Consider the following 71,603-nt stretch of genomic DNA (forward strand, 5'->3'; position numbering starts at 1 on the left):
CGCGCTAAGCGGTTTTTTTGCTCCCTAGCCACCCCACCCCCTTCACTGCCCCACCCTCGTGCCCAAGGAGAGGGGCGCCTCTCTCTAGTGTCCTCCCGCTGGCCGGTGTCCCTACCTTGCAGCAGGCGCCGGAGCCCGGGCAGCATCTTGTCTCGACGATCGGGGGAGGGGGCGGCGGGGGGAGGGCGCTCCCACTCGCTCCCTAATCCCGCCGGACAGACGGCGGGGACTCCGCGGGGCTCCGTAAGGACCCGGGGAGTCCCGGGCTACGCAGCGGGCTTGCAGAGCTCTACCCTGCGCCCCCCGGACTCCGTGCCTCGGAAGGAGCCATCGGCCCCGACGGGACGGGGCGGGGCACGACGGGATGGAAGGGGCTGGGCTGACCCTGGACACCGGGTGTCCGCGCCCCCTCGGCAGCTCGGCCCTGCAGGGAGTCGGTTAGTCGGTCGGTCCGTGCGCCCCGGCTGCTCGCAGAGGGAGAGTGGGGACAGCGAAGAAGCGCTCCCTCCCCCCCCCCATTCCCGCACTCGCTGGCTCCTCCCTCGCTTCCCGGCCTGCCGGTTTAACCCTTTGCTGGCTACTAGGAGGCGGGAGTAGTTCTCCACCTAGCCCACTCATTCTCGGGCCCCCTCCCAACCTTGGGAGATCGGGAAGGCTGTGCTCCCCTGGCCTCCCTGGCGCCATGCCTTTAGAGAAATTCCTTCTTGGTGTGTGTGTGTGTGTGTGTGTGTGTGTGTGTCGCCGCGCGCGCACGCAGTAGTGTTAAGTCCCCTCCCCACCCCCACCCCCGACTTGTTTCAGGGTGAGGGTTTCCTCTCCCAACTTTCCCAGAAGAAACGCAGTTTCCACGTAGTTTCCCACTCAGCGCCCCTCCTCCTGTCCTGTCCTTGGCGATCGTTTGCATCCGTCAAAGACTCCAAGATTTCACGTTCTCTTTGGTTCCCAGACTCTCAGGGCGGCTTGAATAGCTGTAGGGCCGGTGTGTAGAGGAGTTTGTGTGAGCAAGTGTATGTGCGCGTGCCCGCCCGCGCACACGCTTGCCCAGGTGTAGCTGAGTGCGGCCCTTTTATCCGTGTTGGGCACCTTGGCGGGAGTACGACAGTGTGCTCGCTGCTTTCTGCGCCGGTGGGCCACGCGCGGGCTGTGTGAAATTCTGCGCGCGCGAGTCTGGGATGGGATGCGAAGGGAATAAATGTCCGGGTGTGTTGTATGTACCTTAAAGCTTTTACAAATGGGTGTAAGTTTGGGCGTGCGTGCGGATTGTGTGTGTGTGTGTGTGTGTGTGTGTGTGTGTGTGTGTGAACGCGCGCGCGTGTGTATTTACGTGATATGTCCCAAAGGGTATGGTTTCTTATCTCTCGCCAGAGGGCAGAAGAGGACCCAAAAGTGGCAGCCGACTCCCGGTTCACAGGAACTTCTAACCCTCTTACAGAGGGGCGGATAGGGGCCTCATAGGGGCCTTAGACGCCTCTATCCTGGCGGTATCAGCCAATCCCTGACCTCAGCGCCTTATTTTAAAATCCTCAACGTCGTTTGCCCCAGTCTCGGTCAGTCCAAGGTGCCTACTAGTCAGATTTTGATAACCACTGTGTGACGGATACTTGGGGGAGTCACTTCGGGGACCGTCGCCAAGCGGCGCGGGCGGGGCTGGGGATTGCTGCAGTGGTGCGTACGTACGGCGGCGGGTGCCAGGGCCATCTGGACACAGTCGGACCCTGCCTGCGACAGCGTGGAAGCGTTCCTCCTGCGAGCGGGGCGGAGGAAGCCTTAGTCCAGGCACCGACTCCTCTTCAGACCTGTGCCTGGGTCCAACGCTGTGCTCGGCAACAGTCGGCGCTTTGTAAACGCTAGTCTCATTCTCCCCATTCACTCCACGCCCCTTTATAATCTGTTATTCTTCTCTCGCACTCGTTCGATTTCTCTCATTTTTCTCCTCCAACTCTCGTTCATATTTATGATTCCCATCTCTATTCTCTTGTGTGCCGCCTTCTCTCTCTCTCTCTCTCTCTCTCTCTCTCTCTCTCTCTCTCTCTCTCTCTCTGTGTGTGTGTGTGTGAGTCCTAGCCTCTTCTTTGTCTCCACTCCCTTCCCCTTCCCCTCTTTCATCTTGTTTCTTGGCCGGGTGGTGGTGATGGTGGTGGTGCTGGTGGTGACGGCTGCTCCCAGACTCTTGCACCCCGCGCTGGAGTGCCCCCTGCTGGTTCTATCTTTCGTTGCTTCCAGGGCTCGCAGCTTGGCAGGCCCTGAATTTTTTCTCTCGCTTTTCTCTTTTCCAGGTCAGGTAGAAACAGAAAGGGTCATATTTGGGTCTCCTTTCTCTGGAATAGAGCCCTGATTTTCCCTGGGTCCTACCCTGTGCAGGGCCCGCGCCTGGAGCGCGCACGGGGGGGGGGGGTTGGTGGTTAGTGCTGGAGGGGGCGGAGGGGAGGGAGTGTTGGGGGTAGCAGGGTGGGATTTGGCGTTCTTCCCCGGAATGAGCCGCGGCACAATCTGTCGCTGGGTTTGTTTGCCGAGCTGCCTCCGGAGCGCAATGGGGCTGGCTCCCGGGGAGCGAAATATCACAAGATGCGGAGACAGACGCTGAGGGGCGTGTGGGCGGCGGGCTGACTCAGGTGTGCCTCATCGACTCCCTGGGCCTCGGCTCTTCTGAGAGGGGTGGGAGGGGACACTGGCCCCCAGCACAGGCAGGCAACCGAAGCTTGGACGGGAGCCCCGTCCTGGGATGAGCTGAGTGCGGAAGAGGGTCTTCAGCTCCAGCCTCTCCATCAGCCCAAGTTGGGATTCCCTAGACAGTCACAAGCTCTGTAAGCCACCGCCTCGTACAGGTGTTCGGGTTTCCCATGGTTATCTGTTGACTCACCACTCCCTTCTCTAGACTGCCAGCGTTTTGAGGGCAGGAAATGCTTCTCATACTGTGTCCAACAGGTGCTGAGCAAGGCTGTTGGGCCGCTGGCTGGTGGGTGGGCGGGTGGCTAGTAGCGCTTTCCCAGAATCCTACTGTGCATTTGGATTTCCCTGAGGGCTATTCCCACCTCCTGCTTCTCCAGATATTTACATTTGGGGGTCCCCTCTCCTTGCACTCTCTGACAACTCTCTCTGGATTTGAGCACCAGCTTTCTCTTAAGTACCCGGCTCATTCACTGTCTTCCTTACGCCTCCTTTACTCATTTGTAAATAGAGAATGTAACACTCTTCAGGCTACATAAAGTCACCGGCTCCCAAGGCAAGCTGGCCTCATTGCTGTTCCCGAGGTCATCGTTTTGTTTTTTTTTTTTGTTTTTTTTTTTTTTTGTTTTTTGTTTTTTGTTTTTGATAAGGGCTGACCCACTAGAAGCAAACCCCGTGATGGTTTTTTTTTTTTAATTTTTATTTATTTATTTATTTTTTTTTGGTAGTGAAATGTTTGGAGATCCCAAGGAGTAGACTGATGGCACAGTATAATTGGGGACTGGCCTGGTCATGTAGGCCCATCTCTGCCTAGACAGTTGGCCGGGCTCTGGGTCCTTCTTGGCCACAGAGCTGGCCCGCCCTCTGGTGGCTCTATATGGAGCTGCAGTTCTAGTGGAAGCCAAAGATCTCTAGAAAAGGGGTTGATGAATATAGACTATCCCCACCCCACCCCACCCCCGCCCCCATCAAGTGTCTGGAGAAAAGCAGGCTTCTAGAAGGACTCGCACAAGGAGGTGGCATATTAGCACAGACTCACATAATATGCTGTCCATTGAGTATTCTCATTGTGTCCCTGGGGCCCCTAATCTCTCTGGTGGTTCCATTTAGTAAGTTGACAGTCTCCCCCACCCCCTCCTAAATACCTCCCGTTTGGCACCTTCAACATTAGAACACTGTTTAGTAAATGTATATTTTGAGATTGCTCAGGGGTCACAAACACAGCGGCTCTGTCTAGGGCCCGTCTAGGCCTCTCTCCACAATTCACGAAGCAGATGACGTTCACCAAGTGGCTGAACTTTCCCGAGCCTCCAGGCTTCTCAAGCAGAAAACGGGAGAGGAAAAAGTTGGTTTCCAGATCCGAGAGTTGTTTGAGGATTAAATGAGATAAAGCATTAAAAAATCTAACAGAGTCTCTGATCCCATGCTCAACAATGCTAAATAGTGTAGCCTAGAATGACCCAGAGACTAGATTCTGTAGTTTATGGGTAAAAAGCAGTGTTAGAACCTAAGTTCATCAGGAGCAAAGGGCAGTGCTAGGTTGTGAGTCCTTAGTCATGATGGCCTCCCCACGTTGCTACCATCTCTCCGCGCAGGCCAAGGTTGCCCAGTGTGATGGCAGGATTCCCAACCGGAACCAGAAGTTCAGCCTCGATTCTGCCTGTCAGTGTAACCGGGATGGCCTCTCAGGGCTTCAGTTCCCCCACTGCTGAAGTGAACATCATGGAGCGGGAGTTCCTAAGAGCCTGGCTTTCCAGCACTCCGGGTTCCCTGGGACTTCGGGGATGGACGCTACTGACCCTGGAGTCCATCAGCCAAGGTCCACGTTGCTCTTACTTTCCCAGCTCTGGGTGGAGGGTGGTGTATGGGCTCCAGTAGATGATCAGGATTTGTACAGGGAGTCTGTGGAACCTCATGGCAGGGTTCTGAGCTCTCTCACTATCCACCACGCAGGACTGGTGGGCGTTTCCCTGCAGCACACTGAACTGGTCCATGACCACATGCACTGCATCATCTTCAAGATGCATCTGCAGCCTCTCCTTGAGGATCATGCCCTGCTCTGCCAGTCTTGTGGCAGACAAGACACCAAAACAGACCTTTCTAAATTGAAGAAGAAAAAAAACCCCAAGCTATATTAGTTTGGGACCCTGAGAGGTGATTTGGAGGTTAAAAACCTTCGTTCAGGCAGAGGACCAGGGCTGGGTTCCCAGCATCCACACAGTGGCTAGCAAGTACCTGTAACTCTAGTTCCAGAAAACTCAATTCAAGTTGCTTGTGGTCCTCACTGTGTTTCACTACTTATTTCAGGCCACTAACTTCTGTGCACTGGGTGACCTAGAGAAACTCTGCGGGGAGGTTTGTTTGTAGTCCTTTTGGCAGAGGAAACACAAACTGGAAGAAACTGGAGTCATCTTGTACTTGTGTCGGAAGAGTCTTGCCTCAAGTTCCATACTTCCTCCAGGCAATATCCATTCATGAGATAAGAATCACCTAAGGCCTCAGAGACTTGCCGTCCTAGAGCCTGTATCCTCATTGTGGTGCTAGGGACTACAGAGCTTTTCCTCAAGTGGCCCAACTCTCCTTTGAGGATACTTATGAGCCTTTCTTTCCTCCAACTCGCCTTTCTGTTACATATGTTCCCATATAATAGACGCTTGGCTCCGGGAGGGTGGGATGCATTAGAAAGAATGCTCATGGACCACAGATCTGAGATATGTGTATTTATGTGCTTGGCCCTGAGGACTCTTGTTAGGGGTAAAATTATAGTTGGGAAGAGATGAGGGCATGGTATAATTCTGCATAGAACCTTGTGGAATCAATCCATTCTAAATTTGAATCCAGATTTCTAGTATCAGGTTTCTTTGTAAAAATGCAGGAATGGTGCCCGTAGCTCGGGAAGCAAAGGGTTACTTCGAGGGGCCAGTCCTGACTGCTGTAACTGCTGTGCAAGGAGAGACCTCCCAGCCTACGTTAATAGTATTTCTATTTGCACCTCAACTCTGTTCATTTTAGGTTCAGCTATGCCAAGAAGTCACATGACTTCACCAAACAGCAACATGCTGAGCAACCTCAGTACATAGTAACCTGTCTTTCTTTCCTTGAGCCCTGTGCTGTGCTGAGCCTCAGTCAAAATTTGGCTTCCTAGAAGCGCATTAATTCAAAAGTTGGGCCCCACTGCACTGACTGGAGTCCCTCTTGGATGAAGGCCTCTTGTCTCCTTAGACCATGTAGACTTGTTGACTTGCCTAGTTCAGAGTTCACATTTTCTCTCATTCTACTTATTTCATGCACGCAGAAGTGAGTCCTGTCAATGACGCTGACATTTCCGTGTCACACATACATTCTGCTGGTGTCCGGGTTATGCTGGTATCTATCAGAGGGTGAAAAAATTAAACTGGAGGTGCGGCAGTGCGTAGAAGTCCTGCTTGTGGTGTTTGTTAGATGGGTTGCCTTGGAAATTTTTAGTCTGGGGACCACATTAGAGAGCAAACAAAACAAAACAAAACAAAAAAAACCCATGAGTCCAACATCTGTATTGGTATAACCACACATCTTTCTATTACCTTTTTGAAGGTGTCGCATATGGCTGGGCATTTTGGCATCTCTGGGATCCTCCTCTTTGCGAGAGACTTTCTTTAGTTATGTAGTGAGGGAGAGCAGAGTAATTCTTTCTCTCTCGGTTCCACTGGATTTTCAAGGGAGGGCGAGTTCATGGGAGAGGGGGAATTGTAGGATAGGCATGAAGAGAAGAACCACTGCTCAGTCCACGCCCGTTACAATATCCTGCTGACAGATGTCTCTGCCTCTCAGTCCATTTTCCTCAATTAATCAGAGAATTAATCTTCCGAAGGTGTAGTCTTGCTCATGCATCATTCTGCTCAAAAACCTCAGGGGCCGAATTTGGCTCGCCAAGGATTCCTGTCTGTGGACTCTGAGGCGCTCATTGGAATCTAGCACATGAATCGAAAGACTTCAATGGACAAAGAGGTGAGGGATATGGCCGGCCGCTTCACCCAGTTGGATAGGAAGAGAGCAAACAGACACTTGGAAAATAGTTCAAACTGTTTGTGATCAAAGAGATGGAAATGAAAGCTGAATCAGGGTAGCATTTCAGACTGATTAAATTAGCAGAATTTAACAGACATCATCATCCAGCGCTGGCAAGGCTGGGGAAAATCTGTGCTGGCGAGTCTTTGGAAGCAGTGTGCAAGTCTGCAAAACAACCAAGTGAAGACGCAGCAAGAGCCTGGAGAGTAGTGCTATCTTTTGACCCACTAAGCCCGCTTCCTTCCGGGAATTGCTCTAAAGAACATAATTCAGTAGGTGAAAAAGCCCCCAGGCAGGCCACTGGGATTCTTCTCTTTCATTTTCTGCAAGCAGTGAGATGGTTAAGAAAACCATGGCTGCTCTAGTCAGCACAAGACTATACAGCTGCAAAAAAATGGTAATAATCAAGGATATGCAGAAACATGGAAACTGTTTATAACGTGTTTGTTGATAAAGGGCAGGACACAAAATTTGCATGAATACTGATTGCAGGCATGCAAAATAAGTACTCATTTACAAAGTCAAGGGGATAATATGCAAAAAGCGAAAATTGTCGACGGTTGGGAGAGTGATGCGTGATTTTTCTCTTTTGCTTAACTGTCTGTTAATAATGTTGAAATTTGTTTGCATAACGGAATAGGTTCTGTAACAACAAAATCTTATATGGTCAGTGAGCTAAAACTCATTAGCTTACACTCACTGTAATTACAATTGTTATACTTACCAGGCACTTCATGCATTCCAAGACGTGAGTGATGCCATGTGCATGTGGCTTCATCTCTGCAGACATCCTGTGACATAAAAATATCATGCCCATTGTATGAATTAGGAATCTGTGTTCTGGTGTGTCTAGCCCACCTGTCCAGCCAAAGAGTGGGGGCTTTAACTCTAGTCTGATTCACAGAACTCACGTTGAATTCTAAAGCTGGTATTATATATTAGTGTTTGAGAAATTTCTGTCACTGATGCATTGGCACCATGATTTTGAGGATAGCTGTGTTCACATAGCATGTAACATGAATCACTTAGTTTTAAAATTTCAACCAAATCGCTTTCAAAACATTTAAATTCTTTCATTAGCATTTTCTTTATAAAGCTATTCATTATTTACATGCTTTCTTATTTATTTATTTATTTATTTTTATTTTATATCTATGTTTTGCCTTCGTGTCTGGGTATGGGATCACTTGGAACTGAAGTTATAGATGGCTGTGAGTCGCCATGTGGGTGCTGGGAACTGAAACTGAGTCCTCTGGCAGAGCAACAAGTGCTCTTAACTGCCATCTCTCTAGTCTTCCCATTGCCTGCCTGTCTATGTATCTATGTATCTAATCTATGTATGTATGTATGTATGTATGTATGTATGTATGTGTGTGTGTATGTGTGTATGTATGTATGTGTCTATCTATCTATCTATCTATCTATCTATCTATCTATCTATGTACTACCTACCTATTTATTCTTGTTGTGTGTGATATATATATGTACGTGTTCATGTGTGGGCACATGCATGTAGAGGCCAGAGATTGATGTTGGGTGTTTTCCTCATTTACTCTTCATCTTAAAGTTATTTATGTATGTATATGTGTGTGTGTGTGTGTGTATGTGTTTATGTGTGTGTGTGTGTCTGCATGTGTGTCTGAGCACAGGTGTGTGGTTGCCCACAGAAGTCAGGAAAGGGCCTTACAGACCCTTATAGAAACTCTGGAGCTGGAGTTGCAGGTGGTAGTGGGCTGCCTGATGTAGGTCCTGGGAACCAAAAGGCCCTTTGGGAGAGCAGTGAGAGAAGGGTTGAGCCATCTTTCCAGCCCCTCCCCCTGATTTTTTTTGAGGGACTGTGGAATCATTTCTTAAGTGGGTTGGTTGTATTTTTGACTGCACAATAGAATATCAACATTTACAGTGTTTTAAGAATCTTGTGTATCTTCCTTTGGGTAAAATCTGACTTTGTCACACAGTGAGTCTTGGTCTCTCATCCCAGCACCACTGTCTTCTACACTCCCTGGCCCCTCTTCCTGGCCCCTCTTACAGGATGCATTTGCATCCTCTACCTCTGTCTGGGACAACACTTCCCCAGGGCTTGCCTGGGTCAAATCTAGACCAAATTCATAGAGGAAACTTGGGTTCAGATACTTGCCTGGGACTTTGCATTCCTTTTGTCTCCTGGCTCTTTATAAGATGCTTGCTTGTTTTTCTTTTTTTTTAAAGATTTATTTATTTTATGTATGTGAGTTCACTGTCACTGTCTTCAGACACACCAGAGAGGGCATCAGATCTCATTATAGATGGTTGTGAGCCACCATGTGGTTGCTGGGAATTGAACTCAGGACCTCTGGGAGAACAGAGGGTGCTCTTAACCACTGAGTCATCTCTCCAGCCCACTTGTTTGTTTTTCAAGACAGGGTTTCTTTGTGTAGCCTGGGCTGTCCTGGAACTAGCTCTGTAGAGAAGGCTAGCCTTCAATTCACAGAGATCCACCTACTTTTGCCTTCCCAGAGCTGCGATTAAAGACATGGACCACCCACCTTCCAGCTCAGATACGGTTTTGAAAAGATTTATGCTGTGCACCTTAGGAACATGAGGCTTGCCATGAGCTAACAATTTGCTTAAATCAAACTGAACAGGTATCCAAAACCTTGCCAGTGATCCCAGCACTTGAGAAGTGGAGGCAAAGGGATCAGAAGTTCAAGGACATCCTTGACTACACAGTGAGTTCGGGGGAAGCTGGGAGGTGCCTCAACGCCTTGTTTAAAAACGAGACAAGCAAATCTAACAAAACATAGAGCAAAACAAAAATGTCAAGATTCGAGTCTGGCGTCACTGGGTTCTCAGGAGCCTCAGTCCACTGCTTTGCAGCTGAGTCTCATTCGTGGTAAGGATCTTCTAACAGGCCAGCAGCTCCTTTCTGTGGACCCTTAAAAGCTGATCTGTAAGCTGCTTGCCTCCCCAGAATGTGGAGAAAAGAGGCACTCTCATCTGTCATGGGTACGGGTGTTAATTGGTATGGCTGCTTTGAAGGTCAGTTTGATAAATGGCTATTAACTTTAAGATGTACATACTCTTTGATCTAGAAATTCACATTTTAGGAAGTGATCCTGCAATTATTCTTGAAGTGTGCACGTGGATATCTCTAGACTGAGAGCAATGCAGCCTTGTTTGTAGTTGCTTATTTTATAGTCAAAGAACCTAGTGTCACCAATGGGGCATTAGGGACTCAAAGTCTACTCCATATAGAAATAGCTCAAAACTGCCATTGAATTTAATACAATAAAAGAAGAATGAGGTTCTATATGTTCTTTTATGGAACAGAATTAAATATACTCATTTGTGGCTGGAGAGATGACTCACTGGTTAAGAGAGCATATTGTTCTTCCAGGGAGCCCATCTTCAGTCTCCACACCCACATTGGGCAGCTTGCAACTGCATGTAACTCCAATTCCAGGGGATCCAATATCCAATTCTAACTTCTATAAGGCATGCTTGCACACACACACACACACACACACACACACACACAATTTTAAAAAAATCAAGTTAACGGTAGGGAAGATGGCTGAGTTGGTAAAGTGCTCACTCTGTAAGCACAAGGACCTAAATTTGATCTCCAGAAAACATAGAGAAAAAGCGAGTGTGGTGGAACTCACTTCTTATCTCAGAGCTAAGTGGCTATCTTGGACTCTTTGGCAGGCCAGCATAGCCTGCTTAGTGAACTCCAGACCAATGAGAGACTCCATATCAAAAAACAAGGTGGATCTTTCCTGAGAAACAACATCTGATGTTCCCTGGTACCTGTGTATATGCACACACATGTGCAAAGGTATCCCTCATGTGAAGTGACACAGGAGCATGCATATACACACAGAGACACAGACACACTAAAAAAAAGGTTAAAGATACTGTTAAGAAAATGAAAGACAACAATTTAACAGTATGTTACCACCTGTGTGAAAAATTGATACAATTATACACACACTGTGTATGTGCAGAGACTGTCTCTGTAAGTCTCCGAGGGAACAGTAACAAAAGCTGGCCAGCATTATAAATTGGGCTGGAAGGCTGTGCGGGTAGGGCAGGGGCTGGTCCTTATACTAGGTTTGCACAACTGACTGACTACTGGAATTCTAGCTCATCAGGTGGGTTTGGGGATGTTATATGAGCAACAATAATCATGGGGAATCTCAGTCCTTCAGCATCACCTTGCACCAGCATTGGATGCTCTTGATATTGCCCTCATAGCTGAGAGTCTCTCTAAATCTTTCTTTCCCATTCCCTCTCCCTCTCCCTCTCCCTCTCCCCCTCCCTCCCTCTCTCTCTCTCTCCCTCTCTCTGTTTCTCTCTGTCTCTGTCTCTTTGTCTTTGTCTCTGTCTCTGTCTCTCTCTCTCTCTCTCTCTCTCTCTGTTAAGAGGGATGTGGGAGATCAAACCTAGGGCTTTCCAAATATTGTCCACGTGTTCTATCCCCAAGCTATGACCCCTGCCCTGGACTTATGTTTTACTGTATAACCTTTTGTACTTAAAAAAGCTCTAGTGCATGTATTATCTCTTTAATAATTTAGCATTTAAAATTAAAAACAGAAGAAATTCTTGCTTGAGTTATCCATGTAAGAATGGGGACCTTCCATGTTGCAGAGGGAGCCTTACTACACGTAAACTGTTGGGGTGTTGGCGCCTAAACCCCACTTCTATAGCACTTCAAGACCTATAGTCCTTTCTGCTGTGTCCTTTTTTTTCTGATAAGTAGCTGGTCATGGCTCCAGAGACATGAGGATTTGGTCAGTTCAGTGGCTTAATGATACCGTCAAAATTCAAGTTGTGTCTAGAGCATGGCTTCAACCTAAACTAGCTTGTATCTGTCTTGATTATAAGTTGACTTCTAGGACAGTCAAGACTACGTTATTTGCTTTCACATTGACAAATGAGCTGAGTTAGTCAGGATTTTTGCAACTATGACAAAAAATACCTTAGAAAACAGATGAGGACCAGTTTATTTTGTTTTATGTTTCCCGGATGTTACAGTCTCAAAGCTGACTCTATTGCTTTCTGGGCCTTGGTAAGATAGAACATTGTGATAGAGGGTAGTGGAGCAGGGCTACTCATCTTGTAATAGATAGAGAGCTGAGAGGAAGCAGGCAGGGCAAGATAGAGCTCCCATGGATACTCTATACCAGAGACCTCCTTCCTCTGGTGCAGTCCCACCCCTTACAAAAGTAGCATCACCAGCTGCAGATCAACCCTTCAACACATAATCCTGGAGGACATTTGATATTCCAATCATAATATAGACTTCCATCATAATGAAGACTTTCCTTCTGATGTCTGGGATAACTGAGTCAAAGGCCACCAGGACTGGCCGTTGGAGAATGTATAGCGTGATTGCTTTTGTCAGGGCTCGTGAACCTGTCTCTTGGAAAGGACTATGTTACTAGCATGAATCAGCTGGACTCATTCAGGGTAGCCTTTCCAACGTGATTGAACCACAAACAACATGGCTGCTACAGTGGAGAGAGAGAAGAGTCTGGGACAGTGAAGGTCAAGTGCAGTGTTCACCCTACTCCCAATATTAAGCCCCGGCATCTCGCCTGGACATGAAACAAAGAAAAAGAGTATTCATGCATTTAAAACATCGATTTGCTTAATTATTTTCTTTCTTTGTTTCTTTCTTTCAAGACCTGAATATAAATCCTTCCTCCCTTAAGTTGCTTCATCAGGGACTTTATCACAGTGATAAGAAAAATAACTACACAACACTTGTGACTTCCTGATCTGCTTTTTAAAGTTGTTTATTCTTTAGGTTTATTATTTATTGTCTGGTTTATTCTAATTGAGTATAAGCAGGAATATGGCTTTTCTTTTTTAAACATAATCTTTTAATAGTTGGGTGGTGGCGGCACATGCCTTAAATCCCAGGACTCATGAAGCATCGGCAGGACTATCTTTGAGTTCGAGGCCAGCCTAGAGCAAGTTCCAGGACAGCCAGGGTTGTTATATAGAAAGATGCTGCTACGAATAATCCAAAAAAAAATTTTTTTTAAAGATAGGATCTCTCTATGGAACTCTGACTGGCCTTGCACTCACATAGATCCTCCTGCCTCTGTCTACCAAGTGCTGGAATGAAAAGTGTGCCCCATGATGTCCGTCTGATGCCTCTGTTGAGCCCACAGCATTTGAAGTGGTCCTTGGCATGTAGCAATCGTTCAACAGTTCTTTTAGCAAATGGCTAAATGACCCTGCCCATATTGGGTTTGTTTACAGGAATCAAACAACCCCAAACACAAATATGTAGCTAAAGTACAGAAAGGTCTATGGTGAACTAGTCTGGGCCACAGAGAGTGCCTGCTAGTCTGTGTGAGTCAGTGTGACAGCCATCTTATTGGAGCTATTTGTCCACATTCTCCTAAACTCATTTGCTTTGGACCTCTTTGTTGGGAGCCAGCTTCATCTAAAACTTCTAGATTTGGTTCAAGACCCTTTTACTCTTAAAGCCTGAGCCTATGAGACACTATAGTAAGTCCAGATTCTAAAGTCAGAGGGTGATAAATCAGGACTGCCTAAACTGCACTCTGTAGAGCTCTGGCTGTTCCAGTAGGAGGAAGCCCAGTGAACAGGGTGGGGCCTTCAGGAAGTTTATTGCTTTTCTTCCTCGGGATAAGTCCTCTGATTGAGCTGCTGTCTGACTTTGGGAGGTGAAAGAGAGGTCGTTGTTAGGTGTCACTGGGAGCTGTGAGATTTAGTGTGCTAGGGCTTAACCGGCTTGGCTGGAACTTGGAGTGTCAGCAGTAGACTTTGACGCTGCCCCTCTGGCCTGCTCAGGCTCTGTACCTGAGTGAACGTCCTCATCACTTAACTAAACAACTCACCTCGTAAGTGTCACTTCTTCTAGGGTAAGATACCTTTCAGCTGTGCACAAATGATGTTTCGTGTGTCCCAGGGAAAATGTCTGTCCATGCAGCGCTCCAAAGCTCAGCTGAAAGAAATCTGGCTAGACCAGATTCTGCCTGAGTTCTTCAGGTAGGTGGGGTGATGAGGGGGGATGTGGACATGCTTTGCCTTGCAAATTGCAGAGAGATTTGTAAAAGAGAGAGAGAGAGAGAGACAGAGAGACAGAGATAGAGAGACAGAGAGACAGAGAGACAGAGAGACAGAGAGGCAGAGAACCACCTTCCAGAGAGGAAACAGGAAACAGTAACATGAATCTCGGAAGGGTGGAGATTGAGGCACAGCAAAGAAGAGGAAGAGAAAGCCTTGAGCTTGCACTGATGCCATCCTCCGCATAAGCATTCAGGATTATTTTTCTTCGTAATACACCACACAAACACATACACAGCAACAATACTAAACAGTTTTTATAAATTTAATTACATTTGTGTGTGTATGTGTGTGATGACAGACATCACTCTTGCCATCAGGCATGTCCAGCATGTACTTTTAACCAATAAGCTGCCTTACTGTCACCATTTATACTGAAAACAGAATGAAATGTGACTTGGTTGGTGGAGTGCTTATCGAGCATAAACCAAAGTCCTAGGTTCAATCCCCAGAAGTCAGCAAGTCCAGCACTGAGGTAGTAGAGGAAGGAGGATCAAGCTAAGGTCAGCCTCAGCTACAGAGTGAGTTCAGACAGAGCTACAGGAGACCAATAAAGGAAAGGAAGGAAGGAAGGAAGGAAGGAAGGAAGAAAGGAGGAAGAAAGGAAGGAAAGGAAAGGAAGGAAGGAAGAAAGGAAGGAAGGAAGGAAGGAAGGAAGGAAGGAAGGAAGGAAGGAAGGAAGGAAGGAAGGGAAAAAGGCTACATATTTTGAAACACTGGGCCATCTGAGTGTAGGTCTTGCCTGATTATCCCCAGTTCTTCCTGGAGAAGCTCCTTCCTTCCTGCAGAGGGAGACTCTCCGGAGCAGTGGTTCTGGGTACCATCTGAGTTCAGTTGTCTGCAGCAGGAGAGGGGGGCTGAGCAGGGAGGAAAGTGTGAGGAGAACAAAGAAGCTTCAGTTCCTGGCAGCTCCCAGGGGGATGGTCCACAAGAGCAGGAAACCATTAATCTGCTTGGCATGTTATAACCAAAAGCCGTTTCAGAGATTAATACACTGTATGCGTTACTCAGAAGGAACATCTTGTTTGATGAAATTCTATGTGACGAGTACCTTTTTTGTACAAGAATTTCTTTTTCTCCCCCAAGGGATTAGTTGGTCAAGGGATGACCTTGCAAACACAAGGACCCAAGTTCCATCCCCAGAAACCACATGAGAGAAAAAGAAAGAAAGAAGAAAAAGGAAAAGAAAAGAAAAGAAAAGAAAAGAAAGCAAGGTGTGGTGGTTTGTGTTTGTAATCCCAGCAGAGGGGAGGCAGAGATGGTGGATTCCTAGAACTAACTGAGCAGCTAGTCTAGCCTAATGAGAGACACTCTTAAAAGAAGGGGAGTGGGGGTTGGGGAGATGGCTCAGCTGATAAGGGCCTTTCCCACCAGGCACTTCTGTGTATACATCATTATTACACACACACACACACACACACACACACACACACACACACACACACACGAGAACTGGAGAGATAGTTCAGCAGTTAAAAGTTCAATTCCTAGCACTTGGGACTTAACTGTTCCAACCCATACATCTGGATTCCATAGGGACTGCATACATAACACACAGAGATACATGTAGACAAAACACCCATGCACATAAAATAAGGACAAATCTAAAAAAAAAAAAAAACGTTTTCTTTTTGAGTATGTGTGTGGGGGCGTGCATGTGAGTGCAGGTGCCTGTAGAGGGCAGAGGGCTCTGCAAGAACAGCATGTGTTCCTGTGAAGCTAACTCTTCAGCTCCTAAGTCATATATAAAGTTCAGAGTACTAACCACTGAGGCACTGTCTGATAAAATGTCTGGACATAAAACAGGATTTCTGCAAGACTACAGATGAACTTCCTGGGTTATTCTAGAAAAGAATGTCTATTGGGACAGCCTTGGGCAAAGCATTTCAGGAAGGAGAGACTGCAGGAGAGATACGTGGACTATGACTGTTTCCTCATTCCTAAGCCCTTTGTCCGTTCCCTATACAGGGAAAGCAACCTTTCTCCCTGGCAGATCCTTCAGTTTCCTGGGGAAGAGAGGCTGCCCATCACTGCGTGCATTAATAAACAGTCCTGTCTGTTGAAGGTCAGAACCCTGTCTCTTGTTCTGCCTTCTGTCTTTTTACAAGGCCTCATAGATCTAACACAGTCCAGTGAACTTTCACATATGTGCAGGTATCCTGGTTTGGTTTATGTCAACACAAGCTAACATCATCATCAAGGAAGGAATCTTAATTGAGAAAATGCCTCTAGAAGATTAGGCTGTCAGCAATCTTTAGGCTTTGAGACATTTTTAAACTAGTGATAGATATGGGAGATGGTGGTACCATCACTGGGTTGGTGGTTTTGGGGTCCTTAAAAAAGCAGACTGAGCAAAACAAGAAGAGCAAGCTAGTAAGCAGCACCCTCCATGGCTTCTGCATCAGCTCCTTCCTCCAGGATGCTGCCCTGTGTGAGATCCTGACTTCCTTCAGTGATATGGAAGTGTAAGCAGATAAACCCTTTTCTCCCCAAGGTGCTTTGGTCATGGTGTTTTGTGACAGTAAAAATGACCCAAACTAAGACAGCAGTTACCTGCAACTCAAGGACTGGTGCTCGCCTGTTGTCAGGGCTGCTTTGGGAGGCAGCTGTGGAAGCTGAAATGGCCAGTCCTGACTGGAGGAAACAGGAAGTGGGGGGGGGGGGTTGAATCTCTGAAGTGGTAACCCAAGCCTAGTTCTGGGCTACTCTCTGCTTCCTGTTCCTCCCAAACGGGAGGGAAACCTACTCTGTGAGCTCCTGCTGTCACGGTGGAGGGTTCTCGAACTGTGAGCCAAAATAAATTGCTGTTTCCCTACGTTAGTTCTGTCATGTATTTACCTACAACAGGGAGAAAGTAAACAATTACCGAAGGCTTTCTGACTAAAGACAACAAACCCACTCTTCCCTCAGAGGTAAGAATTGGTCCTTCTTCTGTCCCTCTCAATTAGCTTTGCCCTTCTTGACCTTTACACAAATGGAATGGTGCAGACATTGTTTGTCTCTTTTCTTGTTTTCTTTCTCTCCCATCCCCTTCCTTCCCTCCACTCCCCCTCCCTTTCTCTCCTCCCCTCCCCTCCCCCTCCCCCTCCCCTTCTCTTTCTTCAGAGTCTTCTGTATCCCAGACTGGTCTCCTATGCATTTTGTAGCCGAGGCTGACCTTGAACTTCCGAAGGTCTTTGTGTTTGTAGAGTGATATCCACTGTGTGAATAAAGACAGTTTGCTTATCTATATTCTCATTGGTGGTCTATAGGCTTGGGCCTCTTCTGAATAGAACTATTGTGAAAACCCTCCTGCTCTCACACGGTGGACACATTTCTTTCAGGTGGATCTTAAGTGGAATTGTTTGGCCAAAGGGCAGGAGAGGGAGGTTCATAATGCGGAGACTTGGAGAGGTAGAATTTCCTTTCCTGTGTATCTCTGGTGAGGGCGGGTCTCCAGGAAGGTTCTGGAGGGCGTGGAGAGTGGAAAGGAAGCAGCCATCATTTTGCAACTGAAACCCTCTGGGCCTGACCCTGGCAGGCCTGACTGGCGTGTGTCCACAGCTGGCTGCCCTCTGCTTGCCTTCTTCTCTGGAGTCAGGAGTGTCTGAGGTGACTTCCACTGAAGGCCCTTGGCTTCAGGAAGGTACAGCACATGCAACGCAGCAAGAATTGACTGGGATTTAAGGCTTCGGCCCATCTTCTTGGAGTTCCATCTCATGCTTATGAGGTCTAGCTTGTTCTGTATACCTCCCTTACTTTATGTCTAATCATGGGTGTCTGACTTGAGGAAGCTCCAGTAAGGGGTAATTCATGTCAGATGGCTTAGTCATTGTTCATAATTAAGACCACATCTCCATAACGTGCCGGACACACACACAGACACACATACAGACACACACCCACACACAGACACACAGACACACAGACACACAGACACACACACACACACACACACACACACACAGTGTCTATTCTTGGTTGTCAACTTGACTACCTCTGGAATTAACTGAAAACCTCAAGCCACTAGGTATATCTGTAAGGAATTTTTAGTTTTTTGGATCACATGAGGTCTGAAGACCCACCTTACATTCGGGCCACACCCTCTCATAGTAGCTTATATAAAGGACAAGGGACAAAGACACATGTGTTGTCTGCCTGCTGGTCCTTGCTCTCATGGGAAGTTCATTCCGTCATTGGCATTGGAGCCTCCATCTTCGCTGCAATATACACCAAAGACCAGCTGAGACGTCTAGACCTACCTGTGGACTGAACAACTACTGGATTCTTGGACCTTCGGCGGGTAGACAACCATTGTTGGGCTAGCTGGATCACAGCCTATAATAATAAACCTCCTTTCTAATAAACTCATTCTAATAAACCTCCTTTATGTAGAGATAGATTCATATTATCAGTTCAAGTTCTCTGGAGAACACACACACACAGACACACACACACTCATACACAGACTAGCATGCACACAAGGTTGTACACATATGCACACTCATACATGCATGCACACACACTCGTACACAAGTGCACACACAGGAACACACTCATTTACACACGCAAACACAAACACTCATATACACTTTTGTGCACACACATTTGTATATACATACATACTTGCATGCACACACATGCCCACACACACATATGCACACATGCTTGTATACATACTTATATACACATGCATACTTGTACATACAAACACACACACTTGTACATATATACACACACACATGCACACACAGAGTGGTTCTTGTTCTCTGGTTGAACCCGGATGATTCAGTCGGTGTTTATTTAACGCCACTGGAACCTGCCAGACACTAACCAAGCAACTGCTCCTACACACCCCTCTGGTTGCTGCAGCCTCGCCTTACCCTGTTGTTTCATTCCTTTGGATTTTTACCCATTCTGCTAGGTGGGTGGGTATTTTCACTAAAAAAAAAATAAAATAAAATAAAAAAAGAGTGCTTTCTTTCAGTTTCGTATAAAACTCGGGATTAAGAAACTGACTCCAGAGCTACAAATCTTAAAGACACAGTGCTGTCATTGCAGTGAAAGGATGGGGCTGGAGGCCACCATGCCAAATGAGACAAGGCAGGCACAGGAAAGAACAAGGACAGGATGCTCTCTCATAGATGGGAAAAGAAAGTCATTCTGAAAACTAGACAAGCGGCTCGAAGAGACTGGTGCAGCTGCTGCAGGGGTCGGGGGTGGAGGGTGGAGAAAGTGGATAGGAAATGACCCCCGCGTGTTGTGTACATGCATGAAAAGTCACACTCATCAGGGTGTGCAATAGGTATGTGTTAATACAGAAAAGCAGGAGCTTGTCTGAGGAAAGGCTTCGGTAGCTGAAGGAAGCAGCTATGCGATAGGGAATTATACCGTCACCCCTCATTGGCTGCGTGATCTCCGTTGACTATCTCTCCAGGCTTCAGCTTTCTCATCTATGAAATGAATTATTCATCATCGCTAACAAGTATCGATTGCGATTGCTTCCCAGATGTCAGACACAGCTCCAAGCACCCCACGTGTACTCCGTCATTGAATTCTCTTGATTCACACTGGGGTGGGTGCTTCCATGACTCGCAACTTAGGCGATGTGTCCTGGGCATACACACTGCAGACCCACGGTTCAGTCGTGGACAGTTTGGCTTCTGGCACCTTGTTGTCCATCTTCAAGCCTCCACCATTCGGAAATGTGGGGCTCGAATGATAGTGTGGATGCACAGGCTCCTGACAAAGCAGCAGGACTAATATGGAGGGCAGTTCTCCATCCTCCTCCATCTCCTCCTCTTCTTTTGTAGGTTGCAATTGGAATTTGCCATTAGTTTTGTTAAACTGCAGAAATGAACCCAAACAAACAAGCACTTGAGAAATCCAGCTGGAATCACAACAAAGACATCCAAAGGGTTGGTGCTCCCTAGGATCCAGAAAAATCCAGAGCTGTCCAGAGATGACACCCAGGACACTCTGACTTAGATATTTTGGTCCTTGGCAGGCAGGAGGCTTTGGAGGCGTGTCAGACTTTACCTACGTGTCAATCTATCAACTTCCTTCACTGACTTTGTACTGAATAAAGAACCTCCTGATATTGATTTTCTTTCCCAAAAGTCTGTCCTTCCTGAAAGAGATTGTGCTGACCAGCCAGCCTCAGAATTCCCAGCTGCCGGGGGCTTTCGTTTCTCGGTGTAAATTAATAAGTTGCAGTTAGGGTTCATGCATCGGTCTCTTGTGAGTTTGTTTAGAGTGAGCTATTTCCTCTATAACTAATCATAACAACTCACCGTCCGGGGAGGGAGTGGAGAAGAAATGCCTTCAGTTCAGTAAGAGGAATGTTCATGGAATGTTATGAAAAGGGCACAGTGTGTTGACAGAGGAGGGGACAGGGACATCAGGGATGGCTTCTTTGGGGGGATGGACAGGAACTGGCAAAGGAGGACCTGAGCTTCTGCACAACACTTGAGCACTGTCCCCTAGGCCTGCTTGAGTTAGAGGTGTGTCTCCTCTAACTCACTGGCTGAGTGACTTAGCCGGGTTTCTGCACCTCTCTGGTCTTCATCCTTAAAGTTCTTATAATGATAGTGTCCAACGTGGCATGATGTGGGCATCAGATAATTCCAGATATCTTGAAGTATCCTGGAGAACTTATTTCAGGACTTGTCCCACCCAGGATCTCCAAATCCACAGACGCCTACCTTTCTATACAGTTTTATTGTGTGTGTGTGTGTATAATGATCAAAAATGAAGAAAAAGAAAAGAAATGAATAGAAAAAAATAGTATAGTATTTACATGTTAGCCTAAGCACATTTTCTTTTATACTTGAAATCATTCAATTATTCATGATAGGTGTGTGTGTGTGTGGTGTGTTGCATGAATGTGTTATGAGTGGTAGGTGTTTGTGGAAAGTGTTGGGGTCTCTTCTGACACACTTTATCTCACTGTCTTGAGACTGTGTCTCTCACGCAACTAACTGGTAGCTTGTTCTTTTGACAAGGCTACCTTGCCAGTGAGCTCCCAGGGTTCACCTGACTCTACCCCACCAATGCTAGGTTACAGGCCTGTGACTCTGTACTGGAAATCTGAATCCAGGTTCTTATGATTGAATAGCAAACATTCTTACCCACTGCTCCACCTCCCCAGCTCCTATGCAAGGCACTGGATACAATGTAAATGTTATGCAAATAGTTGCTAACAGTTGCTGGGCACCATAGTACACACTTGTGATCCCAGCACTCTGGAGCCAGAGGCAGAAGGATCAGCCTTCACAGTGATTTCTGGGCCAGCCTGAGCTACATGAGATTCTGACTTAAGACAAAATGAAACATGTAGCAATGAATTATTTGGGGACACAATGACAAAGAAACAGTTCCTACATATTTAGTATATAGATGCACTCTCTCATCCCCTATACCCAGGATATTTGATCTGCAGTTGGTTGGATCTTTGGTTGCTGAATCTCCAGATAGGGTGAACTGTGTCATACAAGGAAAGCTCTTAGCCTGAGGTCTGGCTCACAAAGGACACTTAGTAAATGGATGTCATTACTGCTGCCATTATGAATGCCCTGAAGGGCATTTCCACAGAGGACATTTCTGGAAGGAGTTCATTTGGCACTGGATACATCCTCAGGCCCTAAAGACTGTTCTGTGAACGGTGACCCTTAGGTTTCAGATGTGCAGGGCAGAATGTTCTTTGTAGTAGAGGGATCCTTCCTTGAGAGCAATCATTGCCCATTCTGTGGTTTAGCAGCCGAGAAGAGCTGCACGCACAATTTGCAAGAGTTCATCAGTTCGTGGTTTCTGAGTCACTGTTGGGTCATTCCAGCTTCCAAACAGATCTGGCTGTTCTCTGGGCCGGAAGGGCAGTGCTTGGAGACCATCGAACCTTACCAGAGATCCTTGTTCAGGATGAACCTTTGCACAGAAGAGTGGCATTTCAGCAACTAGGGCTGAGAGAGGATAGGTTTTTATTTCTAGGGAAAGAAACAGAGGCCCCTCGTGGAGGACTCTGGACAAAGTCCAGCTGCAGAACTGAGCAGCTCCTGGGTCCCCTGCTTTCTTGTCCCATGCTTGTCCACAGATTCTTGTGGGTACTCCCTTTGTTTTGCCACAAGCTCACTTCTAGATTGGGACAAGACAGGGAGAGGTAGAGAAGGATGGGCTGGCATGCTTAGAGGGTATTTGGAGTCCTACCCTTCAAGTACACCCAGAAACGGTAGATATTTAAGCAAGAGTATCCAGGCTTAGTGGGGCAGAAATAAAGGCAGACCATAGGCTTAAGGCAAAGAACAGAACAGAAAACAGAAAGAATGTCCTATTTCTGTCAGGTGAGGCAGGTTTGGAGATCCAATAGAAATACTAGGCATTAGGACCTAAGAAAGCTTTGATCTCTAGTTTCCCTCAGAGCCACACCGAGTTAGGGGCCTTGTATCCTGTGGCCACTCTGAGGTGGCATCCTGTACTCACAGGCTGGCAAGAATGGTGGGACTTCTGGTTTCTCAGAGGGGGTAAAGAATTAGGTGTGTATGTGTTTTGTGTGTGTGTGTGTGTGTGTGTGTGTGTTCCACTCCTGCCCACGTCGTAGCTCCTGTAGCCATAATTCCCCTGGCTACATTCTTTCCTGTCCCATCTGGGGCCTTATCTTGCAGGGCTCAGTCAGCAAGACTTTTCTTGGTCCCAATGGGCTTACAGACCCTTAGGGAGAACGGGGATTGGGTGTGACTAAATTTGAGCTCTGGTCAAGACCCTAAGCAGTAGCTGGGCAGCAGGAATGAGAGGGGTTGAGATGAGACTCTGAGGGGTGGAGAGCTAGAGAAAAACAGAGAAAGAAAATGCTTGGGAAGGAAGAACCACATGAGAAGAGAGGCACACATGGAGCCAGGGAGCTCATGGATGAAAGACCAAGGACAAGCAGAATCTGAGGGCAGAGTTTACGAGATCAGCCAATATAATCCCAGAAATGACTTAGCACCGCTCACCTACCAGACAACAAGGACTGCAGACCTCAGTTGTAGAAAATATTTAATCTCAGTCCAGGGCTTCAACCCTGCCTTTGACCATTTAGTTCCCAGATAAAAGACACACGTGACCTTTATATTTATAATGAGCCTTTATTAGAATCAATGCTGGGCAGATATCTACTCTCTATGAAGCTTAAATCTATTTCCTATCGATAACCCCAAGTTACTACTATCATGTTTCATCTGGACTGCTCTTAATTCCAATTGTCCAACCCTCACAACCATGCATTCTTGACTCCTAACCCATGACATCTTTCTCCTCTCTCTACCTTTTTCTCTCTCTCCTCGTGGTCTCCTCCATCTCAAGTCCAGGAACATCAAGCCTCACCTATCTCAGTTTGCGCAGATATAGGCTGTAGGCCTCTTTATTTGCTAACTAGAAATAGCTAGGGGGGCAAGGTTATATATCCTCACTTGGGTCTACGTGCAGACTGTTTCATTTCTGAGCAACCAGGCTTTGGGGGCCCACACTTAGCATTACAATATATAGCAACAGACCAAACCTCAACAATTCCCCTTTTTAGTACAATAAAAGGCTCCTTTTCTCTCAGATATAAATTGAAGACAATTATAATAACCGTGAAAATTTTAAGGTATGGTATATATTTATAATGCCCAGTTCATTATATTTGGCAATTTTATCATATATTCTATCTTGGTGAGTTAAAATTTTGTATCTAAATTATTTTATATCTTAACTTGTATTACCATCCTAAAAACATCTTTCTTAGACCTAGATTATCTTAAATCCTAAACAACTTAAATTTAATTGTGAGGCTATAACTATTTAGCCTTCAACACCATCAGAAATCTGAGAAGGGGGCTGGAGAGATGGCTCAGCGGTTAAGAGTACTGACTGCTCTTCTGAAGGTCCTGAGTTCAAATCCCAGCAACCACATGGTGGCTCACAACCATCTTTAATGAGATCTGATGCCCTCTTCTGGAGTGTCTGAAGACAGCTACAGTGTACTTACATATAAGAAATAAGTAAATCTTTAAACAACAACAACAACCAAAGAAATCTGAGAAGGAATAAATATAATTTGAGTATGCAGGAAGCATAAATCTACAGAAATCATAGAAATGACAGAGATACCTTTCTGCCTAGACAGTCCCCAGTATTACTTACAACACTGGAACATCTATCTTTAGCCTACTGGCCCAGACTATCTGACAGACCTTAACTTAAGCAGAAATTATGAAAGACTAGTTTATACTGTCTTGTCAGAGCTTAGCAATTAACTATCCTGCACCTGTTTGTTCTTTTGGACAGTATTCTGTCTGCGCCCCCACCAGTGGCTGGCTGGCTTGGCACAAATGAAGCAACTCCGTATGGAGACGATTGATGGTCTTCGTCTTCTTTGAAGTGGAATGGGGACACTGTCAGGAGCAAATCTGTCTCCTGCCACAAGATCTTTTAATAATGAAATGATTTTTAAATGCTATATTCTGCATATCTCTGATATTTTTTGAAGACCATCTATTTCTATATAGCATCTCTGAATTGTTAAACATTGTTTATTTTAGCTCTTTACTATTTGAATAACTTTGAAACATATTATTGTAATTAACTAAATTAATATCTACTATGACCATGAGTTTGACTATCTGACTACTAACTTGCATTGCTTAATTATCCTAAACAGTTTGTAATAGCAGCTATTAAAAGGACTGGAACAAAACCTTGTATGTTTAAATGAGTTTCATAGGCACAATGCTTATTTAAGAATTGAAACATACCTATATTATGTTGTAACAAAATTAATCTTAAATTTTGTATCAATATACAAAGATTTATATCAATAAAATCTTAAATCTGTATCAATAGACAAAATTCTGTATCAATGTAACAAAATATAACCGTAATTTTGTATCAAAATATAAAGATCTTTATCAATGTAAGATTATGGCTATAAAATGCTTTTTTTAAAGATTAGATTTAATAGTCCATTCCTATTCATCTAATTCTTATAATATTATTACATCTCTTCTTTTTTTTTTCAATCCTGTAAAGGTGAGGTGCATACCCCAGGTTGGTTTCCAGTCACTACTAAGTCAAAGTGAGGTTGTTGTACAGACTAGCTCTCCTCCTCTTCTCAGAAATGATAACAGGGAAGGGATGAAGCAAGACAGAGACACTAGCAACAAATCAACAAAATAACCCTATAGCAGATCTCAGATGGTCAGCTAGCCATTCATCCCGGCAGAAACCAAAACCAGATCGCATGAGGGGCAGAATCACGAAGCCAGGCCCTCTGCCGTGGGCACCTCTGCTTAGCTCAGCAGAACAAGAGAAGGCTCCCTGTGATGTGCTTTCTCCTAGACTTTGAGAAGTCTCCTCAAAGATCTTCTGCTTCTTAACTTTAATAAGACTTTCCAAGAGGTGTGTCCTCTGAAGCAGAACTGAGTTCAGTTGTAGACTCAGCTCCTAGGAGTGTCTATCCATTTTGGTGTCTGGGCATAAAGCAGTCCCATATAAATGTGTTCCCAGGCTCAGTGGGAGGCACAGAGCCCAGGTATATCTCCAAGGGGCAACTCCCCTGAAACCTTTCCCCTGCCTAGGCCAGTCAAGAGTGAGGCTGAGAGCTGTGTATGTGGGGTCATCTTTCTGGGGCCTTTGAAAATGAAATAATCCACGTGAAAGATATAGATCACCACACTAATTATGTCTATTAAGAGTGTTAGAACATTTTCATTTTGGCCAAATTGACCTAGAGTGGGCTAATGCCTCATAGTTTCTTTGTGTTGGTGGGGTAAAGTGTTTTAAAAGGCAAAATCCATAGAAACCACAATTACATCAACGTTCAGCTTTGAAACATCTGCTTATGTGAAACATAGTTATTTCAAATACGACATGATGATTAATTTTGATTTATACCTTTTATAGTTATTTTAGTTTATATTTAATGTGTATAAATTATTTATTATTATTATTTTGTATTATTATTAATATTATTATTTTGTATTTTGTATTTTGGTTAATACAACTGGATATGGTCAGGTTCCATCCAGGGTCAGGCCATGAAGGTTCCTGGCTACACCGTGAGATGTGGTGATGGCTCTAGTTTTGGTCTAGCTCTTTCTGCTTCCTCATATACTGAGATGCGTGGCTTGGCCACATGGTCCAGGGCTTTGAGCGCACCTGTGCCTGCCCTGCCACGAGGGACTGAAACCGCAAGCTCAAACAGACATTTACTCCAGTTAGCTGTATCTGTTGCGGAATCTGTCACAGCAGAACAGAAAACGACCAACACAACATGGAAGTGAAGCAAAGGGGAGAGGGGAGAGTAGCAGGAGACTGCCAAGGCCAGGTGCAGTGGGCCCTGATGCTCCTGTTTCTATGCCCCAAAGCCATTGTGACTGGATGCTAATAGCTGTCACTGACAGTAGCCATGAGGGCTGGGGTGGTGATGTGACTGGTCTAAGAGCCCCTCCATCCAGTGCCTCCTTGGACATCCTTTCTGATCTATCTTCCTCTGAAAAGAATGTCTTCTCTACATGGAGACCTCCTCTTCACCCACAGCCTACCCTTATCAGAGCTGCTTTCAAAGCACTAGAAGAACCTAACTTTGTGGCTCCCTCCCCTTCCTGTTGACTCTGGTTTATGAACCAACTTCCTATCAGTAGCTCACAGTATAATCAGTTAGATGCTCAACGTGGCCCTTCTCCATGGGGATGGAGTTCCTTAAACGTGGCTTGGCTCACTTATGACACAGAGACCCCACCCCCATTTATGTCTTTGTTAGGTTAGAGGCACTTTAGAATCCTTCTAACATATCATATCATTTTCTTTTTTTGATTGATTTCTTCTTGATTTTTTTTCCATAATTAAATAATTTTTTGTTAACACAAGATTAGCCAGTGTACTAATTGAGCAATTTTCATACACTGTCTACAATCTACACCACAACCTGACTGATTTTATAGATTTGGGGAGTGAAGCTCAGAGAGATAGGTAATTGGCTTCAACATGTTTCTGATTTTTCCTTTTTTCTGGAATTAAGAGGATAGGAATTTTTCTTTCCATTGGAAAAGAAAAGGGAAATGTTTGCATTTATCTTTTGATTTTTTTTTTAAAGTTTCAAAATAGGCTCCCCACTCCCCTTTTGAGACTGTTGATGGGAAAGTCAAATATTTGGATTCTCACAAGCCTAAATTTTTGAAAGGCACCGTGATGGTTAATCTCAGTTGTCAACTTGACTACTTTTGGAAGTAACTAAAACCCAAGCAGCCAGGCAAACCTGTGAGGGATTTTTCTTGGTTGGATTATTGTAGGTGGGGAATCCTTAAATCGTTAGTGACCCCCTTACTGATATATAGATATGTTAGTTCACTCTGCTGGTTCTGTTCCTTGAGAACGCTGGCTTGTTTGTATGCTTGGTGTATTAGAAAGCAGGACGCTTTATGTGAGAAGGCTCACAACTTATCCATATGAAAGGGGGTCAAGCAAAGGTTTGTGAATCCTGCTCAGGGAGGAGCACCAGGAGATGGAGGGGGAGGGGTCTACCAGTGGAGATCATTAGAGGGAGGTAGCACTGCCTTGGAAGGTAGTGTGGGGTGACTGGGGACCTGATCATTGTCTGTATCAGAAATCTATCTATCTATCTATCTATCTATCTATCTATCTATCTATCTATCTATCTATCTATCTATCTAATCAATTTATTTACAGTGTCTCATGTAGCCCAGGCTGGCCTTGATGAAGCAAGGGATGGTCCTGAACCTCTGGTTTTTCTGCTCCCACCTCCTGAGTGCTGGGACTACAGGCAAGTACCTACATCCCCAGTGATTGGGCTAGAACTCAGGATTCACACTGCACACTAGGCAGACATTCAGCTGATCTACAGCCTTAATCATCTCACCTTCAGGGATATGATTTGATGCAGTTCATTCATTTTGTCTTGTATGACTAGCCATAACAAGTCTCTGATGTCCATGGCTTTAATCCCCAGAATCTGGGCTGGCTCCCATCAGGTGGCTAATTGAAAAACATATAAACAGCTAAGCAGTGTCATCAAATGGGACCCCGATGGGCTGATATACTGATGGTACAGAAATAGGTAAAGCCTTAGTGAGAGAAGAGTATCTGGCTATGGCAGTAGCCAAGGATGGGTAGGAGGTGGAATCAATAGGACATGATTGATGGATATGGGCAGCAGTCCTGATGCCTTCATCCAGGTTCTTGCCCTGGTCTAAGTCTTGCCACTGCCCTTGCCAGTGAATGTCTTGGTTCTGGAATCATCTTGCTTTTCCTAGGCTCTGTACTGGCCCCATGTTGTTGGTTGAAAGTGTTAGGCTGGGCTCTGCTCTGCTCTGCCTGGCAGAACATTCTCTCACCCTAGCAACCTGCTTCCTTTTCCTCCTGGGCTTGGGAAAAGCAGCTTGAGAGAAGGCACTGCAACTCCTGAATTCCAGCCCCTGGCACAGAGCCTGGCACTTTGCATTTGCTGAACCAAGCAATCATCATCATCATCATCATCATCATCATCAACAACAACAACAACAGAATGGGGTGAAAGGAAAGGAGATGAAGAGAGAAAGGTTGGGGATTTTGTGCTCAAGTCAGACCTTATCTATTTTTTATTTTTAATTTTGGGGGGCTGCAGCAAACTTTATTGATGGTATTTAAGAAAGTAGGGAGAGCTCCATTGGCCCCTCCTGTTATTGCAGGGGTCTGGGATGGAAATTGTGAAGGAGATGGTCAGTGTTGGGGGCCAAGTTGGGACATCCTCAGCAACTGAGGGCCTCTCTCTTGCTCTCAGTGTCCTTGCTGGGGTGGGTGGTCCAGGCCTTCTTACTCCTTGGAGGCTGTGTAGGCCATGAGGTCCACCACCCTGTTGCTGTAGCCATGTTCATTGTCATACCAGGAAATGAGCTTTACAAAGTTGTCATGGAGAGCAATGCTAGGCCCAGCATCAAAGGTGGAAGAGTAGGAGTTGCTGTTGAAATTGCAGGAGACAACTTGGTCTTCAGTGTAGCCCAGGATACAGTGTAGCCCAGGATGCCCTTTAGTGGGCCCGTGGATCCCTGCTTCATCACCTTCTTGGTGTCCTCATACTTCGCAGGTTTCTCCAGGCGGCGTGTCAGATCCACAATGGATACATTGGGGGTAGGACCACAGAAGGCCATGCCAGTGAGCTTCTTGTCAGCTCTGGGATGACCTTGCCCACAGCCTTGGCAGTACCAGTGGATGCAGGGATGGTGTTCTGAGCAGCCCCACGGCCATCACGAGAGGAGCCATCCACAGTTTCCGAGTGGCAGTGATGTCATGGACGGTGGTCATGAGCCCTCCATTGTCCGATGACCTAAGCAGTTGGTGGTACAGGATGCATTGCTGACAATCTTGAGTGAGTTGCCATATTTCTCGTGGTTCACACCCATCACAAACATGGGGACATTGGCAGAAGGGGCAGAGATGATGACTCTTTTGGCCCTACCCTTCAAGTGGGCCCCCAGCCTTCTCCCTGGTGGTGAAGACGCCAGTAGACTCCATGACATACTCACCACCAGCATTGCCCCATTTGATGCTAGCCGGATCTCGCTCCTGGAAGATGGTGATGGGCTTCCATTGATGACAAGCTTCCCATTCTCAGCCCTGACTGTGCCGTTGAATTTGCCGTGGGTGGAGTCAGACTGGAGCATGTAGACCATGTAGTTGAGGTCAACAAAGGGGTCGTTGATGGCAACAATCTCCACTTTGCCAGATGCAGAGCAGAAGGCAGCCCTGATAACCAGGTGCCCAATACTGTTTACACTGACCCTCACCACTGTGTCTACGGGATGAGGCTGGAACTGCACAAGAAGATGCGACTGTCTCTGGAACAGGGAGGAGCAGAGAACCAAGTCAGACCTTATTACAATCACATGTCTCTCTGATATTACAAGAAAATCCTCATTGGAGAGCAGCTATAGGCTGATCAGAACAGCCCCTGCCTCTGCTAGCTTCAGGAACCAAAGTGAATAGTACTAAGTAACCCCCAGAGTTCCGGGGACTGGACCACCAACCAAAGAGTACACATGGAGGGACCCACGGCTCCAGCTACATATGTGACAAAGGATGGCCTTGTTGGACATCAGTGGGAGAAGAGGCCCTTGGGCCTGAGGGTGTTTGATGCCTCAGTGTAGGGGAATGCCAGAGGGGAAGGCAGGAGTGTGTGTGTGTGGGGGGGGGAGCACCTTCATAGAGGCAGGGGAAGTGGGGAGGGATGGGGGTTTCCGAAGAGGAGACCTGGAAAGGGGAAAACATTTAAAATGTAAATAAAGAAAATATCCAATTTTTAAAATGTGAAAAAAAAATATATTCTAAGGACTTAGAATAGTGTAAGATTTGCACTTGGCAATGTCTATGGGTCTGTCCTGTTACTAGAAGCAGTGCCTTCTGTGGTCAAGTAGGGTGTAGGGTAAGATTCCTACCACGTGGGAGAGAGGAGCTACTGAAGTCTAGGCTGGTTTTTCCTGAGGCCTGCGCTCTTCTCTGGCCTCCTGAGCTGTGCTTTCCTGACTGCGCCTGCTGATTTGCATTCTAAATTCTCTTTATCTTGGCATTGACCTTTTCTCTTCTTCCTTTGCTCTTTCCAGCTCCTTATCCAGGTTCTCAGGAGAGCAACACATGAGCCGGTGCTGAGGCTGGGCTTGCATTCACAGCGGTGTCTTTGTGACTTGCAGGAGAACGAAAAATCTTGCTCTGAACTTCCTTTTGTGTCCACTTGTTGTATTTTTAGTTCCCCATCCTCATCCTCCCCCCTTTATAATTTAATTTAATTTTTAATTTTTTAAAGAAAAGACATGTTTTCTGCAATGTCCCAACAGCTGGTGTGGAGACTGGACATGTTAAGAGCAGAGGTTTGGGCGTTAGGCAATTTTGGGGCTGTGTGGCATGACCTTGGGGCAAAGTCCTCTCAGGGTTCTTCACTGAGCTCCCTCTCTGGCCCAGAGATAACTACAAACTGGAAATCCCACTTCTCTGCAGCTAGTCTGCTGAATCCGCTCCAGATGGACTTCTCTTTGAGGAGAGCTCCTATAACTAAGGTGCTTTGAAGCCATTTTAGTGGGGCAGTTAGTGAGTCTGTTGTTGGACTGAGCCTGCCACCTTTGAAGTCACTGAGGTGTAGGGTGGCAGCGCCCTCCCTCTCTAGTAAGTCACTTGAACAGCCACTTTTGATACTTTGTTTTGGTGGTGACCTGGACAACACTTCCTGGTGCTCCCCTTCCCACCATCTCCCTGTGGACAGAGGCCTGAACCAGGAAGCTGGGCGTGGTGTCAGCATCTAATGCAAAAAAAAGCTCTCTCTCAAAGGAGAGGAGAGACCCACAGTTCAGGCTCAGGCGGTTCAGGCGGTTCAGGCGAGGAAGACATCAACTTGTCTGCTCTGGGCTGGACTGAGCAACACAGCTGGCTAGGCTAGCTATCTCATGCTGATCACAAGCTCCGATGGGCAATTATAAATGTCTTTGATTAATAAAAGATGGGGTGATGAATGAATAGTTAATCAATGCAGTCTGGCAGGAAGCCTCTCTTAGAACCTGGGCTGGGGGCTTCAGCAGGGGTGGGGGGAACAATGAAAAGGACCCTTAGAGGTGAAAGGCAGGGCCCCCTCCAGCGATGGTTTCTGATAAGCACCTTTGTCCTGATTCCAGCTCCATGGTTTTAGGGTGGGGTTTTCTTGGGAGCTCTGGGGATAAACTTGCGGTGGGCAGCGAGTGATGAGCAAGCGGGAAGCCACCCGCGTGGACAAGGTAATCCACTGGAAACACAATGGCAGTCACGTGCCTTTGATCTCTGTTTGGACCAGCGCCTGGAACTGAGTTAAAACTAGCTTGGTTAGGGTGGCCTAGGCAGGATAAAATTTAAAGTCAGTCAAAAGAGAGCAAAAAAGACCCTGTCTGAATCCTAGACAGCTGTTGAAATAGGAAAAAAAGAAGCATTATTTAGTTTTATTTTATTTTATTTTAAACTCCAGATTTTATTCACCTCCTGGTCCACCCTGCAACTGTTCCGCATCCCTTCTCTCCACTCCCCCCAACCCTTCCCCTTCCCCCCCTCCACGAGGATGTCCCCAACCTCCACCCCTACTCCACCAGACCTCTAACCTCCCTGGGGCCTCCAGTCTCTTGAGGGTTAGGTGCATCATCTCTGACTAAACCCAGACCCGGCAGTTCTCTGCTGTATATGTGTTGGGGACCTCATATCAGCTGGTGTGTGCTGCCTGGTTGGTGGTCCAATGTCTGAGAGATCACAGGAGTGCAGGGTAATTGAGACTGTTGGTCCTCCTACCTGGTTACCCTCCTCCTCAGCTTCTTCCAGCTTTCCCTAATACAACTGCAGGTCAGCAGCTTCTGGTACAACCACTCTGGAAATCAATCTGGAGGGTCCTCAGAAAACTGAAACTAGATCTACCTGAAGACCCAGCAATACCACTCTTGGGAATATACCCAAAAGATACCCCACCATGCCACAGGGGCACATGTTCCACTATGTTTATAGCATCCTTGTTTGTGGTAGCCAAAAGCTGGAAACAACCCAGATGTCCCACCACAGAAGAATGGATACAGAAAATGTGGTTCATTTACACAATGGAATACTACTCAGCTATTAAGAAAGAGGACATCCTGAATTTTGTAGGCAAATGGATGGAAAATATCATCCTGAGTGAAGCAACTCAGACTTAAAAGGACATGCATGGTATGTACTCACTAATAAGTGGATATTAGCCCCCCCCCCCAAAATGCCAAATACCCAAGATACAGCCTACAGAACTCAAAAAGGTCAACAAGCTGAAGGGCCCAAGTGAGGACACCTCAGTCCCTCTTGGGAGAGGGAGGGAGGGACCAGGGAGGGAAAGGGGGTCAGGGTGTGTGGAGACGGGAACATGATCCGGTATTGGGTGGGAGAAAAGGACTGAAATCCCTGAGGGTTCTCACACAGAAGGGAAACAGGCAAACTCAGGAGGTGGGATGTTGGGGGACCCTCCAGAATGTACCAGAGACCCGGGAGGTGAGAGACTCTCAGAACTCAAAGGGACCTTAGATGAAATGACCTACATTGGGGAGAGGGAACTTATAGAGCCCATCTCCAGCAGAAAGACAGGGCATCAAGTGAGGGAGGGGGTTGCCATCCCGCAGTCAAAACTCTGACCCATAATTGTTCCCATCTGAAAGAACTGCAGGGATGGAAATGGAGAGGAGCCTGAGGAAAAGGTCTAGCGACAGGCCCATGATGGGATCCAGCTCAGGGGGAGATCCCAATACCTGACACTCTTCAGAGGCTATGGAGCGCTCACAAAAAGGGACCTAGCATGACTGCTCTCTGAAAGACCCAACAAGCAGCTGAAAGAGTCAGAAGCAGACATTTGCACCCAACCAATGGACTGAGTTTTTGTTTTTGTTTTTGTTTTGTTAAAGAAGGAAGTGATGGAGACCAGGGCGGGTGGGCAGGAGGCGGCAGGGAGGAGGAGGCAGAGGAGTGGGAGGGGCGATGAGAGCGGGAAACTCGGCCCAGGTTCAGGCTTGGACCACGCGGGTAGGACTGGGTAAGGATTCTGGGCCGGGTCTGGCCGAGCTGGGCTGGGTCGGGCCGGGCAGAGCGGGGCGGGCAGAGCCGAGCAGGGCGGTTCTGGGCTGCCAGGTCGTGGTGGAAGGCGGTGTCCTGGTGGCGGCGGGGCTGCGGAGACCGCGATCTGGGAGAGCGTGGCTGCCGGCTAGAGAGGGACATATGGCCTGGTGGAAGTTAGTGAATGTCGGTAGAGGCAGCGTGGGGGATGGGAATTGTGGTCCTAGACAAGGCTCTTGTTGGGGTATTTTTCATGGTGACCAAGTAGCCCTGCGACCTCGGGACAAGTTCACAAAACCTTCAGAAGTTTTTGTTTCACTATGTCGCACTGAAGAGTTCCAGCTGTAGCCGAGCATTTGCCTGAGCTCAGGCCTTCGAATGCTCAGGGTGCCTGCACTTTTGGTGGACTGTATGCACACTTTCAAGTCGGGGGTTCTCGGGGTTCCTACCTCCGCTTGTGATGTCCCCAGACATTAGTCAGGATTTTTTTTTTTTTCCTGAATGACATGTGTTGCCATTGAGACTGCCATGGGTAGTTTTGCAGATGCTGTGAATGGAAGGATGTGTGAATAGTATTTTGGCGGGTGTTGGGGAGTGGGTGCTGTTGTTTTTGCTTTTCCATGTTTGGGAATGAACTCTAGATAATATCCTATGGCTAAGCCACCTTCCCTGGTCATGTATGAAAGGTTTTGCTTTCCAAAGCATCAAGGCCTTTCTCCTGAGGACCCCTTTCCCTCCGCTGTCTTCCTCACAAGCTTCCTGTATCAAGGCTGCTTCTGCCTTATTTTCCAGGGTCCAGACAAACCATCCCATGGCATTTCTTGCTCAATCCAGAGACAGCTGGAACAAGAGGGCTCATTGAATTCGAGGGCTTGCCAAAGGAATTTCCCACACATCACTGCCAGTGGTCGGCTGCGGCGGCGCTGGAGCTGAGGACCCGCTTCACCTCAGGCCATGGCAAGCCAGGGCCGGCCCCTTTACTTGGCCACCTTCGTGACCGGGCTCCTGGAGTGCATCGGCTTTGCTGGTGTCCTCTTTGGCTGGACTTCACTGTTGTTTGTGTTCAAAGCAGAAAACTACTTTTTAAAGCCCTGTGACCAGGACTGCTTTCTCAGGAGCAATGAAACAGGGCCCTCCGGTAAGGACAAAGATGACTTTTTAAAGGAAGCCGTGCCTGGTTCTGGGGAGCTGGAAAAGAGTTGGGAGGTCTCTGTTCACCCTGCCAGCCTTTCTATGAGGGAGGGACCGTCAGCCCCCCTCTCAGCCCTGGAGGAAGTACCAGCTTTTAAAGGATCTTTAGAGACCGATACATTTTAATGCAACTTAGTAGCTTTCTGGTCAGCCAAGTTGTTCAAGGTACAGGGGAGGCTGTTTTGGCAACTAACCTGGCAGGAAGGTTGGGGAGTGGGGGGGACTCTGATTCTGTCTCACATAATCCGGGTTTCTAAGAGCTTTTCTTTCCCAGACCAACAAGCGCAGGACGAGAAGTTCTCACTCATCTTCACCCTGGCATCCTTCATGAACAACTTCATGACCTTCCCCACTGGCTACATCTTTGACCGCTTCAAGACGACTGTGGCCCGCCTGATAGCCATGTGAGTCTAGAGCCCCAGCCTGGGCAGAAGCGCGGGAGAGGGAGTGTCTAGGCAGCAGTCTGGCTTGGAGGGAAACCCTGCCCCTGCAGTTGGGTCCAGTCTGTGGACTCTGGTAGCACCACCCTCTTCCTCCATGCTGGGTCCCCTTTCCTTTCCACCTTCCCCTGTAGTTGGTAATGTCTTATCCTGTTATATACTCAACTTCCTGAGAGACCAGGGTTTCAAAATTAACAAGATGTATAGTCGATACTCTCTGCTTTCCTTGTCCCTTGAATTCCCGGGCTCATTTCTGGTAGGGCCTCACATCTAGGTGGTCCAGGTTTCGCTCTCATTCTCTCCTGCCTATCATCTTCTGAGTAGCCCCTCCCAGTGGTGAAATGTCAGGTTCCCACTGATTAGACAGGGGGCTCTTGCGATAGGGTTTTCCCTTGCAAATGAGTCAGAGACCTCATGTTCTTTTACAGGGTTCTGTTGCTTCCTGATTACAATAAGGCCCGTGGCCAGGTTCACTGATAAGCAGGAGGCTGCTGAGCCCCGATACAGCCTATGGCAGGAGCATATATGTGGAGATCTGTCAGAAGGATAGGAAAACAGAGAGTAAAGCAAGTCCCTTACCCTTAAGCTTTGGGGAGAATGAAGCAGACATAAGCTTGAATTTTGTTTCCTGTTGTTTCTTCTCTGCCACATGTCCTTTAACCGTCTGCTTTCGAATACCACCTTTGTTATCTACCTTTACAAAGTCCTCCACCACTAAGGGGGCCCAGGAGCTTTGGCATTTATCCTAGAATCACTTGAACTTTGTTTTATTTATTTATTTTTTTAAATGCTGCTGGGAATGGAACTCAGGGCTTCGTGAAAGGCAGGCAAGTGTCTACTTCTGTGTTGGTGACTTTTCTATTGCTGTGATAAAAAAAAATATATGACCAAAGCAACTTATAAAAGGAAACATTTTGAGTTTATGGTTCCAGAGTCTGTGGTGGTGTCGGGAAGGTTTGGCCTTAAGGCTGCCGAACAGCTGTAAGAGCTCAATCTGGATCCTCAACCAGGAAGCTGGGGGGAGGGGGGGGCGTGGTGTGGCATCTCAGCTAGACACCAGTACACACCTCCTCCAACAAGGCCGTGCCTCCTACTCCTCTCCAACAGCTAGAAAGCAAGGATAGACTCCTATGAGCCTGTGGGGGCATAGTCATTCAAACCACCCCGACTCCTAAGCCACACCCCTCGCTGTGAACTCAATGACTTTTGAGTTTGGAATCTAGATCATTCTGATCCAGGCATGTCCAACCCTTCTGATATTGTGACACTGAGTTGTCGCCTGAACTCTTCAACAACCATGCAGTCCAGTTACACAGACATACACACACACACACACAATCTTGATAAATTTTTTTTTACTAAGTGTATGATTCTCTTAATTCGAATTCATAACTATTCTTGGTTGCATGCTAACGAACCCTTTCCTTTTCCAGAAAAGGCTGCCGAGGCCCAGAGAAAGGCAGCACCTTGTCCAAAGTCTTATGTGGAGATGAAATTAGAATTCCAGGTTTTGATTTGTAGGCCGGGCATCAGCCCGCTCTCCCAAGGGGCTGGCCTCAGGACAAGAGGGTCTGTGCCTTACCTACAGTATTCCTGAGTCTTTTACATATCAGTTGAACTCATTACCCAAGATTTCCCAGTTTAGCCTTAGGCACTGGACTGTGGACTAGTTACTTTCTTGTGACTGGGATAAAATACCATGATAAAAGCAGCTCAAGGGAGGAAGCCTTCTCCTGGCTCCAGGTTTCCGTCCATCGTGGTGGGACATGCATCCAGCATGAGCTTGAGGGAGCTGTTCACATTGCATGTGAAGTCATACAGAAGATGGGGGCAGCTGAGCTCACCTTCCCGTTTTTATACAGCCCAGGATCCTCTGCCATCCAACTAGTTCCACTCCAGTTCGGCTGGGCCTTCTGGGATCAGTTAATCAATCCATGGCCCAGGTGATTCTAGGTTCTCATCAAGTTTACCCTCGAGATTTACTATCATGCTCACTAGCTATGGGGTCAGGACTACCTCTCAGTCTATCAGGACTTCTCTGGTGCTGACCTCTCAGAAGTGGCTGTAACCCTGGAGATCCCCCGCTGACAGTGCTGTCAAGTTCTAGCTAGTGCTGGATGTCCGCTGAGCCGACTCCTGCTCAGTCCTCACGTTTCTTCTTCTAACTGGATGCTTCTGTATTTCAGATTTTCCTACACCTGCGCCACACTCATCATTGCCTTCACCTCTGCAGGTGAGGGCAGGCAGCTGGGAGGGAGGGACGGATGGATGGATGGAGGGAGTGGATGGATGGGCCAGGTGCAGAAGGCAAAGGGCCCATGATATTTTCATAGACCCACATTGCCTGTGAGAAATTTATCCTACCAAAGAAAGAATTATATCTATACAGTATTAAAATGTTCTGCTTTTTTTTGGTAACATGTATGATAATTTTGAAAATAATCTTTACTTAGCAGAATCAAAATCAACAGCCCTGTTGTGTGCAAAGCATTGCGCTCAGTGATTTCCTATAAAAGTCTGTGCATTCCAGCCTTGCCTGTTTTCCTTCCCTCTGTTATGTGGGGGGAGAAAACCGAGCTAAGATGAGGCTGAGCAGGGACTAGTTCAATGACTCTCCTCAGGCCATGCATGGATAAGTATGTGGGAAGTGGACCTAGAAGCAGGAGGTTAGATTGGCCAAGAGGTAACTCGCAACATTCTTCCCCAGGGGCAGGTTAGGTGGCTTAATTTTGGGGCTTGAGAAATGAAAATAGTGAGATCTGTTGTGTAACAGCCTGTGAGAGAGCCAGCTGATGTCATGAGGGAGTTTCCGCTCGCTCGTGTTCAGCCAACCCAGGGACTTTGGTGTTTTGGTCTAAACAAATCACAAGAAGTCACATTTGTAAGAGTTGAGGAATAAGCTAAGCCTTTTATTTATTTAAACCATTACTTATGTATGTATTTACATTTGTGAGTTTTGAGCAAGAATCCCCCGTTACTTTTTTATGTTATTATTTACTTATGTATATGTGTTGATGTGTGCTCTCACTTGAGTGTGCGTGTACTTACTTACGTCTAAGTAGAAGCCAGAAATCTACCTTGGCCCCCTCAGGTGTCTTGTGTTTTTGAGGCAGCAGCTCTTGCTTTATTAGCTAACTTACTCGCTTCGGGCTGGTTAGCCTCTACTTGCTGGCCACAGATCCTCATGCTTGCAGGGAAAATTCTTTACTGACTAAGCCAACACCCCAGCTGTCTTAGTCAATGTTGCATTGAGACACATGACCAAGGCAATTCTTATAAAAGAAAGCATGTGATTGGGGCTGGCTCACTGTTTCAGAGGATTAGTCTGTTATCAGCATGGCGGGAAGAGCCTTGGTGCACAGGGAGACAGTGCTGGAGAGGTAGCTGAGAGTTCTACAACTGGATCTGCAGTCAGCAAGGAGAGAGAGAGACGTGGAGGCTTCTGCGATTCCACAGCCCACACCTAAGGGAGGCACTTCCTCCAACAAGGCCACACCTCCTAGGCCCTGTCAAGTACTCCACTCTGTAAAGACCAAGCATTCGAATCTATGGACCTATGAGGCCATTCCTATTCACATCACCACACTCTCCAAGCAAGAGTCTCTCTTCCTCCATAAATCAGGACTTTTGTTTTGGGAAAAGTGTTAGTGCTAGAATGATTTTACTGTGAAACTGATCTCCACTCTTTAGCTCATTAGGAGAGATGTACATGTGTCAACAACAGACAGTGAATGGCAAATAGCGTGACTGACTCATCTCTAAAATCATATCTTTCCAGAGCTTCTCTAGGCATCGAACAGTAGTTACTTAAGAGGAGGTTAAGAAGTTGTCACAATGTCTTAGTGGGTAATGATGTCTGCCACCAAGTCTGATGACCTGAGTTTGATTCTACCAGAACCCACATGGTAGAAGGAGAGACCCAACTCCCACAGGTTGTCCTTTGGCCTTCACACATACACCAGTGTGCACGCACGCATACACATACACACATACTACATACACACACATTACCACACACACATATACACATAATAAACATACATACCACATACACACACATATACACATACATATCACATACATATTACCCCACACACATACACATAATACACATACATACCACATACATACACGTGCATGCACACACATAAACATATATTACCACACACACACATAATACCCTCACATACACATACATTACCACACACATATACACACACACACATACACACATATACACACACACCTAATACACACACACATACACACACACCTAACACACACACACACACACATACACACACACACAAATAAAATGTGGGAAAAATAGAGGATGCTAGAGCAGGCCTAATATACGAATAAGCTTTGGATTACCCTGTGCAAAAGTTACTCCTTTTCTTCTTCTTCCTTTTTTTTTTTTTTTTTTTCCGAGACAGGGTTTCTCTGTGTAGCCCTGGCTGTCCTGGAACTCACTCTGTAGACCAGGTTGGCCTCGAACTCAGAAATCCATCTGCCTCTGCCTCCCAAGTGCTGGTATTACAGGCGTGCACCACCACCGCCGACTTTTTTTTTTTTTTAACTAATAAAAAAATTGAATTTACTTAGAAGCATTCAGAATATCTACACATAACCACAATTTTTCATTTTTGCAATTAAAGAGTGGTATTCAGTTAACAGAACAATTATCTTCCTATAAGCTGCATCAGAGACAACTGAAGATTGAAAAAAAAAAACTAAAACTAAAACCAAAAGGAAAAAACAAAAAAACAAAAACAAAAACCAAACGACTGTTCCCATATAGCTGATGGGAGCTGGAGCCTTCTGGAGGAGAGTACAGCTTCTTGGGCTTTGGGTTCCAAGGAAATCACCACTCACTCCTGTGACTTTTATCATTCTAGACACCGCCATGCTGCTCTTTCTAGCCATGCCCATGCTCGCAGTGGGAGGAATCCTCTTCCTCATCACCAACCTACAGGTGTGAGCCTGTGTCCTCCTCCCTTGTCCAGGAAGCGGAGGGAGGTGCAGACATCATTTGTTTCCAGAGGGGTTGACCCAAACTAGAGTGGATGGAAGGAATTGGGGTGCAAGAGGGTGGAGATGTTAATCATGCCTGGCACACACTTGGGTACTGAGGAGGGTAAATAATTGTTTCATAAGACAGCTAAGTTTGTCTTGTCGTCTCCAGATTGGGAATCTCTTTGGCAAACACCGTTCAACCATCATCACCCTCTACAATGGGGCATTTGACTCTTCCTCAGCCGTGTTCCTCATCATTAAGGTAGGAGTACCTGAAGCTGGGGCTGAGGAGATAGCCCAGTTAGTAAAGTGCCTACTGTGTGAGCACAGCTGCCTGAGTTAGACTCCCGGAATCCCTGTAAAAAGGCCAAGTGTCCTGGTGTACCCTTGTAATCCCAGCGTAGAGAGTTACAAACAGGCAAATCTTAAGGCCACTGGGAGACCCTGTCTCCTGATGAAAGATATTTAAGGCTGTCCTCTAGCCTCTGTACACTTTCACACACACAATACTCACTTAACATTTATTGAACACTTGAGCCCTTATTAATTCCAGATGCTTGTCCTGTGAGCCCTGCATGACTTCTGCCAGTCCTGGAGGTTTGCACACTCCTTGGGTAACACACGTGAGTGTTAGGGAGATCGTGATGCCTGCCAGAGGTCCTGCACTGGCAACTAAGATATTTGAACCTGAACTTAGGCCTGTTTATCTCTAGAGATGAGCTTGGGACCACTAAGTCCCCTCCCTTTATACTAAGCGTATAGTCTCTGCTCAGTGAAGAAGGAAGATTCAATCATGATACAGTTGGGTCAGGGATGGACAGAAACTGGGAACTCTGTAAAAAGTAGCATTTGCTGAAAAGAAGTATGTGCTTCCACCTTGGAAAAGTAGGTAGCAGAGGCTAGTGAGGGCCTTAGAGACTACACAGGGGCCTTTCTATCTCTCCCAAGGGCTGGTTGTGAGTATCAGGAGAACAAACTCTTGGCAAGGATATTAGAAGCCCATTAACAACCACTCTGCTAATGGTTTTGTTTTTTTATTAAATTAATTAATTGTTATTATTGTTTAAGAAAAGGCCTCTTAAGCTGGTTCAAGACTCCCCGTGTCGTCCAGTTTGTTCTTAAACTCATGATCATTCGTCCTTAGCCTTCCGAGTGCTGGGATTATAGACGTGTCATGGCACCTAGATTCAATTAATTTATTTTTGAGACAGTGTCTGACTGTGTAGGACAGACCGGACTGAATCTTGTAGCCCAGGCTAGCCTCAAACTTTCAATCTTTTTGCCTTAGGCTCTCTAGTGCTGTGGTTATGCAGGAATCACCATACTTGGCTTTCTTAATGATTTTAGTGTTTAAGTCATTGCTAACAGTTTTATTTGGCTAGTGCCTTGTCTAACCCTTGGAATGATTTCTGGTTGATCTAAGCTAATGCTGACAAACTGTCTCTACTACCACTGACAGGTAGAGGCGGGCATGTCATATCCTTGCAATGAGATGAAGTGGGTGTATAGTGTAGAACTTCAGGGGACGTTTCCTCCCTGAAGGAGGGCTTTTGGAAGCAGAATAGAAGAAAACCTTTAGGTTGGAGGCTGGCTCAGTTGTTAGAAGACCTGTCTCGCAAGCATGAAGTTCAAGCCCCAGCACTGTAGAATCAAGCTTGGCAGCACACCTTTCATCCCAGCACCAGGGAGATGAGGGCCGGAGGATCGGAAAGTCAAGGTCATCCTATTTTATACAGTGAGCTTGAAGTCTGCCGGGCCTACCCAAGACCTAGTTGCAACAACAGAAGCCTTCTTCCCTGCCTCTCTCTGTTCTTCCTCTTTGAAGATTGCATTGGGAAGGAAGGTGTAATAGTTGACACTGTAGTAACCAACTTTGATTCTGAGGCAACCAGCTGGAACACAAGGACTGTCAACAGGAGTGGAAAAATGGTGAACCCTGAACTGTCCAACCTGGGCTTCTCTCTGGGCTTTTGCTAGGCTGCCCATGGGCTCATGAACCTCACTTAGTCCTGTGAGCACCTGGACAAGAAAGTCTGAGTCCCTGAGGCTCTCCAGACCCTTTGCTGGTGGTGCAAGAGCCATTTTCCAGGTTCCCTTCCCTTACCAGGCTAAGCTTACCTGGATGCATCTCCTCTCTGAAGGCGGAAGAGGTTTGTCTCAATTTGTGGTTTCTAACCTGGAAGTTGAGGAATTTAGAGGTTCCTTTTGAGTTACCCCGAAGAACACAGGGGAGGGTCCCTCTGTAGCTTCCCACAGATGTGTTTTGTAAGCTGACCTCTTGTGTGAAGAGTTGCCAGAAGGACTTCTTGCTGTTGGGGGGTGGGGGGCGGCTGGAACAGCATTAAGCAAAAAGATCTCTGAGAGTCATGAGATTTGAGGTGTCACAAGATTGTAGGGGCAGGCCACACAGCATGTCTGTGAAGGTCAGAAGACAACTTGAAGGAGTCCATCCACCATATAATCGTAAGGTTATGATTAGATCATCAACCTTGGAAGCAGGCACCTTTACCCACTGAACCATTTTGCCAACCTATAACCATCTTTTAAGTGTACAGGTTAGTAGTTTAGGTGCATTTATGCTATTGAACAACCAGCCACCATCATCCATTTCGAGAAACTTTCACATTATAAAATTGGAACCCTGTACCCATTCAACACAAGTTCCTCATTCCTCCAGCCCCCGTTTCCAGACTCTGACTGTCTTAAGAGTCTCCCATAAGTAGAATAATACAGAATTTATCGTTTGGGGACTGGCTATCTTCATTTGATGTCAAGTTCTCAAGGTTCATCAGGACTGGGGTATGTGTCATGATATTCTTCCTTTTGTAAAGGCTGCGGTATAGTCCATCAAGTGGCTGTACCACATTTTGCTCATTCATTCATCTGTCCACAGGCACTTGGGTTTCTCTCTACACTTTTGACTATGGTCTCTATGCTCCTGGGAGCACTGGTGTTGTCCTGATGTATTGCTCTTTTCTCCACAGCTTCTTTATGAGCAGGGCATCAGCCTCAGGTCTTCCTTCATCTTCCTGTCTGTCTGCAGTATCTGGCATGTAGGGCGTACTTTACTTCTGATGCCCCAGGGACATATCCCCTACCCACTGCCTCCCAACTACAGCTACGGGTAAGCATGACGGGCCAATATCTCATCTGATCCAAGGTAGGAAAAAGGAAAGACCCTGCTATAGGAGAAGAGTGTATTCATTAGCTACTCCTGCATAGCGAGCATGCCAGGCATTTCATTTTTCTTTTTCTTTTTTAAACATTAGCTTATTTTTATTTTGTGTATATGAGTGTTTTGCCTGTGTAAATGTATGTGTACCATGCATACCGTTGGTGTCTATGAAGGTCAGAAAAGGGTGTCAGGTCACCTAGAATTACAGTTACAGATGGGTGTGAGCTGCTATATGGGCACTAGGACCCAAGCCTGGATCCTCTGAAGGAGCAGAGAGTCCTCTTAACAGCTGAGCCATGTCTCCAGATCCTAAGAATTTATTCCTTACATCTGAGCCAGACTTGGATGATCTTATCATTTATGCCTCCAATCATCTGATGTGTTAGCAGGGAGTTGGCTGGGCTGCCAGGGCCTTGCTTACGTTGGGTTTGGAGTTACAGGAATATCTGCGTCACAGGCTAATAATGTCCCAGCATTCTTGCTTGGGTGTGTGCACATAGTGGTTCTGGGGTTCAGAGAGGGGGCAGTAATGCACCCAGTTCTTTGAGGCTTCAACTTGGAATAGATGTATCACTTGTATGCTCCATTATCTTGGCTGGAGCAGTTCACATGTCTAGCCTAGATAATGATGAGAAATGGGCCGTGTCCCATTGCCCAGGATGGAGACAGAGGAGGTGTGGTGCCATGATCGAGCCGGCTGCCAGGTATAGGGAGTCAAGGGGGCATCTTCATTTGCTGTTCGATTGCTACTTGTTGTGCCCCATGTGCTCCGTGAGTTCATTCTCACAGTCGCATTTCCTGCTGATAGCCATGTCCTAATGGCCGTGTACTGATAGCCATGCACTAAATGCTGTGTGCTGATGGCCGTGCACTGATGGCTATACACTGATGGCTGTGTACTCATAGCAGTGCCTTCGTTTTTCATCTGTGAAAATGAGGCTCTGCGAGGTAAAGCTGGAGCCACATGAGGAAGATTCAGAGCCGAGACTTGTAACAAGACCCAGTCTCTTCTTCCATACTTCTAGGATACCCCAAACTTGTGTCAGAATCAGTCAGATCATTACAATAAAAAGTAAGATAGAAACATGGAAACTGGCTATTTGCTGACAGACATTCTGATTTAGTCGGCCTAGGTTGCCACTTGACCATCAGGTTGTTCAAAAGTGATCCTGTGTGAAGTAGGATGAGGAGCCTCTGTGCTGTTTTCTGGTCTGGTTCTGGTCAGGTTCACAGTCCTCGGGCTGAGTGCTGGGGCTTCTGTTCCCACAGCTTGTGCTCCAGGTTTGGCACTAGAAAGAAAGAGAATAAAGCAGCTGAGCATGAAACCAAGGAGCTGCAGTCCAAGGAGTGTCTGCCGCCGAAGGAAGGTGAGTTCTGCTTCACCCACATCCCCTGCAGACACTGGCAGCCCCAGGCTTGGTGGCTGCTCCTCTGCTTTTGAATTCCAGGAAGTCATTAAGAATGAAGCCATGCTGTGCAAGGAGAAAATGCCCATAAGCATTTTCAATCCCCTCACTTTAGAGAGGACCCCGAAAGGGCAGCGACTTCGTGTATTTTCAGTGCCTCTTTCTTACCTTATCCACCCCATACCTCAGCTCTCCTCACGCTGAAATCTGTCTTCCGTTGCCCTGATCCTATACTCTGGTCTTGCCCTCTCCTGGGATCCTAGGGCACCAAGGTTGGCATCTGTGTCTCTATGTCTGTATGACTCTTGGCTCTGACCCCTTTCCATCCATACCGTCCCCATCACTTCCTCCTTTCCCTCCTCTGTCTGCTCTGAGTCTTTGCTTATGAATATTATAAACCATTGTTAGCTACAGTAGAAGTAAAAATAGGAAGAAGAGGGAGGGGTTGGAGTGAGGCAGGTCATAGGGCAGAAGTAGCAGCTGGGCAAGAGAAAGCAGTTTCCAGAGCAGGGCAGTTAATAGAATTACATTGTATTTGAGATATATGTTTTTTTCTATATGAGCAGATTTTAGCTGTTCTTGGCACACACAAAAAAAAATGGGCAACAATGTGAGGTGATGGATATGTTAATTTGCTTTGCTATGGTAACCATTTTACTATCTATATGTACCCGATGACAGCATGTTTTGTGCTTTAAATACACACAATAAAACTTATTTGTTAAAAAAAAAAGAATAGGGGCCAGGGTTGTAGCTCAGTTGGTAGAGCCCTTGCCTAATATGCAAATATAAACCCTGGGTTCAGTCCCAGCACTGTATACATCCAGGCATAATGGAAAGGAGGATCAGAAGTTCAATGCCAACCTTAACTACATCGTGAGTTCGAGGCCAGTCTGGGCTACATAAGACCTTGTCTCAAACAATAAAAAGAGTAAGAGGATGTGAAAGGCTCGCATAATCCAGAGGAGAGTGAACCTGCCAGGCTACAGAGGTATGGAACCGGGCTGCCTCTGAGCATTCCTGTATATTAAAGTCTTAGCCAGTCTGCCTACTTAGGGAGAATGAGTTAATTGGTCAACTGGGTGAGGAACAGAATATTTAACTCATGGTCCCAATTGAACCAGAGAGAACAAGGGAGTCCTAAGGAAATGAAGGATTCTGGGATCAAAAGAAAGGTAGGGGACACAGAGTAGACAGAACAACTGCTGTCCATCTTAACCCTCACTCTGTTCCAACATTCTCCTTGGTTTTCATTACATCATCTTGGCTGAGAACGATCAGGAAAGTACTATGGCAAGAAGTGTCATTGAGCGGGCTGTGAGAGACAGATCAGATTTCAGGACACCAAGGAACAGGAGGAGAGGCATCCAAGGTGGAAGGGCAAGATGACGAGCATGGCAGAGGGGCTGGGGGAATTTTACTTGGCTCTTAGAAGACAAGAGTGGACGGTGAACTTAGGCCTGAGACTGTCTTGTAAGGGCCACTCTGTCCCACCCAACCCTTCCTCCTTCCCTGTCATTTATGCTGAGTTCCTCCCTTCCCTATCAGAGAACTTTGGACCAGAGCAGCAGCAGCAGGAGCAGCAGCAGCAGGAGCAGCAGCAGCAGCAGCAGCAGCACTCTTTTCGACGCTGCGTGCTCTCTCGCCGATTCATCTTGCACGTGGTGTGGCTGTCTATCATACAGCTGTGGCATTACCTCTTCATTGGCACCCTCAACTCTCTACTCATCAAGTTGGCTGGTGAGGATAGAGTGAAAGGTATGTGGGCTTCAGAGGAGTCTTTCGGGAAGTCTCAAGTAGGAACCTAGGGCCCTGAACAGACACAGATGCCGTGCCAACAAAGCTATGTATTCCAGAGCGGCTACAGAGGGTCTGGGGAGGAGGGCTGGAGAGAAGGGTGAGATGGGAAGAGTCTTCTCTTGTGAAGTAGCCTGAAAATTTCTTCTCGCCTAACCCCTATTTTTTCGTGCCTTCACAAGTCAGTGCCTACACAAATGCCTTCGCCATCACCCAGTTTTTTGGTGTGCTGTGTGCCCCATGGAATGGCTTACTCATGGACCGCCTTAAACAGAAGTATCAGAAGGAAGCCAAAAGGACAGGTGAGCCTGGGATCCAGGAGACGAGATCTTCATAGACCTCCACAGTCCCCTTGTCTTTGCCTTTACCCTTTCTCTCTGACTGTGTCACCCATCCATTCAACCCTTGGTCATACATTTTGTGTCAGTCATGGTTATTTAAATCCCCAGTGCCATGGGGATTTAACGTGGATAAGACAGGTAAATCTTGTCTTCTTCAGCTGTATTAATCCAGAAGTAGTAGCAATCTATAAAGAATAGACGGCCTGTTACCGATGGAGTGCTGGAGTCCATGACCAGGCGGAGTCACGCCCACACAGCCACTCTGTTTTCCTGTTTCCATTGTCCACAAGTCACATGAGAGAGCCAACAGTTTATTGGATCGTGGGCTCACTGTTGGGTGGGTTTGCCCAGCTGATGTGAAATGTTCTGAGCATATTTGAGCTAGTGTATGCTGAGCCATGATACCCCACAGGCTAGGTATGTTAAATACATTTTCAGCTTGCTGGTATTTTTGGCTTCCGATGGGTTTTTCTGCATATAGCTCTACTGTGAGTCACTGTGAGCATGCGGCATGAACGAGCAGCAGACTATGGATACTAAGAAGGGCGCATTGCCTGTTCTGGGTGAGGCAGGGTTGTTGTCAGGGAAGGCTTCTTCAGAACCAGGATAGAAAAGACCAAGAGGGGAGGGGAAGGGGACAAGCTTGATGTTGGCTGAAGACCACAGTGGTCTGACAGAGCGGAGACCACAGTGGTGTGACAGAGCGGAGACCACAGTGGTGTGACAGAGCGGAGACCACAGTGGTGTGACAGAGCGGAGACCACAGTGGTGTGACAGAGCAGAGACCACTGTGGTGTGACAGAGCGGAGACCACAGTGGTGTGACAGAGCGGACAGAGATAGGTATTCAGCCATCTGGATCCTTTCTGTGAGTGAGTCAAGCTAACCAGGGGCAGAGTTTGAGAGAGTTGCAGGAAAGAGCAGAAGAAGGCTTCAGGCTGCTCACTGTACCTCAGAGATAGAATGTGCTCCTTGGGTCTGATTGGCAGAGCAGAACGATGCCAGAATGTCCTACCCTGTGTGAGCGGGGCGATACAGGAGAAAAGGAGGGAGCACGGTGACTGCTTTGTCTCCGTCCTCCTCTCAACTCTCTGCACCCCTACCCCACTGCAGGACTACCTGCAGATACTTCATAGGCTCTCCTTAATAAAGACAGTCTCCATTCAATCAATATCACCATGAAAATCCCATCAATTTCTTAGTATTTTCTAATATGCAACTAACTGCCTTTCACATCTCCCGGTTGACCTCAGTACACTGTTTCCTGACTGATTTGTTCAGCGTCTCCATACAAAGTCCACTCAAAGTCGAAAGAACAAAGTTCCATTGATGTGTGCTTTGTATCTTTATTTTTAAATATTTATTTAGGACATGCTCTCATCTAGCTTAGGCTAGCCTTAAAGTTACTACGTATCCAAGGCTGGCCTTGGACTTACTATGTAGTTTTGGATGGTCTTGAACTTCTGATCTTTCGGCTGTCACTTTCCAAGTGCTCGCATTACAGGCTTACTACCATACCTACCTAACAGACTTCTTTCTCTCTCTTCTTTTTCGGTACCAGGAATAGATACCCGAGTCTCATGCATGCCAAGCAAATACTTTGCCACTGAGTTGTATCACCAACTCTTTCTTTCACAATTTACATCAGTGCCTCCCCTCTTGTTTATTTGTTGAAGAAAGTGGGATATTTTTCCTGTCAGATTTCCCACATTTGGACTTGGCATCTTTTGGGTATTTCATGAATGGGTTCTTTTGACTGGGCATTCATTTCCTGTAAACAGGCAGATTCAAAGCTTGGAGGAAACTCAGTTTCTTCTCTTTTCTTTTTTTCTTTTTTCTTTTTTGGCAAGAGTAAGTAGAAACAGAGTTGTGGCTTCTCTGGTTCCGTCACAGGCCCCCGCTATTTACGGTCTTTGCCGTTATGACACTGAGATAGATCAGTTGTTTCAGAACTTGGTCTGATCCATCCATTATAAAGTTTCCCATCAGGCCAAGCAGCTAATGATTTTGCAACCACTGTGATCAATTTGAGACCCGTGATTTGATTAGGGTGCTATTTCCATCTTTCCTTTGGCTTTTAGCAGCTATGATTCCTCCAGAAGACACAGCTTCTCACACCGTTTCTTTACACTGAAGGAGACGCTTGCCTTCCCCCTCCGCTTAACCAGTTTCAGGATGAAACGCAGTGACCGCACGCCCCGCCAGAGACAAGTGGGATGACTGTCTTTAGAGTCTAGCTGTCTACATACTGAAGCGCAATGGTCTCATCTTATGTCTGAGTTTCTAAAACTTTTGTTTTAAAAGAACTTTATTTTTGAGAATTTCTTATGTGTATACCATGAGATAGAATCTTACCTATTTTTTTCTTTTTCTTTTTTTCTTTTTAGGGAAGATTGCTTTGTTTGAACAAACAAAACATTTAAGTTGCGCAGTATATCTGACATGGTCCATCCTGCTCTGACTTTCTCTTCAGTTCTGGAGATGGAGCTCAGGGCTTCTCATGTGCTCTGCAAATGCTCTTTCTCTCATCTGCAATCTGGCCTTCACTGTGTGTGTGTGTATGTGTGTGAATATATGTGAGTGTGTGTGTATGTGTGCATGTGAGTGTGTGTGTGTGCATGCATGTGAGTATGTGTGTATGTGTATGTATGCATGTGAGTGTGTGTGTGTGTGCATGCATGTGAGTGTGTGTATGTGTATGTGTGCATGTGAGTGTGTGTGTGTGTGTGTGTGTTTTAGACTGGCTCTCACTATATATCCCTAGCTGGTCTAGAACTCACTATGACCAGACTGGCTTTGAACTCACAAAGATGTGTGAGTTCTGCTTCCTCAGTACTGAGCTTAAAGGCATGTAAGGCATATGTTGCTGCGCGGGTGGGCGGGTGCATGTTGAGATGTGCCTGCAAAGTTCAGAGGACAACTTGTGGGGCTCAGTTTTCTCTTCCTACTCTGTGGGTCCCAGCAACGGAAGGTGGGTTTCCAGGCTGGCGACAGGCCTCTTTACCAGCTGAGCCATCTCACGGGCTCTCACCATTCTTCTTCAGGCTTGCATTGACCCATCTTTGACCACTGGAAACTTTACCAGTCTAGAATGTGGGACTCTCAGACACAACTCAACTTCAGTCAGCGCCCTTGCTGTCTGGTGCTGTGAAAGGTTTGGGTCTGTCTAACTGGACATGTCTCCTGAGCCAAACTTGAAATTGGCATTTGCTCCAACCAGTCTTGGGTCTCTAGTGGTAAACAATATTTAGAGTCTTCAGGTTGGGTGTCTTCTCTCTCCTTATATGGTCATCCTTTTCAAGATTAATTTTTAAAGTTCGCAGGCAGGTGGTGGGCTTCCTAATGGCATTCCTTACTTTCAGTGTGACAGTGGCGTTGTCCCTCCTCCTCCCTTCCTGCCTGCATGTCACCCTCTCTCGTAGAAGGTATTTCTGCACTCCACGGTCTCCTTTCTTTTGCTTCAGTGACCCTACATGCAAACTCACATATGTGCATGTGCTTCACACATATACGAGTCCAGCTAGTCACGGTTATGTCTGTTGGTTTCATTGTTTGTTTGTTTGTTTCTGGTATTTTGGGATAGCTTCACTTGCACTTTTCTTCTTTGAATTTTGTTGAAAACATTCACAAGTTAAGCAGTTACATTTCCTCAAAACCAAAACTGGGAAACGAGACTTATAGTTCCTCCTCTGCTTCTTGTTTTCCCTTATTTCCTCCTTTCCTCATTGTCTTGCTTTAACATCCAGCACGCACCTGTGTAAGCACATACATGTGCCCCTCACTTAGCTCAAATACGGAGCATCATTTGCACAGCCATGCAGTTGTCTTTTCTATGGCCCTCTCTTTATTCTGAGAGCCTCCTCACCCTGATAACTGCTGCCTAGTTCTCTGTTACGTGGCTGGCTTGTCCTTGGTACCACGTGCCTCTGTTGGCAACAGTTTGGATTGCTTTAGTCCTTTACTGTTACCAGTTCTGTATAAACAATCATCGTCATCATCACCATCATCATCTTTGGTTCTAGGTTGCAGGGGGCAACAGTGGGTATGGAGCCTGTTCAGAGACCACTGCATCTCTGAGTGAGTTAGGAAGCCCTGTGGAACTGAGAGGATCAGACACATGTGATCGAAGTGTAGGAGGACAGTTATTAACACTGAGGAGTTGCTACTGAGCTATGACCTGGTCCCGTTTGGTTAGTTCTGATCTCTCTTGGCGTTTCTTGATCTCCTTTGGGCATGATGACAGGCACCTCTGTTTCCCTCTGAACCAGGTTCCTCATCTGAGGCTGTGGCTCTCTGCTCCATGGTGCCTTCGCTGGCCCTGACGTCTCTGCTGTCCCTGGGCTTTACCCTGTGTGCCTCCATTCCTGTCATACAGCTACAGTACGCCACCTTCATCCTGCAAGTGGTCAGCCGCTCCTTCCTGTATGGGTGCAATGCTGCCTTCCTCACGCTGGCGTAAGTGAGCTCAGGGAGAAGGAACGTGGGCTGGCAATGAAGAAATCGTGGGTCAGCTGGAGGTGAGGGTCATGTAGAAGGGCCGTGGCTGGGTGTGGATACAGGAGGGAAGGATGGAACATTCACACCCCAGAGCCTCTGTGTCCAGGGAGAATCTCTGTGAACTCTTATTTCCCGCCACTACCCACCTCTATTTTAGCTCTCCCAGAGAAGAGGTTGACGTGCTTATAAGAAGATAAAGAGAGAGGGGGTACAGTCTGTGGAGGGGTGTGGTCAGTGTGGGAGAAGGGATGTCTCAGTGGGCCCCTTGGTCCCTCAGGGGGAAGGCATTTCTTCCCCCTGAGGGACCAGCCAATAGAATTTATTCAGGGCATGGGAGGGGAGTTAAGAGGGGAGCAGAGGCAAAGAAAGGCAGAGAGAGGGAGAGACTAGAGAAGCAGAGGCCGGCCATGGCCATGAGCATGTAGAGAGAGGGGGAAGGGAAGGAAAGGGGAGAGCAGGGGCAGAGAGAAGCAAGGGAACAAGAAGAGGGAGGAGAGGCAGGCAGCCCCTTTTATAGTAGGCCAGGACTATTTGGATGTTGTCAGGTAACTGTGGGGAGGAGCATCCCTGGCTGTTGCCAGGTAACTGTGGGGCAGTGTCGCGACCACCCTCGCTGGCAAGGAATGATGCAATACAGGAAGATCTTCTTCAAGCAGTTTACTCAGGATCCCTGTACAAGCTTCTTCTGACCCCCAGAGAGAATCAGCCCAGCCCTTAAATACTAATAGCCAGCCAATCAGGCTTAGCCACGTGGGCATTGCTGTATCCACACGGAAGGTGCAAGACTCAACAGGCTCCACCCAAATAAGGACTTGTTTACGACAGGGAGCCCGCCAGCCGGAAGGTGGAAAGCGGAAACCCACGCCATTTTAAGGGCGCGGGAGCAAGCAGCTCCCTACAGGGCAGAGTTTAGACTGAATGCTAACAGAGGTAGAAAGGTATTTTCCTGTCTTTGTGTCTCTGGCACTCCATTCTTGCTTTTTGTGATAGCAACTGCCTCTGTCTTTTCCTTAAGACCTTCCGTAGGGCATAGCCTGGGCCTGGGTCCCTTCTGTTCCCGTAGAACTCAGTATAGTACGTTCTCTGTGTCTTGTGGTTAGAACGGAGCAGAGTGGTAGGAGAAAGGGCTTGCAGTGGATGGGTGAAGGGCAGGCCTGTGACAGAGGAGTTGGCTGGTAAACTTTCTCAAACACTAGGCCCCTACTTAGAGTGGGAGTAGTTGTCCGGGGTGGTAGGGGGAATCTGTAAAGCTCACTGAAACCTCTATTTTTCTCTCCCTAGTTTTCCCTCAGAACATTTTGGAAAGCTCTTTGGGCTGGTGATGGCCTTGTCAGCTGTTGTGTCTCTGCTGCAGTTCCCTCTGTTCAAAGTCCCCTCTGAGAGCAACGCTGTGTATGTGAGTATCATGCAGGGCCCATTTCTGGCCAGCCTGTGTGTAGGCTCTTGACTAGAAAGGTTACCTACTGCACAGGGACCTACTGCAAGGGACCCAGCAGGGGGCGCCCTAAGCTGGCTCAGGAGGCCTGGATGTGTTAGAGGCTTCAGTAGTGCAAAAAGGGAATATTTAGGGTTTCACTTCTCAAACTAGGGTCACAGGCAGAAACCTGACTTGATCTGGGGCTTCCCAAGGACTCAGGATTAACACCGTACCACCTCCCAGAAAGCCTGTGCTTTTCATAGGTCTGGAGAAAAGGGTTGTGAGTAAGGACAAATATGTGTTACTCCAGAATAGGATGCAAAATCCTCTCAGAATTTCAAGCAAAAAGGTTTCCTACTTTCAGTTAGTGCAGGCTAAGTCTGACTTCTACCTGAGACTATAGCTTATACTACATTTGAAGGACAGGAGCTTCATGCTTTGACCCCTGGGCCTCATACTCAGTAGATGCTAAAGGCCCAGCCCTAGGAGGTAATCAGGGCTCTCCAAGTTTTGAGGGAAATTTCAAACCAAAGAGATCAAATGACTTACAAACTCAGATACTCATGGTCATGGTCAGTTAAGGCATAGAGGCCTATGTACTTGGGAGTCAGTGTTCTGGTCACAGATCAACCTGCTTGCCTCTTTAAAAAGAGATCATCAGGGTGGAGAGACGGCTTGGTGGGTAAGGGCGCTTGCTGCCAATAGAGTACTTCAGTTTGATCCCTAGGACCTGTGGTGGAGGGAAAGACCCAACTGTTACAAGTTGTCCTCTGACCTCTGCATGTGGTCCATGGCACCTACACACACACACACACACACACACACACACACACACCACACACCACACATAAATATAGTAATTTTTTGTAGAGCAAGTATCTAAGTCTGTCACTATAGAAGGAACAAGAGTACTATGCTGAAGGCGTCAGGAGCCCTAACTCAACATCTAGATGTAGTCAAACAGATGCCTCCCCAGCTTCTCACAGGACCTCGTGCAGGTCACTGGTGCCCTTTAGACCATTGTTTCCTCAACCAAGAAATAGGTTTAATAGAGGCTGGTATGTGGCTTATTGCTAGAGGGCTTGTTTAGCATGCACAAGGCCCTGAGTTCAATTGCGAGCACTTACTAAGTCATGTATGGTGGTTCATCCTATAATTCCAGCACTTGGGAGATGGATTAGACTTTCAAGGTCAGCCTGAGCCTGTCTCAAGAAAGAAAGGGAAAAAATTATGAAAATAAACATAAAGTCCTTCAGGTCACCTTAGAGTCTAGGTAGAAAATAGGCCATAGACCAAGTAGGCCTTTGGCCCTTCTGTTGGCGATAGTGCAGCTCAGAGTTGCTGGAGTGGCCCCTCTTTGTTGTTTCCCCAGGTATCGATGGGGCTTGCCATTTTTCTGACATTGGTTCATCCCTTCCTGGTGTACCGTGAATGCCGTGCTGAGAAGACCAAATCGTCTGTGGATGCCTAGCCCAGAAGCCCTCACTCTCTAGCCTTGTTGATACCTTTCCTGCTCCTTACTCGACTTTGATGACCCAGTGTCCACAAAGACATTGCCTACCCAGGAGAACTGTAGTAGGAAGCCATAGTTTTTCTTAAACAGCAACAAACAAAAAACAGAAACAAAAAACAAGGCATTTAAATGCAATCCAGGACTTTTGATCACCAAGAAGAGAATTTCTGTGGCCAAGTAGCTAGCCTTCACACCAACCCAAAGCAAAACTTTGTATGAATTCTCAGTTTGGGAGCAGGAAGTTGCTCCCTGCATAGGGCCACAGCAGAGCTCACTGCAAGGGACAGGGAGATATGTCCAAGAGCCATGCTATCCCAAAGGACTTGCAATCCAACTGACTGGTTAGCCAGAAAGATTTTGGACGGCACTTCATATCCTGCCTGTGGGCAATGTCCGCTCTTCAGGAAAAGGGATATTTATTGATGTAGGCAACTTTTTATATATAATTAGCTCCAGGCTTGAGAGATGATTTAACTCTTAAGAGCACTGGCTGCTCTTCCAGAGGCCCTGGGTTTGGTTTCTAGCACCCACATAGTGGCTCACAAACTGTAACTGCAGTCCCTCCATGAGCACTGCATGCTTGTGCACAGACATATATGCGGACAAAACATCCGGACACATTAAACAAATAAATGACTTCTCTAGGGAATAATTTTATACAATAATAAAGTCTCTATGTTTAAGGAAACTACTGCTTCTACCTCTTTGAGTTTGCATGAACGTGTGCTTGTACAAATGCATGGGTGTGTTAGTGGGGAGGCGCCACCTTTGGGGACTGGGTGCAGGGTGGAGGTAGGGGGGATCTGGTTGTGCACTATAGCATGGCAGCCTGACATAGAATTGGGGCACAGCGGTGGGGCAAGCTCCTGGGTCCTTGGATGTGAACTTTCTGAGTCCCCCCCCCTCTATACCCTTCAACCTTAGTCAATACCCTATTTTCCTGATTCATGGCACTAGCTGTATGCAGATGGTCCACAGATAAGTCTCAGTTCTGTCAGTAGCCCCTGGGAAAGCCCTGTAACTACTGAGTCACAGATCTCTCACCAGCAAGGGGTGGTTTCATTCCTGACCCCGAGGGTGGCCTCGAGAGGAAGATGGGTGCGCGTGAGTACCACTTCTTTATTTACTCAGAACCAGCTGTGAGAAGAGCAAGTAGAGAGATGGAGGTGGGCAGGATGGGAGAGTCCAGAACATTCCTGTTTTTTTCTTTTCTATTCTATCTAGCAAAAGGGGAAGCTGAAAAGAGAGAGCGTCAGCTGATAGATTCATTTATCCATCCAGTCACTCAGCAACTGTTCACTGTACCTTCACAAGGCATTAGGTGCTGTCTTAGGTGCTGGGCATGTAGGTAGAGATGAACAAATACGTGATGTTTCTTTCTCCTGGTTGGAGCGCTAAAAGAATTGTTCCAAGGAGTCTAGGTACCTGGGTCTGGAGATGGATACCTTTGGCAGAGTTCAAAGGCGTGGTTTGGTCTTGTTACTCTTCTCAGAAGCATCTAGAGCAGTGGTTCTCAGCCTTCCTAATGCCGTGACCCCTTAATAAAGTTCCTCATGTTGTGGTGAACCCCTACCTTAGGATTATTTTTTTGCTACTTCATAACAGTAATTTCACTGCTGTTATTTATGGATCATAATGTAAATATCTGGTATGCAGGATATGTGGCCCCCAAGAGGATTGTGACCCACGAGCTCACAAGACAAATGCTTAACTTCAGTCTGTCCTTCAAGGCTCCCTGCAGTATGACCCCTCAATCTTGCCTCCCCCCCTCCCATCCTTAGGGAAGCATAGCCCATTCTGTGGACCAAGGGCCCTGGTCTCTGTTTATGCTTGCTGATTCCTCTATGTAGGTAGTCAGTATTCTCTACTTGGGAACCCACCCAAATCTCTAGAAATCCTTTCCAGCAGCATGAAGTTTCAACACTTGGTCACACCTTCCTTGGTGACCAACACCAGACTGCTGCCTTGGGCAGCATAGCTTTGGGGGCCAGTATCTGAGTTGCACCCGATAGAGTGCTTGCTGTGTACAGACTGTCAGTTAAAGGCTATAGATCACCTTCCTTAGGGCTACTGTTGCTGTGGTGAAACACTATGATCAAAAGCAAGTTGAGAAAGAAAGGATTTATTTGGCTCACATTTCTATATCATAGTCCATCAATGAAGGAAGGCAGGACAGAAACTCAAATGGGGCAGGAATCTGGAGGCAGGAGCTGATGCAGAGGCTGTGGAGGGGCGCTTCTTACTGACTTGCTCTTCATGGCTTGCTCAGAAGCTTTCTTATAGAACCAAGTACCACCAGCCCAGGGGTGGCACCACCACAATAGACAAGGCTCTCTTCCATCAATCACTAATGAAGAAAATTCCCTTCAGCTGGATCTTATGGAAGAATCTGAGATTCCCTCCCTTCAGTTGCTTAGACTGTGTCAAGTCAATGTAAAACTAGTCAGCGCACAGAGTGTATGTCCATTGGATGAATGGTTTTCCCTTGTTCCAGCCTCTTTGCCAATTGGAAGGAAACAAGAGGACCAGGTAGGAAGGATTAAGGTGAAATGGGATGCAATGAGAATTCCAGCTCTGTCACTTGTCTGTATGACTTTAGATGGCAACTTTACTCCCACATCTCATGTCCTTCATCATTATGGGAGAAAGACTTGTCTACCTGGGTTGTTGCTAGGGATAGGAATTAGGTCAAATGCATGGCCCACAGAAGCTACTGACAAACACAGCTAATGTTACAGACAACATGCTAAAGCTCTAAGACATCTAAGGTCTGTCAGTGGGGAGTGGGCAAATAAAACATACTCATACAATGGAATATTACTTGGTAATGCAAACCAACAAAATAATAACACATTCCATAATGTGGAGGAACTTGAAAGATTATGCTAAGTGTGAAAGCCAATGAGAGAGACTATGAGTAGTATAATTGATCCCCATTTACATATTAATGTCCTGAATACGCAAATCCATGGAGACAGAAAGCCTACTAATAGTTGTCTGTGTGTTGGTGGGCAGGGCATTGGTAGTGACTGGGCATGATAGCTTTTAAAATCATTAGAGCAAAGCCAGGGGTGGTGGTACACACCATTGATCCTGGCAGTCGAGAGGCAGAGGCAGGCAGATTTCTGTGAGTTTGAAGCCAGCCTGGTCTACCAAGTAAGTCCAGGAGAGCCAGGGCTGTTAAACAGAGAAACCCTGTCTTGAAAAACCAAAGAAAGGAAAGAAGGAAGGAAGGAAGGAAAGAAGGAAGGAAGGAAGGAAGGAAGGAAGGAAGGAAGGAAGGAAGGAAGGAAGCAAGCACTCATGGTCTACACATGACCTTTAATCCCAGCCCTTAAGAAGCAGATCTCTGTGAGTTTGATGACAGCTTGGCCAAACCAAGTTACATAGAGAGACTTTGTCTCAAAAAACAAAACAACACTGCAAAAATAGATCATAAATAATAAAAATTGAGGGAGGTGATGGCACTGACTTTTATACTTGAAATGATGTGTTATGTGGGATATGAATATAAACAGTAGAGCTTTCATTTAAAAAGAAAAGTGCTTGGAAATTCTAAGAAATGCAGAGAACACCCATTTCCTGAAAGTTAGAGGTGATTCCTGGGAAACAAAGCAAGAAACAAGTGAGAGCAGGCTTCCTCCCCTGGGACTCTATGTGGAGAGCTCTCCCTCTGTCCCTGGGCAGACTCTTCTCTGAAGGAACCTTCTGCTGTTTCATAGCAGGAAGCCAGCAGCACAGGGTTCACCAGGTTTGAGTTGACTCATTGCACTTTCAGTTGGTTCTGGACTTAGTCACCAGCCTTTAGCAGAGACCAGAGGCAGCTGTCTTCACTGTGCCCCACGGTGGGTGTCCACCAGGGGATAGTACCATTCACTTCACTTAGTGATTAGGAAGCTTAGTTAGCAATTGGCTTAGGGATTTGCCTGGTGTTCTCCTTAGGCCTGTTTGGCCAGAGAAGTGTATGTAATCAGTCCTATTTTATAAGTCAAAACCAGCAAACTTATTAATGTTTATAAGCTTTTGGAACATTTTATAAGATTATCAACCAGTGTCACCAAATAGTCACTAAAATCGTGATTTTAAATAGCTGTTTATGATGCTTTTGTTTTTCTCCTATTCACCCATCCTGTTACTGGGTATTATGTTCTTACACATATTCTTGGGATATTGTGCCTCTGCTTACTTTCTGCTGTCAGCACAGGGGTCCCAGACCATCTGGAGTCATAGAACTAAGCGAGTAGACTCGAGAGTGAGTAGAGTAGCAACAGATGTCAGAGAGCGGCCAGATGTTGTCGAGTCTCATAGCAAAAGTGTCACAAAGGGAGTTTCCAGAGAGTGGTGTATAATAGAGACAAAAAGTTCTCAAATATAAGGGCCAAAAATAAAATGGAAACTTTCTAGTAGTCAGATCCCAGGGACTTGTAATAACTTATTTAAGCAACCAGAGCCTGACTCCTAATGACCCCTGGTGCCTCACCTCAAATTGTCTCTGAATAGGACAGGAGGTGTTATGAGAATTACTCTGTAACAAGAGAGAAAGTTGCCTCTTGAATTTTATTCTTTTTCTCAAAGATTTACTATATATATATGTATATATAGTATGTATATACACACACACACACACACATATATATGTGTATGTGTGTGTGTGTGTGTGTGTGTGTGAGTACACTGTAGCTGTCCTCAGACACACCAGAAGAGGGCATTGTATCACATTACGGATGGTTGTGAGGCACCATGTGGTTGCTGGGAATTGAACTCAGGGACCTCTGGAGGAGCAGTCAGTGCTTTTAACCACTCTCCAGCCCTTGAATTCTGTTCTTAACTACTATCAAAGAGCCCTATTCCCTCTCAGAGGCACAACTCTCTGCCTCTGTCTCTGCTCTCTCTCTCACACACACAGAGGAGAGGGGAGAATATCCGTTCACTCTTAAAATGTCGGTGGATGCTGAGAGTGCTGTGTGCACTTGATGCCAAGCCCGATGACTGGGGTTTGATTCTTGGGGACCCACATGGTAGGAGGAGGGAAAGGACTGTTGTACGCTGTCCTGTGACCTTGATAGTTTCATGCCTCACACATACATAAACAATTAGACAAGCAAACAGTTTAAACTTTCATTTCACTTCTGGTCTGGTGCATGCTTTTCCCATGCTGCCTCGGGCTCATGATTCCTGTCATGACCCGGTGAGCATCCCTTAATCCTCATTGATCATCTGATGCTAATTTATTCAGCTGAAGGTACTGCATGTCAATGCCTCACTGGCAACCCTCTTCCCCAGATTCTGTGCTTTGGCCAAGGATCCCTGTGGGGTTTTTGTTTTGTTTTTTTTTGAAGCCCCCTCTCAGGAGACAGTAAGAGGCCCTCCCTCTTTGCTATGACATTTCTGTCCACTTCAAAGCCTGTTCTTGTGTTTTTGTTGACCGAGAAAGAGCTCACAGATGGGGCTTCTTTGCTTTTGGGCAAACAAGCAGGCTGTGTGGCTCCCACAGTGGGGCTCACTCACCAGCATGGTCTTAAAATCCAGGACTAGGACCACCTATGCCAGATCCCAGTCCAGAGGTTTTTAAGTTTTTGTTTTCTAACCCCAAACATTTGTTCACATCTCCCCTTAACAGTTTGTTTCCTGGGTCCAATGTGTGTGGGAGAAAGACTCTGGACATTGCAGGCTCCAGCAGCCATGTGACCTTGAGGGCGGCATGGAAGTTGGGGGGACATGCTCTTGTTCACACCACAAGTCACATTCCCCAGATATAGGGGAGATAAAAATTCCAATAAGCCGGGTGGTGGTGGTGCACACCTGTAATCCCAGCACTCTGGGAGGCAGAGGCAGGCGAATTTCTGAGTTCGAGGACAGCCTGGTCTACAGAGTGAGTTCCAGGACAGCCAGGGCTACACAGAGAAACCCTGTCTTGAAAAAAACAAATCCAAACCCCCCCCCCCCAAAAAAATTCCAATAAGTTTTGCCACAAGAATGAGAGAGAAATTATGGGAATTAAGGACTCAATTTGTCTTAGGCTCTGGCATTGGAATCTTGAAGTCCTCGAGCTATGGTGTGTGGTGCCCTCCATTTCTTCACTGTAGAGTGACAACAGGAATCTCTCCTGGAGCTGAGGAGCTGTGGACAAAGGAGCTGAGGCTTCCTGGCCTCCTGCTGATGCTAACCTTCGCAATCTTTCTCAAGGGAGAAGAATCCACACTGAGGGCCAGGGAGAGCCTAATGGGGAACAAATGGGGAAGATAGTTTTTTAGCAGGTTTGACAGAGGCTGAGGAGGAGCGAGCGGCTGCCTCTAGCATCCGCGCACACTCACAAGTCTCAGTCTCCTGTCTGTCTCTCTCTTCCTTCCCTTCTTTCTACCACAGCATTAACTTGGTGCAAAGCTTCCTTAGGAAGGTCTGGGGGTGGTAGCCTTCCTGGAATAGGCACCTTTCCTAGATCCTTACCCACAGTTCAGTCTGTTCCACCTAGATGCTTTACAACATTTAGGTGTAACTACCCATAAAGTTAACTCTACTAGGTGAAAGAGTACTGGTGCCCTGTGCACACTCCCCAAGAAGGATTTGGTAAGAATTGGCAGGCTGAAACCTGCCAAGACCACACTTAACTTTTTTTTTCTTCCTGCTATTTAGTTAGCTTACATAGCGCATACTCAGGTGCAAGTCTTCTAATTTAAATCTTCCCCTCCTCCTGACCTTGTTGTTCTGACCTAAGACTCACTTTTAAAATTACCTGTTTATTTATTTATTGTGTGGGGAGGGGCTCGTGTTACAAGGTGCACCTGCGATAACTCTGGAGGTAGGTTCTCTTCTTCCATCTGTTGGCGATTTTTTTCTACCATGTGGGGATCAAACTCAGAGTTCCAGGCTTGGCACCAGGTACCAAAGCCCACCGCGCCATCTACCCACCTTTCGCATTTGTTTTAACCCTAGCATTTGTTTTAACTATAACATAAAGGTGAAGAAGCTTCCCAGGAAACAACTGGGACCTGGCCCACCGTACACAGACCACCTGCCTGGTCACATGTGTGCTGAGCATGGTTCCAGATGTTCTTGCATATCTGTGGTGACAAGGGAGGAGCAGAAGGAGGACATGTCAGTCCTGCTGGACTCTGGAAAGCCACCCTGCGAGCGAGCCTCGGCTTGCTTTGGTTTCTGCCCAGTGAAGTAAAGCATGCTCTCCCGACTGCTTGTGATGGGAAAACTTCAAATGCAAAAGGAAACAACAGACTCTCTCATTATCCAAAACCTTAAGCCAAAGTCAATGAAAATATCAATCTTCATATTCATTTTTGCGTATGTGTCATGTTTGTTTCTCTATCAGTCAATGTGGAAAATCCAAATGCACAGAAATATCAGTGCTTGGGGGAGGGCTCTTGATTTCCCTTGAGCCCAGGGGGTGGAGAGGAGAGAGCTGTTCTCACGTCCTCTGGCCAGGTGTCCTTGAGAGTTAGACAGCCATCTGTTTTTTCTTTTATTTTTTCCTTTTTACTTATTTTTTCTTCTTTTTGAGAATGGAGGTTATCATACCTACTCAGTGAGGAATGAGAATCAGTGGGGGCTCCACACAGTAGGTCTAGAATTAATGACATATCATTTTTTTCATGAAGGATGCAAAAATGACCTTACAAGTCTGTGCACCATTTAAGTATGACATGATTTTATTCATTCCTCTGACTAAGTTCTACCCATAGTGATCTCCTGCAGGTCCTTCACCCCTTGGCTCCGATTTCTCCATCTTTCCCTGACTGTTACCTACTCTTGAGTTTTCACAGTCACAGAAACAATCATAGCTCTGAGCCTGCAGCTGGCAGGAGCAGAATTACAATTCCAAATGCGTATCAGTCAAACTCTCAGTGGGAGCAACTGACTTGATCCACGAGGTGATAAACTTGTATGTAAAAGATACTCAGGCTGGATGAAAAGGACAGCACAGGATTGCAACCCTAGCACAAAAGAGGTGAAGGGAGAATGATCCCAAGGTCAAGGTCATTGAGCTACACGATACAGCAAACACTGCCAAAAACAACAAGCAAAACAGCCCTTAAAAGTCTCCTTGTGAGTAACAGTTGACTTAGAATTCTTTCCTAAGCTCCTGCCATTTGCAAGCAGGAATCACAATTCAGTCTTTCTGGCCTGACTTTATTTCTGAAGTGGGGCTGTTGTGTCGGATCGTTAGTGGAGAGACTGGTGACAGTTCCAGCCCTTGCAAGGCTATTCCACTACTCCATTCTCAGTTACACCTACTCAGCTTACCCATTGCATGGTGAGGGTCAGTGGAGACACCCATGAACATGCTTGGACCCCAGCACACAGTAGGTCTGTAGTTAATGGCACCATGTCTGTTTCTACAGCAGTCCCAGGAGGTAGTCATCTGTAACTCATAGATGGGCAGAAGGGGAGGAACGAGAAGGCAAGAGCACTGCTGGTGTGGTCTAGCTTGTGAGTGGCAGAGCCGGGATATTAAAGTTATGTTTTTACTGCTTCTTAGATAGGCTGTTGTAACCTCACGCTAAAAAGTTGACATGAGAGCTTTTGCTGTTCACTGCCCTGAAGATGAGTTTGAGCTCCGGACTCAAAGTCAGGTCTGATGCTTAGGTGCTGAGCCTTGCTCCTCTTGTCTGTGACTTAGAGATAACAATGTTCCTTACCTCTTAGAGTTGCTCTTAATGGTCCTCTTAATGTTCCTCTTAGAGCATTCAAATGATACAAATCACTTACAATAGCACACTGAAAATATTTCCTCAGTGGTCGTTGGTGTTATCATCATTAAAATTCCCACCTAAAATTTGAGAGAGGTCTGCCTAACTCTAGCTGTGCAAGACTTAGACAAGAAATGTCTTAGAAATGTTTCTCAGATTTCCTGATTTGGTGTGATGGTTAATCTCCATTGTCGCCTGGACTAGAGTTCAGATCTTCATGGGAATAGACCTCTGTGTTTGACTGTTTCCAGACCCTTGTCCTATGACTCAGGTCCTGTACTGAATTAAAGGAGAGAGTGGACTGAACATCAGTAGTCACCTTTTTCTACTCCCTGACCGTGGAGGTGACATCACCGGCCACCTCAAGCTCCTGTTGTCATACTTTCCCACCACGATGGATGGATTTATCCATTGAAATTATAAGCCCAACTCAATCTTTTCTAAAGTTGCTTCTTGTTGTGTGTTTGGTCACAGACATATGAAAACACAGAAAATTCATGCTGAGAATTCAGGCTATCCATGTGATAAGCCTGACCACTTGGCTCTTGGGCCCTTGGAATTCTTTCTTTTTTTTCCTTAAAGATTTCTTTATTTATTGTATATGAGTAGAATGTAACTGTCTTCAGATACACTGGAAGAGGGCATTGGGTCTAATTACAGATGGTTGCTGGGAACCTCAGGACCTCTGGAAGAACAGTCAGTGCTCTTAACCACGAGGCCATCTCTCCAGCCCCTGAAATTTTTTTTGTTTGTTTTTTTGGATTTGGTTTTCTCGAGACAGGGTTACTCTGTGTAGCCCTGCCTGTCCTGGAACTCACTCTGTAGACCAGGCTAGCCTCGAACTCAGAAATCCACCTGCCTCTGCCTCCCAGAGTGCTGGGATTATAGGCGTGCACCACTACCACCTGGCTCATGGAATTTTTTATTAGAGGAATGTAGAAGGGTTTTGAGCTAGAGACTTCTAGAATGCTAAGTAAGCAAAGCTATTCTGGTGGGAGTCTGGAGGGCCAGGATGCTGAGAGAAATGCGTGTCTGGGGGCCTGGCTCATAAGCTTTCCGAGGGAAATACAGGCATGTATTCTGAAGGTGAGTTCAGTCTGAGATGCACTGAAATTACAAGGAGAAACACACAGTGAGGCACTCTTTGGTGGTTTCCCGGGATGCATCTGCTGATCCCAGATATCTGGGCTGCAGACAACCGCTGGGGAAGAGCTGATATATATCCATTAGCTTGAGTCATAGATGGACTTACCCACAGAGAGTATGTGGAGTTGGAGAGGAGAGTGCCCAGGATCCACATGGCTCCCAACATTCAGCTTTGCAGAAGAGAAGCCGGTCTTTAGAAACCCAGAGAGAATGGCTACACACGCTTCTAACGATGAAGACATTAAGAAAGAGGAAATGTCATGTGCCACAGAAACCAAGGAGAGTAGGAACTGAAGATGGTCTGTTGAGTTTGGCAATTGGGCTGACAGTTAGGGCCTTGGCAAGAGGGACAGATGGAGAGGACAGAGACAGTTATCATCTAGCTTATATTTTACCAGTGCCAGGTCCCACTCAGTTCTCCTTCTACGCTGTGGGGTCCAGGGATATCTAACTTGGGTTATTAGGGTTGGTGGCAGGTGGCCACATGGGCCATGGAGCTGGTCTCATGTCCTTTAAGTTCTTCTCTACCTGCTGTACCCTGCCCATTAGACATTACCCTGTCCCAGGCTAATTGCCAGTTCCTAACAGAGGCTCTTTCTGCCACCTTTGGCTGCTGTATGACTTTTGGAGTATTGGAAGTTTGGGCTGTCAGTTTAGATATGTTGTGTGCTTCTCATTACTCACCAGTGCAGTGCAATGGTTTGCTTGTAGGGTTACTCTGTGTGCCACATTTATTTGTTACATTAAACCTCCCAGTGAGCAGTGAGCCCTTCTAAGTAGTTGATGAATGAATGAGTGAGTCAGCAAATGAGTGATTCAGAGCATAGTGTTGGGCCTACCATATTTCTATGATAGGGTAAGCTCAGGAAACATTTGTGAAATCAAAATGAATGGCTTTATACTCTGACCCAAATTCAACTGGATTTTCTCCAGAGTATATAGTTCAATTGATTAATTAATTCAGCATATCATTGAAAACTTTGCATGATTTATGGCAGAGTTGCAGGTAGTAAATATGACAGACAAGGTGTGTCCGGTGTAATGAAGCTTATATAACTTACATTTTTTTCAATGTCTGATTTTAATGATGGTTCTTAAATGCTTTAACCTCCCCTCTAGCCTACCACTCACCAGAGGTAATGGAAAAGAAAGGATATGGGGGAAGTGGACCTATTTAAAAAGGTTCTCTGGAGCGACTCCCATCTGTGTTGTGGAAATTGGCAGTTCAGTTCACAGGTCAGCAGAGGCAGCAGTCCAGTGTGGTAGAGTTGGGGTAGCAAATCAGCAGTGGTGGCACTACCTAGCAGAGACAGCTAGGCCTCAGCCTCAGCACAGGTTATCAGGAAGGACCAGCAGGAACACCAGGAAAATTCTCCGTTCTGTCTCTTTCAGGGAAGTGAAGATCAGAGAAGACATGAGACCAAGTGTTGTACAACTAGTTCTATAAGCAAGCCGAGCTCAGCTTCCTTCACTGTCTATGGGGTCCTTTTTATAGTCCCTTCAAACATCACCTGTCCTCCACAGCTGACATCACTCTTCAGCACACATAATGTTTTCCTCAGGAGTTGGCCTTAGTCTGTGTCCACTTCAGGAAAACACTCCTTCATGAATTTTCCCCAGCAAAACATTATCTAACACAACTGACTTTCCAAAGACCACTTAAGTTTCCACTTCAAGCTTATTTCTTTTTAGGAGTATGGGAGAGACTAACAGCAAACAAGAGACTAACAAATGAGCAAGACAGGCACTTTTTTCTTAATACCAAGGGAAATAGAATGATGTGGAGCCAGACTACTCCTGTCCTCTGCCAACGCTGTGCTAACAAAAGAAGTCCACGTTTCATTGCTCAGATTTCACTGTAAGAATACCAACAGTATGAAAGATCAAGCCAGTATCTCTCTCCAAAACTTACCAGCCCTGCAGAAATGCATGGCGATGAGATTACCCAGAAATGCATTACCCAGATGAGCTCCAGGAGACAGAATTTTAAAAAAATCATAAGCTCCATAAAAGAATTCAAGGATTTTAAAGAAGAGAAAAATGAATAGCTCAATGAAATTAAGGAGAATAAATGAGCGATGGCCAAGAAGACACAGACATAAGACAGGTTGAAATGATGAAGAGAATGGAATTCAATCAGGAGTCAGAGACATTGAAGAGGACTCAAGCTGAAATGAAGATGAAATGGAAAACCCACAATAACTCAACTAGAAAACTCAAATGAAAGCCTTACAGGCACACTGAACCCAGCAGAATATAGGATATTAGATCTCAAAGGCAATGTAGAGGATCTAGGCCAAACAAACAAGAGAAATGAATTAAAAAGAAAAAAAAAAGCACAGCAAAAGAACACATAGGAATTGTGGGACACCATGAAAAAACAGACATTTAAATTTTAGGCCTAGATAAAAAGAAGAATCCCAAGTCAATGACATAGATCAACTCTTCCCATGATCATGGAAGAAAACTTCCTCAAAGTAAGAAAACACATAACCATACAGATATAAAAAAAAGTACACAGAACACCAAATAGATGAGACCAGGAAAGAAATTCCGCATGATGCATCACAGTTAAAACACTAAGTATACATAGCACTCTTATCTCTTTTGTGTCTCTCCCTGTCTCTCTCTCTGCTTCTCCTGCCCTTTCTATTCTTTTACCCCTTTCCACTTGGTCATGGCCTTCTCTCATCTCTATTTACTTCCCTATTTCCTTTTCTCTTTCTACTCTTTTAATAATAAAACATCAAAACTAAAAAAAAAAAAAGTATACATAGCAAAGAAAGTATTGAAAGTTGCAAGAACCAGAAGTCACATATAAAGGAAAAGTCATTGTAATGACTGCTGACTTGTTAATGGAAACTTGGAAAGCCACAAGAGCCTGTAGCAACACATTCCAAGTCTGAAAAGACTACAATGGTAAATTTAGAATACTATAGCTAGTAAAACTGTGGTTCATCATTGAAGGGGAAAAATATCTTTCCACAACACAAACAGCCTAGAAATTTTTATATACAATAAAATAAACCTAAACAAAATACAGGAAGCATTATGTTGGGCTGAAGAGAGGAATGAGATATCAGCAACTGTGGCAAGAAATATGAAGCCATAATTAAAACACGAAATACTACCAAGAGCACAAAAACACTCCAAATGAACAAGACAATGACTGCAATGAACTCACATGCCAATAATAATTTTAAATGCTACAGCGCCCAGTGGCACACACCTTTAATCCCAGCACTTGGAAGATTGAAGCAGGCAGATCACTGAGTTTGAGGTGAGTCTGGTCTGCACAGAGAAACTCTGTTTCAAAAAAAACAAAAAACAAATAATAACTTTAAATATCAATGGCCCCAATTCTACAATAAAAGTCACAGACTGACTGAATGGATCTATAAATAAAAATCCCTCTCAGTTGCCTCCAATAAGCACATTCTAGTTTTAAGATAGGCAATGTCTTAGAATAAAATGAGGAACAATAATAGTCCAATCAAATGAGACCAGGAAAAGCAGGTATTGACATCCTAATACCTAACAAAGCAGAATCCAAACTAAAACTAAATAGAAGACAGAAAGAGAGACACTTCATTCTAAGCAAGGAACAGTTAACTAAGAAGACTTTGAAATACTATCTTAAAAACATTTACACAAAACCCTGGAGCACCCATTTTTATTAGAAATGATTACTGAATTTAAATACACAGATTCATACCAATCCATTAATAGTAGCTGAATTAATACCCTACTTTTGTTCAGTAGACAAGTCATCTGAACAACAAATAAACAAACAACCAATCAATAAAAACCAACCAACCAAACAAACAAAAACCAAACAACAACAACAAAAAACAAAACCCAAACCAGGGAACCATCAGGATTAATTGACATTATACATCAAATGGACTAAACAGATACGTACAGAATATTCTACTCAAATTCCAAAGAATGCACATTCCACTCAACAGTACAGGAAGCTTTTCTAAAATAGACCACATCCTGGAACACAAAACAAATCTTTGTAAATTAAAAAAATTCCCTGTATTCTGATCATAATGCACAAAAAATTGACAACAAATAACCCTCCAGTAAACATGCAAACTCATGGAGATTAAACAACTTATTATTGCATGATGAATGGGTCAAATAAGAAATCAAGAGAGAAAACTTTCTGGTGCTAAATGAAAATGAAAACACAACACAGCACAAAACCTCTGGGACACACTGAAAGCAATCTTCAAGGGAATTTATAGCTATAAGTGCTTCCACTAAAATCAGAAAGAGCATGATAAATGGCTTAGTGGTGTAACTTGAAGAGTTAGAAAAGCTAGAATAAACCAAATCTAAACCCAGTGAATGGCCAGAAATAATAAGAATCAGATCAGAATTCAACAAAACAGAAAAAGAAAACAATACAAAGAATCAACAAGTCTAAGACCCAGTTCTCTGAGAAGATAAAATCAAAAGACTCTTGTCCCAACTAACTCTTAAGAAAGAAAGAGGGGTCCCAAATAACCAGACTCAGAAATAAATGGGGAATCAGGACAGACACCAAAGAAATAAAGACTCATAAGGAGCTATTTAAAACCTTGTACTCCATTAAGATGGAAAAACCTACAAGAAATGGATGATTTTCCAGATTCAACCAAACCACCAAAATTAAACCCAGAAACCAGCAACCCATAACAAATGATGAAATTGAAATACTAGCAAAAAGTCTTTCAGCTAAAGAGTTCAGAACCAGATGGATCACAGCAGATTTCTACCAGACATCCAAAGATCTATAATCTGTCCTTCATAATTTATTACAAAGAAAGAAAGAGGAGCACCCCCAAACTCCTACAAATCATGTAAACACACACACACACACACACACACACACACACACATATACACACACAAAGAAAATTACAGGTCAGTGTTGCAGATGATTGTAGACTCAATAATACTCAATAAAATACTTTCAAACAGAATACAGACATACATTAAAAAAGATTTTACATGGTGACCAAGTTGGCTTTACCCTTGAAATGCAGGGCTAGTTCAACACATGCAATCAACAAATATAACAAAGCACATAAATGGTCTTAAAAACAAACATCACATGGTCATCTTAGCAGATGCAGAAAAGCCTTTGACAAAATCCAGCATGCCTAGAGAATGTAGGGCTAGATAGAGTATACCTCTATACAATAAGAGGTATATACAAGAAACCTACACCCAACATCATTCTAAATGGAGAAAAGCTTGAAACATCCCATTGAAGTCAGGAATGAGACAGGTATGTCCACTTTCTCCATTTCTTTTCAATATTGTGCTAGGAATATCAGCTGGAGCAATAAGGCAAAAGAAGGAATTTGAAGAATACAAATAGGGAAAGAACAATTCAAACTGATGCTTGTAGATGATATGCTACTGTATGTTAGAGTGCCCAAAAATCTACCAGAAAACTTCCAGAAAAGATAAATAAATTCAATAATGTGACAGGATACAGAATCAACTTACACAAATCAATAGCTTTTCTAGATACCACCAACAAACAAAGAAGGAGATCATGGAAATATTCTCATTCATAATAGTCTTAAAAATAAAATATCTAGAGATAAATAAAATCAAGGATGTGAAGAACCTTTATGATGGAAACATTAGAGCTCTGAAGAAAGAGATAAAGACACTAGAAAATGGAAATGACTTCGCATGCTTGTGGGTTGGTAGAATTAGGATTGTGAAAAAGGGGGTTAGAGAGATGGCTCAGCGGGTAAGAGCACCAACTGCTCTTCCAAAGGTCATGAGTTCAGATCCCAGCACCCACATGGTGGCTCACAACAATCCGTAAAGAGATCTGATGCTCTCTTCTGATGTCTGAAGACAGCTACGGTATACTTACATATAATAAATAAATAAATCTAAAAAAAAAAAAAAGGATTGTGAAAAAGGACCATTCTACCAAAGCTATTTACAGATTCAGTGAAATCCCATTCAAAATCCCTATCTCACTCTTCCCAGAAATGGAAGAATCAAAAAACAAAGCAAGCAAGCAAGCAAGCAAGCAAGCAAGCAAGCAAGCAAGCAAGCAAGCATACGAACAAACAATCCTAAGAGTCACATGGAATAACAAAAGACCCTGATAGCCAGAACAATCTGGAACCAAATGAACAGTACAATTCCAGTTCTTAAGATATATTACAGAGCCCTAGTGGTAAAACCAATATGGCACTTGCACAAAAACAGACATTTAGACTAAAGGAACAAAATTGAAGACCCAAAGACAAATCCATGTAACTTCAGCCTCTTAATATTTGACAAAGATGCCAAAAACATACAACTGGAGAAAGGGACACTCTTCAACAAATGGTGTTGGGAAAACTGGATGGCCGCATACAGAAGAATGAAATTCGATCTGTATCTATCACGTTGTATAAAAATTAACTCCAAATTCATCAAATACCTACATGTGAAACATGAAACACCAAAACATCCAGGGGAAACTATTGATGGTGCCCTATGTGTTATAGGTAGAGGAGAGGATGTTCTGCATAGGACTCAATTTGCTCAAGAATGAAGGCCAAAAAGCAACAAGTTGGAATTCATAAAAGTAAAAGTTTCTGCAGGGCTAAAGAAACAACCAACTGGGTGAAGGGGAAGCCTGCAGGATGAAAGAGAAGCCTTGCATCTGACAGAGTATTGTTATCCCGAATAAAGAACTCAAAATACAAAGAGTCAAAACAAAATGACCCATTTAAAACTGGGTCTGAAACCTAAATAGAGAGTAATAAAAAAAAATGGCAAAGAAGTATGTCAAAAAATGCTCACCATTCCTAGCAATGAGGAAAAGGAAAATCAAGACAACTCTGAGATTTCATCTTAGCCCTGTCAGAATTGCAAAGAACAATAAAACAGGCAAAAACAAATGCTGCGGGAGATTCAGGGGAAAGGAGGACTTCATTTGTTGTTGGTAAGATTTCAAGTGGAACAGCCGCAGTGGAAATCAGTGTGGAGAATTCTCAAAAGGCTAAAAAGAAATCTACTGCATGGGCCAGCTATAGCACGCCTTGGCATATGACCAAAGTACTCAACTCCACAGACACTTGCTTAGCCATGCTCACTACAGCTGTGTTCACAAAAGCTACGGAACAGAAACAATCTAACTGTCCTACAACTGATAAATGGATAATTAGAAGGTAGCATGTATATAGTAGGGGACACTATTATTTAGTTGTAGGGAGAAATGAAATTATGAACTTTGCAAGGAAATGGATGGAAGTAGAAAAGACCCTATTGAGCGAGGTAAGTCAGACCTAGAAAGACAAATGTTGCATATTCTCTTTCAGTGGAGGCTCCACCTCCAACTATTCAGAATTGAGTTCATAGTTTTGTAGTAACTACAAAAACCAGTAAACCAGGATCATTGCCAGGATAGGGGCTTGGAGATAAAAGAAAGGAGAATAGTAGGGTATAATGGGAAAGGGGAGGATCTTTAAAGAGAGGAGGAGAGGTACATACAGAATCAGAAAGGAAGGGGTGAAGTATCAATAAAAGCCACAAGAAATTACACTACTGATTAACTACATACACACTAGAATATACACAATCACACACACACACA

At 45.6% G+C, this 71,603-nt stretch overlaps 2 protein-coding genes and 1 pseudogene across 5 annotated transcripts in view; 1 reads left to right on the forward strand and 2 right to left on the reverse strand.

Moving 5' to 3' along the window:
* Rtn4rl2 (reticulon 4 receptor like 2) overlaps window positions 1–479 on the reverse strand; it is a 15,843-nt gene extending 15,364 nt beyond the window's left edge. The window contains exon 1 of the mRNA XM_052181178.1: window positions 116–479. Coding sequence (XP_052037138.1) covers window positions 116–146 — 31 coding nt within the window. The 5' untranslated portion in view covers window positions 147–479. The remainder of the gene's footprint in view (window positions 1–115) is intronic.
* A 28,123-nt stretch (window positions 480–28,602) lies between these two features.
* LOC127684786 (glyceraldehyde-3-phosphate dehydrogenase-like) lies at window positions 28,603–33,519 on the reverse strand (annotated as a pseudogene).
* Window positions 33,256–54,837, forward strand: Slc43a3 (solute carrier family 43 member 3). 4 transcript variants are annotated; one of them, XM_052182842.1, is made up of 13 exons: window positions 33,256–33,337; window positions 34,150–34,495; window positions 34,823–34,952; window positions 37,175–37,221; window positions 39,887–39,963; window positions 40,174–40,266; window positions 42,989–43,128; window positions 44,449–44,546; window positions 46,134–46,343; window positions 46,565–46,684; window positions 50,991–51,177; window positions 52,501–52,615; window positions 54,009–54,837. In XM_052182842.1, exons 2-13 carry the CDS (start codon window positions 34,312–34,314, stop codon window positions 54,105–54,107), a joined length of 1,500 nt encoding a protein of 499 aa, XP_052038802.1. In that variant the 5' UTR covers window positions 33,256–33,337; window positions 34,150–34,311; the 3' UTR covers window positions 54,108–54,837. The 4 variants fall into 4 exon arrangements, with proteins under 4 accessions (XP_052038802.1, XP_052038800.1, XP_052038801.1 ...); XM_052182840.1 differs by lacking the exon at window positions 33,256–33,337 and adding an exon at window positions 33,351–33,543; XM_052182841.1 differs by lacking the exon at window positions 33,256–33,337 and adding an exon at window positions 33,351–33,533.
* Window positions 54,838–71,603: the final 16,766 nt, after the last annotated feature.

This window comes from Apodemus sylvaticus, chromosome 5 (assembly GCF_947179515.1).
Source record: "Apodemus sylvaticus chromosome 5, mApoSyl1.1, whole genome shotgun sequence".
Lineage (NCBI taxonomy): Eukaryota > Metazoa > Chordata > Mammalia > Rodentia > Muridae > Apodemus > Apodemus sylvaticus.

Coding starts and splice junctions, on each gene's coding strand:
- Slc43a3 (XM_052182842.1), top strand. CDS start 34,312: ATGGCAAGCCAGGGCCGGCCCCTTTACTTGGCCACCTTCGTGACCGGG. Junction 34,496..34,822: donor CAATGAAACAGGGCCCTCCG/GTAAGGACAAAG, acceptor TTTCTTTCCCAG/ACCAACAAGCGCAGGACGAG. Junction 46,344..46,564: donor TGGTGAGGATAGAGTGAAAG/GTATGTGGGCTT, acceptor TGCCTTCACAAG/TCAGTGCCTACACAAATGCC.